At 38.7% G+C, this 72,089-nt stretch overlaps 1 long non-coding RNA gene across 2 annotated transcripts; it reads left to right on the forward strand.

The window, feature by feature from the left end:
- The first annotated feature begins 708 nt into the window (after window positions 1-708).
- LOC135419478 (uncharacterized) lies at window positions 709-18,750 on the forward strand. 2 transcript variants are annotated; one of them, XR_010433010.1, is made up of 4 exons: window positions 709-768; window positions 5,631-5,765; window positions 13,568-15,178; window positions 16,583-18,750. It is a non-coding gene; the product is annotated as an uncharacterized LOC135419478 (long non-coding RNA). The 2 variants fall into 2 exon arrangements; XR_010433009.1 differs by lacking the exon at window positions 16,583-18,750 and having other exon boundaries at window positions 13,568-15,186.
- The last annotated feature ends 53,339 nt before the right edge of the window (window positions 18,751-72,089 follow it).

Genomic DNA, 72,089 nt, shown 5'->3' on the forward strand with positions numbered 1-72,089 from the left:
CCACAGCTCCCCCAGGTGTTCCTCATAAGACTTGTACTCCAGACCCTTTCCCAGCTCTGTTGCCCTTATCAGGACACCCTCTGGCACCTCAATGTCTTTCTTGTGGTGAGGGGCCCAAAACTGAACACAGGATTCGAGGTGTGGCCTCACCAGTGCCAAGTACAGAGGGACAGTGACTGCCCTGGTGCTGTTGGCCAGGACCAAGGGTGTTTATTGCTGACAAAATTTTTTTGGGCAATAATTGCTGACCAATTTATTGCTAATAAATCCATCAGGCACTTGGTCTTCTTGGCCAACTGGGCACACAGCAGTTTAATAGTAATGAAGTTTTGCTTTACTGCTTGGTAATGTCAGAGAGCTCTTTTTAAAATAAACTCAGCCAAAAATTCATTGAGGCATCATCATAAATCCTGGGTGGCTTCAAACCTTCAGTTTTCTGGGGAACGAGGCTGAATTCCAGGCACTACAGTGACAATGTGTCCTTGTGTGGATTTGCAGAGTTGTCTTCTCCAGAAACGATCAATTTATTGAGCCCTTGGTCTTATAATACTTCTTATATAGATGAACCAGCCCAGTCTTTCTAGACTGCATTGCCAGCGTCATGACTTTTACCATCTGGGGGTGGGAGTGTCACTACTGGCTGTAGGAAGGACAGGACTAGAAGCATTTACAACCAACACTACTACATTTTTCTACCATTTTTTTTTTCAGACCTCTGTTCCAAACACAGCTCAACAGAGGACAGGAATATGATCACTGGGTGCCCAGGTGAGACTTTTCTTCATATCTGACTGTATTTCACACTGCTTTTTTAGTGAGGGTTTAAAATACACCATCTGCAGGCAGCATTCTTGAGTTATCCAGAGTTTCTTGGCACAGAGTAATTTCTGCATATGCACTTTTTGTTTGACAAGGGTTCTCCACTGTCTTTCCCCAACTGCCCACTTCAGAACTTAAAATATCTGTAAAATGCTCTGTATTTTTCCATGATGTGCCAGTTCTCACCAGCTGTGATTTTCCAATACAGTGATGCACTATAAGGCAGCCAACTGACTTGTAAAAGGATATGAGCTTTGTGCTAAGTAGAATTTAGCATGATTCAACTGCAAATATAAAAGATAATTTCAAAGGAAGAGAAGAATGTATATAAATATAATTATATAATTATTTTTTTATTTTAGAATCCCAAGCTTCATTTTTTCAAATAATGTCTGCATATACGGCATCCAAGACACACTAAACATTTTTAGCACATTTAGTTTGTGGACAAAGGTAGTATATAAGCCATGCAGTTCAATAAATGCTTTGTTTCCCAATTCTTATATTCATTACACTCTGATATATCTGGAATAATTCCAAAAAGTCATTTAAAGGTAAGTCCTGTCAGCAGAATGCAGTTACAACAGTAGTGCTGGGTAGCTTGTGGTACCTCTCCCAGTGGTGCAGAGCAGGCTGGAGTGTGGGTTGACACCATGTACGTGCCTCATGCTTCACACCTTTCCTGAAGCTGTACAAGGCCATATCCAAGTGTCACTGCTTAACCACTGTTTCCATTGCCCAGGGGAGGTGTCTTGCAGGCTTGGCTGCACAAGTCACACCTTCATACTGAGGTGTTGTCACATCTTAAATAGGAGCAGAATTTGCTCTCTCTTCAACTGGTCAGTAGCCCTTTACATGGACTCATGAGGTAATTAACTATTCATCTTCCCGCTTTTACAGATGATGGAAATACTCATGCTGTGCTTTAAGAAATGTTCACTTTTACACAGTGTTGTGGTTTAACCCCAGCCAGGAACTCATCCCCACACAGCTGCTTGCTCACCTTTCCCCAGCAGACTGGGGGACAGAATAGGAAAAGCGAGAAAACCTGTGGGTAAAGATACAGTTTAATAGGAAAAGCAAAAGTCACAAACACAAGCAAAGCAAAACAAGGAATTCATTCCCCACTTGCCATGGGCAGGCAGGTGTTCAGCCATCCCCAGGAAAGCTGGGCTCCTTTGCACATAACAGTGGTTTGGGGTGACAAACACCATCACTCTGAACATCTCCTCCTTCCTTCTTCTCCCCATTTGGGCATGACACTATGTGGTATGGAATACCCCTTGGATCAGTTGGGGTCAGCTGTCCCAGCTGTGTCCCCTCCCAAATCCTTATGGCCTCCAGCTCCCTCATTGGTGGAGTGGGGTGAGGAGCAGAAAAGGCCTTGACTGTGTAAGCACTGCTCACATCCCTGAGTTATCAACACTTTGCAGCACAAATCCCAAACACAGCCCCATTATAATTCTATGAAGAAAATTAGCTCTATCCCAGTCAAAACCATCACACACAGCCAGTTATGCCAATTGATGTAATTTTCTAATTAAAGTATAATTAATGTAAAATGCACTGGAAATACTAGCTTGAAGTGAAATTGTGACCATCTACTGTTATTGAAAACAGTCTCTGAACCCATTATGCTATTTTAAAATAGTTCTCTAAATGTCAGTGATATAAAGAACACAAACAAGAAGTTGCTGTTATTAGACATGGGTTTATTATGCAGCCTAACCAAGAGCAATATTATGCTTAAAAACAAACAGACAAGTAAAAAATGAAGGGTTTTGATCACAGAGAAATCAGTTTTACCATGTGCTGTAAATATAACTAAGGCAGCAGCATGTCCACTTCGCAGAAGCCAGAAAATGAACAAAACGAAGGGAGGAATATCATGAATTGTAATTTGCTGTGAATGCAAGATATTCAAGGTATTTAGTCTTTTCTTTTTCTCTTTTTTTTTTTCTTTTGTTTTGTTTTGAAGTAAGGTAATATACATATTTTCATCACTTGGCTGGAACCTCAAAACATGGAAATACAGCAACAATGAGACATGAAAGCTCCATCAAATGCCTGCTGGAAAGTGTGTTTGTTGCTGGCGCAACTGCAAGAGCTTTTGCTATTTTTTAAACTAACATTTGCAGTATTTCCCACCTAGTGCAGAAAATGGTGGCTGCTTGCATAAACATATTTAAGACTTAAAAGAGCCAACTTTGAAGTTAGTCCAACTGTTAGTGTTTATAGAGGAACTAGTGTGTCAGGAAAGAAGCTGCCTGTTCATCAGCTTACTGTGGCAAATCTGCCTTTGAATTCAGCAAGAGAAGAGTTAACCTTTTCCTCCCATTGCAGAAAATATACAGCTCTGGTGCAGTGTACTCGTCTACCATTCTCCACGTTTCCTTTTGCGTATGTATAATTATCAGTTTCATTATAATAACTCTCACATTTAAGTATTACAGTTACCCAAAGGCAACCTGGGACATTTTATATTTGCAAGCCCCATTTCATCCTTCTGTAATGAAACTATATACTAAACATAGGGTGGCACCAGGCAAACATCAAAATGTCTGATATTTAGAAGACAAAGGATGAAGACTATGGTATATTCTAGTAGAGAAATGAATACTGGTAGACAAATGAAGGCAACTAAACTAGTTGAGCCCTATATATATATTAATCTGACAATTTAATGACTAGCTATTCAATAAATATTTTCTTACTTACAAGATTAAACAATAAGTTAAATTATTCTTCATAACTTAGAAATGATAAAAATATTTTTCTTTAATTTCATATTTCCACTTAAGGGTTTTTTTATAAGCAGACTTTGATAATCTAGGAATGCAGAACTGTGCAGTTTGTGAATGCCTTGGGAGAATAGCAGCACCAAGGAAGTTATATTTTAGGTTTTTACCGCAGAGACAAGTTCAATAACCAGGTCAGCTTTCCTAGGAGAAAGAAAGTGAATACACCCAGCCTCTCACCTGAACTTAATCTGATGCAGATGAATGAAAAATCAGCAGGCTTTTGGACATAAGTCAAAAAGGAAACAAATGAAAGGCAGTTCTTTTTGTTGTCAGATAATTTTTTGTTATTTAACATTCCTAAGATCTGAAGCTTTCCTGAAAAAGTGGAACTGAAATATAGGTCTTTCTTTTTAAAATTATGTTTTTCTTTTATATGAGCACAGGAAACTTGGTAATATCTCATTTTATTGCATTTGTGATTATAGGAAAAATCTGTAACTTTATGTGCTGTATTCTTGTGCCATATACCAGATTAATAGTAGGAGGAGGACATTATCCAGGACTCAAGTATAGTTATTATGCCTTTTATGTTGGGGTTTTTCGGTTTTGTTTTGGTTTTTTTAATCACTGAATGCATTCCAGTAAGGTTTTATTAGGGATCCTTTTTACCTTTATTTCTAGACTCCTTTCATATATTATGGCATCCACAATTACATTTGCTACCTTAGTTCTATAGCTCTGGAAGGTTTCATAGGACAGCTTGTATCAAGTCTAACTTACAGATATAACTTCAGTTTTCCCAATTTCAATTTTGAAGGAATTCATTTTAGGAAGAACTGACACAACTGATTAACACTGCTAAACAAATGCTTTCCAGATATATCCATGCAATTCTAAATATATTTGTCTGACTTTCTCCAATCATACTGTTGCAGAAAATAGGAACTTCCCAATTTGCTGAAAAAACCCCACATGGGTTCCAAAATAATGGAAAACTAAGATCCATAATAATACTATTGCAAAGGATTGGCTCATTTTAATAATTCAAGTTTGATATTACAGATATTTTTTTCTTTGTTGGTGTTTTTGCATGTGCCTCATGTGAAGGAAGATTTTGTAACAGGAAACTATTCAGATTCCTGGTTTTAATGTCTCTTTACAGAGCTTGTTATATATAAACCATAGGATGTCTTGTTTGCCCTGAATAATGAATATTTATCATAAGAAAATGAACTTTTTCATGCACATATAGATCTGTGATATCAGTTTTGTATTTTTCAAGAATATTAATAAACACGTGTGGATAAAACAAAATTAAATAATTATGTCTGGCCTTCATCCACACTACCAGCCCAGTGGAATCTTTTAACCCACTGAGTGACATTCATAAACCAGAGGTAGTTTCTTTAGCAATAAAAACATTGAATTGATAAATGATTCATTCCATTTTGCAGAAATCAACTAAATAATACATTCCAAAGAGTTTATTTACTCCTTTTTGGGTATTTTCATTCTTCAGTTTCAGTATTAAAAGCCAAATATTATTACTGTGTCACTTTAGCCCAAATATTTGTTAGTGCCTTTCTCAAGGACTGAGAAGATAAATACACAGGGAGAAGGAGTTTATGCATCAGGATATCAATGAAGTCCTAACCATTACTGTACCCATTAAATTTTCACACATTCTCAGTGCAGTCCTCGCACCTTTCTCACTGGGAACACTTCTAAAATGTACAGCAGTTGAGTCTAAACCTCTTGTTTTAATGATGTTGTCTTCTTAAACCATGGGTTGCAGAGCTGGTGAATATATAACGTTGTTCAGTGCACCCTGATGCAAAAAGATTCTGTCTGTGGTGGCTGTGCCACTTAATAAGTGTTCAAAAAATGTGTAGATGTAGATGTGGTGTTTGGGGTTTAGTGGTGGACCTGGTAGTGTTAGGTTAATAGTTGGACTCTGTGATTTTAGAAGTCCTTTCCAAACTCAGTGATTCTAATCCGGAACCTCCACATGCACCTCGTGCTCTTCCAGCCCTCCTGTGCCTGTGTCTTTACTTCTTTCTCCCCTTGAAGCTAAAGCAGCTTTCCCTGGGTGAACTGTCAAGGAAAGCATGACCCACAGCACTGCTCTCCTCTGGATGACTCCTCTGCACACACCTCAGTGGAGAACAGCCATCCCTGTGAGTTCCACATTTTGGAGGGAACAAGGTAGGTAATAGAGAACATGCTGTTAAAAGGCAGGTGAGGTTCAAGGTGGAGAACTTCAATGGCAGCAGCTCTGCTAGTGGAGGGACCAGGAGCTGTAGTGAGTGGAAAAGCATTGAGGGGTCATTTTATTCTGCAAATCCAGTTACTCCATGTACAGAAGGTGCAGTTAGTATCAAAATACTTGGATATGCTTTGATATATTTTTTTTGTAATATTCATAAATGGGAAAGAATCAGATTAATCTCTGTTCACTCCTGGCAGTATGGAAGTGCCTCCAGCACCCAGTGCGAAGAACTGACTATGAAAACAGCAAAAAGCCTTAGAATTGTTATCTAACCCTATAATGAGCTCATCCATTGCCCCAAGCCTTTCTAGGAAGGCAGGTATACCCAGTGCTCAGCACATTGAATGGCATGGTTGGCTGCATTCACTGTGGGAGCTTCATAACACTGACAAATGACCCCAGGGATTTCGTTAACCAAGAGCATGAAAGATAGCAGAGCTAATGCCCACTCTTGAACACTGTGAGCTGTATTTTGTTTGCTTTTAGTAGTGTAGCCAAAGTAAAAATGGATGCAGGACTTCTAAAACTTCCGAATAAAGAGTAGACATTGTTTGAATCCATGGAAGCTGCATATCCACTGGCACAGCAAGTAATGCAGTTTGCTTCTCCAGTACTGCCCTGAAGTATCTTTAGAGATTCATGTACAAAAATGTGAGTATGTAACCTGCTGTAAAAAGCTACAGCAATGCCTTTGGCAAGCTTCCCTGGCCTGTGGAGGGTAATTACATGTGGAACGCAAATACAGCTCCAAAATTGACCTGATTAGAAGCCCAGCTTTTTCCTCATACAAATGCCATGAGATCTAGCCATCCTAATAAGAGTATTTGTGATACCTTGATGGAGAATTTTGACTTTAAGAATCTAATCAGATCTCACTTGAGGGGGGAGGAGGGGGGAAAAGTGGGAGAAAATACTTTCTTCATCAGTTCCAAGAAGGACTGAGATATTTACACAGCACTATCAGGCCCCAATTCCAGACTGCTGTTATCCTCCAAGTCAGTAGTGCAGCTGGAGAGGTGAGTGAGCCAGAAGGACCAGCTAGTTCTGGATAGAAATGTGTCTACAGCAAAGGCCAGCTTGGAAATACAGCTTTGTGGTTTAGCCAAAAATTAGAAAGAAACGTTCACAGCTTAAATGTTCCATGTAGCAATATGTACTTGGGCCTTGGTAGTTCGTCACAGCTAACCACAAACAGCTGCTGAGGAAGGAGTCACTTTTAAAACTCATTCTTTATAGGTAAAACTGTGAATGTTCCTGTGTGGTTCTTCATGGTTCCTGCAAGTAAAATGTATAAAAACAAAAAAACCATAACACCTGCATTTTTAAGAAACTTCCATAATGTTTTAACGTAATCTTGTGATTGGGTATTTTAGACATTTACCTATGCTTTTAATGGAATTATGGGATTTATGCTGTTGTATCACCCCCTTTGTCTGTCCACACCAAATGATCTTCAGTCATGGCTAATACTGAGCTAGTAAAAAATGTTTGGCAGAAATGGCTTGTGCTAGAAATCTTTTCCTGGAAATATAGAAGTTCTGATAAGAACTTCAAACCAGCTAGATTGCTGCCATCCAGGAGGACTTTACTGAGGAGTTTAAAAGAGAAGATTATGGAGGAGAGAGAAAATAGATCCAACAAATAGTGAACTCAGATGTGGAGGAATGAGATTCAAGTATCATTTCTGCAGAGAGAGTTTTGACACATATGCAAGGAAAGAAAATATAACTATACATTACAAAAATTACTGAATAAGAAAATGAGCATTTGGATACAGATTTACTGTATAAAAATTGAGGTGCAATATTTGCAGTTAAACATTTATACAAATGAAAGCTGTGTGTATATTTCTGTACAAATGATGAAGGTGACCCTGATTTAAGTAATTAAAAAAAAAAAAAAGAACATTTAAATATGTAAATCAGAGATGAGCTAAGTTTAGGGAGGGTTATCAAAAATGTCTGTTATCTTTGAACATGAACATATGCTCACTATGCTAATTCTGTAGGTTCCTTAGATCAAATGCTGGCATATTTCAGTGTTTCACATTCCTTCAGATTTTGACTTCAGATTTTATCCCCAGTTTTCCTTTTTTTTTGTATGTGGGGGTTTTTTTCTATCACCAAATGCCAAATTAAGAAGGACCATCTGAAGGGAAAAAAATTGCTGTATTCCTCTGTTAGATTGAGAAGTTGCAGGCTGCCCTGAGAACAGTCAAGAAGAATACAAGATCAGAACTTGACCACTCCATAATTCATAAGTAAATTTAATGTATCACAGATGATAAATTTTATTTCAATTTTCCTTAAAAATCCATTCCTTTTAAATGGTTAAGATTATAGAGCCCCAAATTTTTTAATAGATTGGTGTCTCAAGGTTGCTGGTGGCTGTATATATTTGAAGACTAGTCAGTCATTGCTTTAAGAGATGATATTTGTCAGGAAAAAACTCTGTGATTTTATGTATTGAAACAAATTTTTGGGTTTTTGGTTGTCCAAGAAACTTTACTGCAGGTTTCTTCCTGAAAATTTACAGAAGTAGGATGTACAATGCAATGATAGGATCAAGTTTGACTGCTGTTATAAATCTTATTACCATTTGTTTTGGTTTTTATTTTTCTTTAAGATGAAGATGATAGCATGGTGAGCAGTTTATATTTTCATACCTTGCATAATCCACAAAACATTTTTCTATTAGTTTAAGCACTTGCAGCTCTGTCTTTTGTGCCCCCCAAGAGCTCTTTCATTAAGCTACAAATATGTTCCTAAAATAACAAAAGTTCCATTATCACCCTTTTATTCATTTAGATGCCCAGGAAGGGAACTGAAAAGGCATTTAGCTAAAAGCATACTTTTAGTATAAAGAGACAACATTAACACAAGAATCTCTGCAGATCATTAGTCTGATTATTCCCTAATGTATTATCCCTTGAGTTTTGTTTACCAGAATACAGTGTGAGATAAATGGCAGGAACATCTTTGAAGAGACCCTGGAAGTTTTCATTCATTGCTCTCCTCTATCTCTCAGCACTGGGCTGATCCAGGCGTTGAGTACTCACACCCTTATCTCCAAATTGAGGAATAACCCTGTCTGCATCCTGTCCGGCTGAATCCCTGCAGAAAGAACAGGTCACTTAGCACTAAGCGATATTGTAAAACTGCCGACTTGTGGTTGAAGAATAAAAACCGCAGGAGGTCTAAACATTGTATCACGAATCCCCAAGTTCTTCATTTTTTACAAAGTAGACAGCTGCTTTTTTTTTTTTTCTTTTTGCATTCTCCACACTATGTTCCCACATGACTCCTCCTGGAATGTCCCAAATTGCCTCCTATGGTACATTGTGGAATCTGGTAAAAAGCCTCAAGTCATGTTGTAAAGAGTTGTCAAAATATTTCACTTAGGAAAAAATGTTCTGATTTTTCATACTTTTTGAGATGATGGTATTCTGACTTTCTGGAAGAAAAGATTTAAAATATTTGCTCTTCAAATGAAATGAATAATCCCTATAGGGATTTTAGGTGTGTAAGTATCCATTGCTTCCCTAGGTATATTGTGCTGCTGCCTACCTGTCTGTAATATACTCCTTTGAATTTGAATTCAATACCATCAGCTTCTAGCCATTCCAAGAAATTAGACTATTTCCTACCCTTTATACTAACCATAAAAATGTACATTGGTCTCTGAAAACTTTGCAAGAGGAGTTTGCAAAATCAGCCAGGCTACTTGTTATTATGATAGTGTTTCAAATCTTAAAGCATTTATAAGTGACCTTTGATACCAGAGACAAAGGCAATGGGTATTAGGAGTTGAGACGAAGTTTGCCTTCATGACATGGCCTCAAAGGACACTCTTGTTACCAACCCATGTGCAAATGAAATGAAACAAAAAAGCCTCAACATCTCCAATTAAAAACCTTCACTCTGATATTCTACTTTCCCTTGTCCTTTAAAATTACTTGGTGACATCTCTCTAAGACAGAATTGAAGTTTTTTTTGGTGGCCAAACAGCCAGTCAATGTTCTTTGACTCATGTTGTACTCTAATCTTGGGTGCTATATGAATTTAAAGAGAGACGATGAAATTTGTGGAAAACAACTTGGCATTTTTCCATTACTGCCAATAGAATTAGAAAGGTGATGAATTGCCACTGGAGGTTTTGATATCTCCTAATACAGAGGACAACTTGAAAGTAATACTTGCAACCAGCCATTGCTATTTGTGGTGCAACACTGTCTGGAAGTGATGTTTCTTTTTCAGCACTCACTACCATTTTTACAGACTGATCCATATAGGTGAGTCATCCTTCCTGTATCCAACAGGATATCCTTCTTGCATCCCACTTTGCAGGAGTAAGAAGTTGCAGAAGACAAGTAGATGGGATCAATGTTCACTTTTCATAGAGAGAGAAAAAAATAAAGCAAGGAGAAGTGTCATGGGCTTCTCAGCTTATTGAGCTGACCAAGTTAGTTTGATAAGTGAGCCCTGACACCTGTCCAGGTGAGTGCTCTCAGGCTGAGGATGGTGTAAGCTGATGTGTTAGTGCAGTATGTGATGAGAAGGTTAAGTTGTATTATTTTATTATCTCTATTCACAGCATGTACTAGCCTGCCCCTGGCTTATCCATCACATAACACTTAAGTAATTTGCTAAATAATGTGGCTGCCTGTCCAAAGTTTTTAAAGTTTCTCATGAAAGCAGCATTTAATGAGATTTGAATAATTCTCAGTATTATATTTTGTTCACTGACAATAGATGTGATGAGAAGGAGGAGATTTATACTTTTTGCCTATTTATGAGAAAGACATAAATTAATGTAAGTATAGTTTGTCAAGACCTTTTGAATTATACCATTTTGGTTAAAATAAGAACATTTAGCATATTAAACCCCTGATATTTATCAAAAAGCAGTGTAATGAATTTTTTTTACTTAAAAACACTCTGGAAAATATTTCAAAATTATCAAGACATTTCATTAGAAAAATTTTTAAGAGATTCCAAAGTATGAATTTTATTTCACTTTTAAGCTAATTTGGTAATGGTGTTTACAGAGAGAAATATTCTTATCAAGTGAATGATTTTGGAGTTTTAATAGGCATAGATTATTTCATAAGTTACATGAAATTGGGAAATTTCATTCCACTTATTGCTTATTTTCAAAAAGTGATGTGAATATGGTGATGTTAACATAAGTTAGAGCATTACTTCTAATTACAAAGAGTATTATTTTTCAATGGATGGGTTTTCTCAGGGAAAACAAAACTAAACAAAAAACAAAGGACTTTTCTAAACATTTGCCTGTAGACCATTAGGTGTTTTGGTGTTCAAATTGCAGGCAAGCACATATCACTGACAGTTCTTGTCCAGCTAAAAAGTGGTATATGTTTAGACACAGCCTAACCTATAGAAATAAAATATCTGGATCACCACGTGGAAGTACTCTGTGAAGACACACACAGGAGTTAACACTTTGCCTTACTAACACTACCTCAAGACCAGATAGTGTGTCATGATGTAAGTTGATACTTTGGTAAAGATAGAACCTAAAAATGGAAACAGCAACTCAGATTACCAGAATAATTTAAAGATATTTATAGCTCATTTTCACTACCACATCGTTCCAGAAGAGCAAAGCATCGGAAGTGATATATAGATCATTGATTTTTATCCCTTTCAGAGCAGCCTTTCTTAGCATTTTTAATGAAACATTAAATGATTGTAAAGTAAACTGTAACTGAATGGCATAGTTTTATGCCTTTTTAATTGGATGCTAATATCCATGTCAGTATTTGCATGAAAAATGGTGTACTAAGCCAAAATATCAAGGTTTTTAAAACTCGTAATCATTCTTCTGCTGATACCATCTGTCAGCTTAATCTTTACCTTCCAAGGAAGACAGTGCCTTCAGGGGAAGGAAGAGAAAAAAAATTACAGTTATGAAAGTACAGTTTAAACTATGGGCTTGAAATCCCATTTGATTCGATAGGATTTTTTAGTTATTAATTTTCAAAGCTGGAAAATAATTAACAATTACTGTTGGGGGATTGTCACTCATCCTCCCTGAAGGATCTGTAGGACTCCCTGGAGAAGGGTTGGAAAGCAGTGCAGACTCACGGCTGGTACCGCAAATTGCCTGATGAGGAGCTGCCTCTGGGAGCACATGAGCCATCTGGAATTCCCTCACCAGCAGTGAAAGTCTGTATCTCTTCTGTGCTGCAATGGAGGGGCCACAAAGGAGTTTGAATTATGTATTCAGTGTGCTTGATTCTTCAGGGAACCACAGAAGGGGTTGGGGTAGAAGGGGCCTTAAAGATCATCTTGTTCCAAGCCCTCTGCCATGGGCAGAGATGCCACCCACTAGACCAGGTTGCTCAGAGCTCCATCCAACCTGGCCTTGATTCTTCTTGAGCCATCATTTTTACAGCCACCCGGAACCACGAGCAAAGGCTGAGAGAGTTGTGATTGTGCAGCCCAGAAAAGAGAAGGCTCTGGAGTGATCTAGTTGTGGCCTTCCAGTACCTGAAGGGAACCAACAGAGACTTTTGGCAAGGGCATATCGTGATAAGACAAGAGGGAATGGCTTCACACTGAAAGAGTGGGTTTAGATTAGACATCAGGAAGAAATCCTTTACTGTGAGGGTGGTGAGGCCCTGGGTTGCACAGAGAAGCTGCAAATGCCCCAGTCCTAGAAGTGTTCAAGGCCAGGTTAGACAGAGCTTGGAGCAACCTGGTCTAATAAAAGGTGTCCCTGCCCACAGCTGGATGATCTTTAAGGTCCCTTCCATTCCAAGCCACTCTGTGATTCTATGATATGGATAACCAGAATACAGCTGTTGTTTGGGACAAGCCACCTGGTACTTGTCATTCCTAGGATACATATTCTACTTCAATGTACCATCAGATACCTACTAAGAAAGCCAAATCCTGAGAAAAAAAGGGAGGAGTGGATCTGGAGAGCACATCACCTGCTGCAGTCTATTCTGAAATTGGAACATATGTGCAAAGCAAGCACGTCTTCTCTAAGATTATCTCAAATCTCTGCAATACTACAGAGGGTACAGGCCAACACTTTCCTGACAAAAGTAAGAAGGTGCAGGTTCAAATCTCTCCAGCTGTTAGCAAATCCTTGAATACACAACTACATTACTAGATTGCCCTAAAGAAATTCCAAAGCTGTTGTTCCCTCAAAATGTTGCTGCTGTTGGAATTTCAGAGACAAACAAAGGCATCAGCTCTGTAATGTGCCTGTACAGCAGCTGTACCTCTGTGAGGTGCTCTGGGGGTAACCCCTGCCCATGGCACAGCACAGGTTAGACCTGGCTGTCTCCATTGCCAGGGATTGGGTTGCAGGCAGTGAATCCACAGAGCAGAACAGCTGGTGCTGAGGTCTGTACCCTGGAGACCCCTTAGTGACTGGAGTGTGGTGTGTGGTCACAGTGTGTGCCTTCCAGCCTCATGCAGAAGGAATCTTCTTGAAACACTCAGGGACAAGTTTGCAAGCAAGCCCATGCACAGTAAGTGGGAAAACAAGTAAGAATTGCTTCAAAAGTGACAACCCCCCCCCCCAAAAAAATCAAATAAATATATTTGATTTAATTTCTTTGCTTTAAACCAGTATGAACTCTGAAAAAAATATACAGAGCATTTTCAAATGATTTTTTTTAACAAATAAATTAATGATTTTTAATGTTGAAATGCTTCAATTTTTTCTTCCTTTTTTTTTTTTTCTTTCTTCTCCCCAGGGAATACTTGCAGCTTTTCATACTGCTTTGAACAGCTGATCAGAGGAAACGGAAGGAGTAAAAACTTGATCTACTAATAGCTACTCTGGTGCCCTGCTAACTATCTGCTCCCTCTGCCTTGCTCACTTGCAAATGTGTGTCCCAAACTATTAGGAAAATAAAAACCCTAAAGCAGGATGTAAGAAGTGTGTACCCTTGGCACGTGCATAGGAGGTGGTGTTTGCAGGAGTCTCCAAGCCAGCAGCTGAGGAATCTTGGCTTCAGGTTTTCCAGCTGGTGCACGAGGTAGAGTGGGAGGAGTGTAATCCAAGGAAGACAAAGGGAAGAAGAAATGTAATTTTCATATGGAAAAATCTTCTTTTGGCATAAAAAATCAAAATTGTTCCAACGAAATGTTCTTCCAGTATCTGGAATCAATGAGCAGCTGCCAACACCCATGACCCTCTCCAGCTTCTAACAGGGCAGACAGGATCAGACTGGATCAGAGCTCCAGCACCAGCCAACTGAGCTTTTTTTTATTAATTCTATTTTCATAATGTCCAAACCTAAAATTGAGGTTAACTGAATAGTGTGGAGTAGCTGGCATAAGGAGGAATACTGTTAGGTTCTAATTTGCAAAGTGGTCTTTTTTTTCCCCAAGAACTAGATCATATAGATGTTAAATCTTTGTACATCACAGCCTGCAAATCTGAGGTTCATAAAGGTTTTGTATATATGTGCATACATATATATATATACACATACGTACATATTTATATAAATGGCATGGTACTTTCAATGTACTTTTTACATTGTACTTCACATTTTACTGTACATTCAACTGCCTCCCCACATCTCATATGAATTTTCTGAATTATTTGTCCTATGCTTGCTTATCTGTAATTCCAGAATAACTTAAAAAATTAGAGTTCTCATACTGGTGTTTCGGTAAGTTAACAGCAGAAGACTGTTTCAGAATATTTAAATGGGATCCCTATTTTATTTTTCTATTATCTTTCTTCCTCCCCACCCTTCATTCAGTAAGCGATTGCCAGATTACCAGAGGTAGGGGAGTGTTTCATATATTTCCTTGTAGGTAGTTTTAAGGCTCAAATAGTTTCTCCTGCTTTCATTTATTAATGTGAGACAGAGTTTAAAGTACAGACAGACGCAACACACATTCATTTGGCAGTGACAGGTTAACCAGACTTTCTAAAGAATATTAAACACTGTTCAATCAGTGTCACTCTCCAGTTCTTTGTTTGGTCCTTTATCTGGAATCTGAACGAGGAATTAAACTCCCACATGAGATAATAGTCAGTCATTCTGATGTGAAAGAACTTCCATAATTAATCCTCCAAGGTGGAATCCCACCCAGTGCAGAGGACCAGCCAGGGGCAGACAAACCACTTCAGCCTGACGTGAGTCTATTGAAGCCTCAAACAACACAACAAACCCTGGGCTGCTCCTTCCAAAGAGACTTTTTCACTGCAAGACATTGAATCACCTCCCTTCTGGAGAAGTTAATTGTGGTTACACCAAAGGCCAAATTAATTTCATCATCAGCTTACAAATCAAAGTTGGGTCAATAAGTACCAACATACTACTTCAAATAATAAAATCTCTTATAAGGTAAGGAATTATTTGTCTTCCCTTGGAAGTATTTCTTTAGGGAAATGAAATGGAGAAGGGCAGAAAATGACAACATCATCTCTTTCATACATTCTCAATGTCCTTTCACATTCATAAACATTTAAGGCAGAGCTTTGTGGCTTTTCATGTTGTTTAAAAGGTGATTTGAAATTTTTTTGTGAACGTGCTGGTCTTAGTTTTGGGTGTCACTGACATATTTCTCTGGAAGTCATCCGCTTTAACTCAGAACCTGGCAAGTAATTTAGCACTTATTTATTGAAACATGTGCATAAGCCTTAAAACCACCAGACAGTTCCAGCACAAACATCTGTCTTTTCAAAAGATAACACCCTGTCAAAATACCCTGGAGCAGAATCTCTTCCTTTGGTTTGAAGTAGAAGTAGCAGCAGCTACAGTAGTTAGAGAGCAAGTATTTTTGGAAAGATGACAGCTGGGTTGTCAGACATTAATGCTGAATTACACAATGTTTGTATGTTACAGCAGAAATGTAATAAGCAATTATTCTTACATTATCATATATAGGACTGCCAAGGTACCATCTGAGAGGTAAGATAAAGGACTTGGGGTCTCTGCTGGTTCTGTTGATGCTAGGGGCTTTCCATCAAATGAAGTTCAGTCTATTTTCACTCTTGTCATCTAAGGAAGTATCAGCTTAAACATCTGTCATGACAAAAAGATATCAACGAGTAACATCTCCAAGGCAGAATTATCCCCAGGATGAGAAAAGCAGGCAAGCTAGTTGCTGTAACTGCTGATGATGAGAATTTAGCTTCTTCATCAGCAGATTTAGTAGAGAGAGTAAAATCATATTTACTTAATCTTCAGTGTTGGAAGTCTCAACAAATTTCATTGTGTTTCACATATGTCATTTTTACACAGCACTATTAAAAAGATCACTGCAGTCTTCAAAGAAAGTAAGAGGTCTCTGGGTAGTATTTGTTTAGATCTGTTCTCATCTGGAAAAGGAAAATAAAAGAACTCCAGTCAGGGAGAAGAATGAGCAAACATATTGAATAACTTCTTTGTCAAAGAAAACAACCAAGCCTAGAGCTGGAAAAAAGAGAACTCAGGGTGATATGACACAGGTCTGTGCAATCATAAATGAAGAAATTAATAGAAAAAAATTGTTCACTGTTTCTCAAAATGGAAGAACAAGGGACAGCAAACGGACTGATTGGATAACAGGTTCAAAACAATCAGGACGTAGTTTTCTAACATCTGGTTAAATGGTTAGTTTGGTTAAAATAGTTACTTAGACACCTAGTCAAATTCATAGCTATAAGCCAGAAATATATTTGGTGGAAGAAAAAAACTCCATCGAGGACTTGGAAGATGTAATTTCTGCCTCAGTTGAAAAGTCTTATTCTTACGATTTTTCCCCAGGCAAACAGTACTAGAGATTGGCTAATGGCCTAGACCAGACCTGACGTGGATCTTCTCATGCTCTAAATCACAAGGCTAGAAATTCAACTCACTTCAATTGTCAGGAACCCAATGAAGTTCAACAGATTTTTTCTAAGGACCTCTCTGTATTTTTGACTATCATAGAAAAAGAAGGACCTTAAGAAAATAAAAAAAAAAAAAGAAAAGGGGAAAAAAAGGAGTATTTAAGAGTCTTTTGATTACCTTAAGATATCAACTATAAGAAATTCTATTTGAAATAATTATGTCGTTTTCCAAGAAGTACCATTCAGCAACTGCTCCATTTACCTCCTGGCAAAGCTTAGATAAGGAGGACAGTTCTCCAGACATGACTCTGCTAAACCAAGGCAGGGGGTTAGTTTCAGCCATATTCCTCCAAAATGTTTTTATAATCCTCATCTGATACCTCTGTTTTCTTAGATTTCAGCTCAGACTAAGCAGTAACTCATCTTGGTAGGACATGAAAATAGTCGAATCTAACACAACGAAATAAATTCAGAGTCAAGTCACGTTAGGAAAGATCACTGTGTTTCCCTTTCCATTTGGGAACCATGGAACACTGAACTACCCAATTATTTTTTGGAAGAATGAAGGGCTTCAAGCACAATAACAACAAAGCAGAAGCATTACTCAGACTACTGACTGCACTAAATGTGGTTTATGCCACCTGAAATCAGTCTGTTGTGGCATTAATACATAAATATTCAGTATGTCACTGAAAGCCACTAAAAATTTTTACTCTTGTTAAACATGATCTGCTTCCCATGTTTCATTTTGGAAAGACCAAAATCTGTGAGACTCTGCTCCACTTTCATTTTTCCAGACTGAGGGAGAACTCTGTAGCATAGCCGTCTGTCCAGCTGTGGGATTCAGATCACCCATTCCTAATATCTCTGTGCCAGCACACCTGTTTTCCAGCTGGGCTTTGGCTTCATCCTTCCTCTGGCTGACCCACAGTTAAACCACTGATGCTGGTGCCCAAGGAGAGTCAGGAATGCCAAATACACACACAAGTGAGCCTGTAATGAATCCCTATTGTAATTCCATCTATTGTGCAAAGTCCATGGATTAAATGCTACTTTGCCAACACGTGAATGTTTTCTGGGGTGTGTATTTATTGGCAAGAAAAATTGACTAGCAGGGTACCTGAATTTTATTCACAACATCTATTCATAGCACATAGACCTATTCTACAATAGGCCACTATTAAAAAAATCAACAAAAGGTTGCAGCATTGTCTGAGCTTCTCTGGCAATTTTCTCTCTCACATTAGACATGTCTTACTTGCCTTTTGTTATCCAAGGAGGAATTATTTGTATAATGTTCCACTGTGCTTTAAATAGTTCCCCAGTTCCTTTCTCATATGAATTAAGACTAAAATTATGTTATTGAACAAATATTATTCCTTTGTTGCCTCAAATTCTCAGTTTCAGATGTGTTGGGGTTAAAAAAAGGTCCTCCCTAACTCCTGCAAAGCCCTCCAGGGAGTCCCTGTCACATTTAATCTTTCTCTGTCTCCCTGTTTCTCAGGGTGTCTTCTGAATAACAGCAGTTTTGTCTATTTTTTATTTGCTCTCTCTCTTACACACACCCAATTGAAGAAAAGTAATTGAAACCATGGCATCTCACCTTGCAGTATCTGTGTAGTTTGAACCGACAAGTATCTAGAGATCAAATTTCTGCTTATCAGCCACATAAATGTGCTCCAAAGCCTGGAGACATCAGTGAACTCTGCAGGAGTTCACTTGCTGAGCAGGTGTTTGTGGCCCATCACAGGAAGAGAGATTTGGGCTGAAATAGCTTTTCACCTCTACAAACTGAGTAGCTTTTGCTGCAATTTGCACCTCTGGACCTACCAGTCAGTACAGTGACACCCAGGTTACTCTGAGTTCATCTGCCAGTCCAGGCCAAACACAACAGTGAGGCATCAAACAGCTGTGTGTCTCCTGCCCAGGTTTTGCTGTAAAACATTAAGTGGTGTAGCTGCAGGAGCTCTGTCTTGCCACGCTGGAGCCACAGCTGCTGCAGCAAGAGCCTCTTTCCATGGCATAGAACACAGACTTCTGACTTACCACCAGAAACTTCCTCTCATTTTTCACACAACTGACCATGTTGTTTTTAGCTATGCAATTTCTTTTTCCTTTTTTTTTTTTTTTTTTTTTTTAATTAGAAGGTTGGGTTGTGGGGTTTTTTACATTAACTTCTAAACATAAAAATTAAAATAATCACCACTGTTAGCCTCTCTCCTATAGGAACAAGACAGCAGATAGGCTGATTAGACCTCATCAGACGAGACAGTCTTCTGTTGAGATAAACCACCCTGCTATTTCCCAGAAATTGAAGCATTATGAAAAGTTTATGAAAAACACTCCTGCATCTGGAAACACAGGTCTGAGCCAGGATTTGTTAAGCATCTAAACTGCCTTCTACAAAGGCAGAATCTGTTAGCCCAGGGAAAGGCTTTGAAGCACTTCTGGCTCTGAGGCAACTTATTCCTTGAGGCACATCAGCAAGGAGTTTCCTAAAGCCTGTGGGCAGCCCTGCAGGTCACCCCTGCACAGGGTGGTTGACAGACCCCCATCCTCTAAACCCTGTGTGTTCTGGGGGGGGGGGGAGAGGGAATTCTCCCCAGTTCTCCTGGTGCCAGCTGTGGTGTCCCAGGTCTGCAGAGCTGTGAAATAACTAAAAAGTTCTTTGAATGTCTGTCTGAGCTGCTCAGAATTTTGGATAGCACCTTAAAAGCATGCTTTATTCCTTCTCTTCTGTCATGGAGCAAAATTTGTCTGCACCAGCAATTGTCTAATTTGAGGCCTTTTTATGAAACTGCTATTTTGAATGGAACAATTTTGGACCTTGAACATCATCACAGAATTCTATTCCCTAGGCATCTCCAGTGCTGAGCTGCTCTTGTTTCTAATAGTGTGTGCTTACATTCTCTCCTTGCATTTCTATTGACAGAGACACATTTAGAACCTTAAAGCTGACTTTTTTTTTTAACCTAATAATTGCATGTTAGGCTCCTGAAAGTCTCTTCTAGGGATTTATGCTTTAATTTCATTCTCAAAGCTTCAATCTCATTAAGCAACAGTGATCTTGGGATATTAAAAAGTCAATTCCATGATGATTTTTACTAGTCCCATCTTCTTTCAGAATGTCACAAATTATCATTTTGTTATTATGGTCTGGTGGAAACCTGTTCTTGGTGTGAATGATAAGACAGGTGTTTGTCATTTTGAAGACTCCAGTAAATGTATTTTAAGGTAGTACTTAGTAGCATAAATTAAGTGTTCTCTAATAATCTATGTGAAATGTTAAAGAAGATTTTCCATTCAATTATAAAACTAGACTAGGGAAATTATCACACACTTTCAAGACTGGATTATGTTTTTATGTCTTTTTATAGAGCAGTTAATTCCTGGCTATTTCTTATAGGATGTAATGCCAGTTACTGGCTCTTTCCAGAGGCAGGACTGAACCCAAATGGCACAGACAGGTAAGTTACAGTGGCACCAGTCTCCCAAGCCGGTCTTAGAAGTCTGCACCATTGCTTTGGATCACTGCATAGTGGGAGGTTAGTGGTTCCAGAGGGGAGAAACAGAATCATAGTGAAACATCAGCCAGAAAACAGGTAATTAAAGGATGGAAATGCTCTCATGCTCCACCTCTCACTGCTGCACTTCCCCTGCAGTACATATTCTTCTGCACTTGCCCAAGTTGTTTTGTGTTTTACTGTTTCCAGTGAAACAGCTTTGACTGTTTCCCTCAGGAAACCATAATGAAGCAACACAGCCTTGCTGTCAAATCCATTTTTTTAATTTTCCCTTGATTTGATCTCTCCTGTTTGTGCAATACTTCATAGTTCTTTGATTTCAGTTTGAAGTATTTCCTATGCAAAAATGCCATCAAAATACCTGCTGGCTGGTTTCCCTGCCTTGTGTTTTAGCCAAGCTATATCTAAATGAACTTGAATTTCTTTTATTTTTTTTTCATGTGAATGCTTCCAACTCTTTGGTTGGGGTTTTTGTGGGGTCTGTTAATGCTGTGGTGTGCCACTTCTCTCTTCACCACTGCCCTCTCTCCCATCATCAGTGGACTTACAGCACTGGGGTGTCCAAAGGCAGCTGCTGGATCACGCCTGGGGACTCCTGCTGAGCTCCTGTTGTGGAAGAGCTGGCATAGACAGGAAGAAAAGCTGCTTTTAAGGCATGGTAAGATAAAAGAGAGCAGCCACAGCAGCACACTGTGAGGAGCTACAGGGTTGCTCTCGCTCCCCTGTGAGAGCTGACTGCACACACACGTTTTGTCTGGATGCCCATTTCTATTTTAGACATTCCTTAGAATGGGGCCTCTTCTTTAAAAGAGATAATTTCTTATTACACTTGGTCTTTGATCTCCAAGTGGAGGTCCAGACACAAGTACAATTTGCAATTATTTCTTAAGAGCAGAAATTACAGCAGTAGTTGTACTATTCTTTTTAAAGCAAATTTTGTCTCTGCTAGTGAATATCTGCAATTTGAGCTATTGTTCTCCAAATGCAGGGGTTTTATCCAATGAAGAATTCTACTATCAAGGAATTGGAGAGTTCTTTGGATAAATAAACCTCCTTTAGCCTCTTTATCCTTTCACTTGGATCATTTATTCACTATAGATCTAACAATTGAGATGAAACTCATACAATATTTTATTATTTTAATTGACAGTGAGGTCAGCATAACACAGGTGGCCTTTTTCCTTCTTTCTCATTCATTTGAGGTAAGGTTGGTGAGTGGCTGTGGTGGTAAAAGTACACTGCCACAGGCCACTGTACTAATGTCCCTAAGAGCAGTGAGGCAAAGACCTCACTTTCTTTGTCTAGCTGTATATTTGTAAAAGGTTTGGGGAGATTTATCTTCTCAGAGAGCCTATAAATTTCCATTTCCATTAAATTTTATTCAAACAAAATGAACACAAGTCACTATTAAATACAAAGTTGTTTAGTTGAGTGTTTTTTTAGGAAAAAAAATCCCTCTTCACTCTCTCCTTTAAAAAATATGAAGAAATCAGGTTTGCCAGTAAACAGGAGTTCCAAATGGGAGGTTTAGAAAATATGTAACTATTAAAAAAAGAGTGCTGGAGTCAGAGCTTAAAATATACAATATATAAATATTTTAATATTTTATATATATAACATACATTTTTATATATTATATGTAATATATCTTATTTTATATATTATTATAAATATTTTCTTATTTTGCAACCAACTCTACTAAATAATGGAGTATTGTGACAACATCCCTCATAAATAACTTTACATGACTGCAGCTAACTAGATCAATTTTCTGACTGAGAATCGGGATTAGTATGTGGTCTGAAATGTTGCTATATTGCTACAGAAAGCAGAAAGCCCAAATGTTGTTGCTGTGCAGCAGAAATTAAGGGGTACTTGAGAATATGACTGGTGAGCAGTTACTTAGATTAATACGCAGGAAGTCTGCAGTCCACTAGAGGAGCATCGATGATCACTCAGACACCTGAGCTACTGCACAGCAAGGACATTCAGACCAGCAAAAGTTCAAATATAAGGCTGAAAATACATTCTGTGAATAAATGAAGCTTGGAGTCCTGTTCAGTGTATTCACAAACTAATTAACAAAGGAGATCAAAGGTGAGTGGGAGATGCATGACTCCAGATCTAACCAGCGAGAACACACACAGCAAAATGAACGAGAAACTGATTAACTGTGTAAAAAGAGGGATTATGAACTGGAGTTTGGCCTCATGGGATGTTGCTTGGTTCTCTCTGTGCAGTGCTTGGAGGTACCTGGGTGATCCAGCCTGTGTTTGGTCCTTTGCAAGGAGGATTTGTTCCAGGAACTGCAGAGTGGAGGAGAGTGAAGGGTCCAAGCCCACATTCCTTAACCAGACCAGGCTCAATTAAACAGCCTTTATGCTTTTGCAATTCCCTATATCTTGATAGATAGTAGCTAATAATTTTAATTATCTGAAACCAAAACATCTTGATATGAACAACTTGTCAGGGCAGGTGAATGCAAAGGGCTTTATAAAGTTGATGGTGGCTCTCTAGGTAGCAACTGCTCTTGATGGAAAGTCCCTGAATTGCTCAAGCTGTGTTTGAAATATTAAAATAGAAATGGCTGCTTTGTTTTCTGGTGAGCTCCAGCTTGAGCATTCAAGGCGACATCAAAGTTGAAGTGTATTTTTTAATGATCAGTGCTGTGACTCTGAGCCTTGAGGGATGATATGGGAAAGGGGGATTAGGACTAAATTGGCTTCTCTTCAGGATATTGGGAAGAAAAAGGCAACTCCCAGGAAGTGGCAGTGATAATGTTCCACAGTCACATGTCAGTGTATCTCACTTAAAAACAGAAAAAAAATTATTTCTTTGATACTAAACAGATAATCCATCCTCCATGCCTGAATTGTTATAAATTATTGTGAAGTGTGTCCAAGTTTGAAGTTATGCTCCTTAACTGATCACTAATTTCTTTCATCCAACAGCTTGACAAATGGTACAATGGTAATTTTTGGATAATTAAATAAATATATGTAAATTAATTCCCAATATTTCTCCATTTCAGTTTTCCAAAAGACAGAGGAAAAATACCTTTAACAAACACATTTTCAAGGAAATTATAATTTTCTTTGTGTTATGAGTAATGCAATATTAAGCACATACCTCAGCTCTTGAATTACAGTTTCATCTTTGATGTTAGTGATCAAATATTCATTGCCTTGATTATTCAAATAATTAGACATTTTATCAGTTTCTTTGAAAAGCTCAGAAGTAAAAAGGCAAATCCCTTGAAAGGGTGTTCAATATTCAGTTTACTGTCAGCAGAAGAGTCGTCAGACAGGAGGATACTGCGACAGGGCAAAAAAGAAGTATTTGTTGCAGAAAGTCTCAAATTTTCAAAGTGAATGCTTTACAACTTTCGCTGTGTTGTAGTTACTTCTTGCTAAAAAACCGGAGGCCAGATCCACATCTGAGGATACTTATCACAACTGCAGTAGTTTTAATGGAAGCACAGCCAGGCCAGCCCAGGGAGTGCCAGTCTTGGATGAAATCCCTTACACAGCTGAAGGGTCTGCTCAAACACCCATTCTGCTTTCACTTAAGTGGTGTTTAAAGACAGTACCATGGCAAAACTGAGCGTTTCACCCTTGCAGAGGAGGTGATGAATATATGTAAAAAAAGAATTAAAGATCAAGTATAATTAAAACTAGAGATGTAAATTCCTCAGTTTCTTCAAGAAACAGTGGCACCAATGAAATTTCAGGTCCAGACACAAGTTAGGCTACTTGTTACTTGTTAAGGTTACAATTTAGCAGTGGCACAGAAAAAATAATACATATTTAGTTCTTTATTATGCTTAATTGTTTCAAGCTTTCTGACTGCTGTGTAGATGTCATGAAACATTAGAATGAAATCAGCTTGATGCTCATGCATAATGCGCAAGAAGTTTTTTGTTTATTGTAATTTCTACTCTTTCATATTAATTGTAATCAGCAGAGGATGTAGTTGTCTTGCTAAGAATAAATACAAGTATAGCTATAGTATTTTTCATTCCATTTGTTAATTTATTTCACCCTGGACGTACCTCATGCCAAGATATCTCTAAACAGTGGAAGTGTTTTGGTGTGCATGCATGGTAGAAATGGGAGGTGTAGAATGTATGTGTGTTTTTTTCATTGAGAGACAAAATGTAAGACTGATACCATCCCTTTCTGCTACTGATGTTTGTTATGGCTCTACACTCCAGGTGCTTATGCAGGCATGCAGAAATATATTCTCAAAAAAGTCAGAAGTGGCTTGACTTAAAAGTTAATTACTTTACATTTAAATTTTACATTTACAAAGTTGATTATTTTACATTAATATTTTATTTTATTATATAAAAAAGGGGTCAACATGATTGCTTCATAATAAAATACTGTTATATCTACATGTCAGTACAGGTAGCATTTTATCTATATAAGTACATAAGAAGTTTAGACATGAAATTGGGGAACATATGAGGAAAAAAATCTATTGAGTTGTTTCCAGAGCAAATAGGAAAAAAACGTGACTTTAAATGTATTTTCATGGTACTCTGACCCTATGAAAGGCCATAAAGGTTTGGAAAATCATTTTTCCTTCTTCTGTAATTCTACTCCTAATGACCCGCAGGTTGCAGTGGTGCAGATGGAATGTGATCAACAACAGGCATGTGAGGACCTCAGGCCTATGTGAGCACAGGCTGACTGGTCTTGCAATGGAGGAGCTTCTTCTCAGTCCCAGGGCAGGTGTCCATGTCTGATGACCCTATTCCTGCTCACACACTCTCCAGCTGAAGGTGCCAGAAACAGCAAACCAGCAATATGCCAACAGACCCAGAGCAGCTGGACCATCTCACTTCACCCTCCTAAACTACCCCACTGCAATGAATAACACAAAGTGTTAAAAACACAGTTTTTTTCTTTTTTAACTTAGGTGTTGGAGTGAATGTGAATAGTTAAGTAATATGAATAGTTAGGCAACTTCTGAAGAAAAATACGTGCTTATCCATATTCAAGCACTACATTTTCAAGAGGCATTTCTTTTTTCCTTCATGCTGCATCAGAAATAAAAAGATTGCAGTTGTTACAAAGTAGTCAAGGGGAAAGAGGACAACTGGGAGCATTAAAAGCAGGCAAGTGTTTTTATTTTCATTTTGGTTTTGTTACCTTTCAAACTAAGACATGACCTCACTGTGTTCTTTCCTTCAACAATGATTTTCCATTCATACTGAGAGAATCCAGGGTTTCTGTGAAACTCAAACAAAATACTAAAATAATTCTTTAAGCAATATATAAAGAATTCATTGTTTTGTGAAGGCCAAACAAGTTTGAGTGCCAGCAAAATAATGCACTGCCTCTCTGATGTACATTATTGATGCTGAATAGCATGGGGTTTGCACAGATGGTATTTATTGCCAGCAAAATACAAGAAATGACTGGCTGGTGTCAAACTGAGCCATGGATAGGAAGAACTGCGTGAGAAACAGAGAAGATAAGGAGTCAAGGGAACATGTTACAGAAGGGCCCTCTTGTCACAAGGCCCTGCCATCGACTCCCATAACAAATTCACAGCCATACAGTAGCAGGTGCTGTCAGTACATATCACTGCCCATAAGGAACAACAGCCATGACACCAGTTAAGTGTCTCTTCATTTATTTTCAGAACTTTGTAAACAGTCCATCAGTGGGAAAGGAGACAGGCTATTAATAGGTTTAGTGTACATTCTTTGAACAGGACCTGCTTAGGAGGTAGAAGCAGAGATTTCCCTGATTGCTTCCATAGCAAACTACTCAAACGGTTTTCTTAAGACACACTGCAAGTATCCAGTATCCAAAGGAGAAGGAGGGGACCCCCTTTGTCTCTGACAGCTCAAAAAATGGAGCAAAGAGCATTTGCCCTGTAGACCAACCCCCGGAAGAGATGGAATTCTGCACAGAGGACACTAAACTGCCAGGCAATCAAGTCAACATATTTAACACCTGAAGAACCTTTCTGAATTCTTTCTCCTTTTTTTTTCCTTTGGGGGTGTTAAGTGATCTCTGAATAGAGTGATTTTTAAACTGAGCTAATAGCTATGCTTTCCTATTTCTTTTGTAGTTCTTAGTCACTGCAAGATTTTGTACAGAAGCTGCAATAGTGAATATAAGCAAGAAAGAGAGACACATAAATATTCTACTTGAAAGCAGCCAATTAAACATATAACTTTTTAAATGGGTAGAAAAGAATATACAAAATCTTAAACAGAAATTCAGCATATTTTTTTTTATTATTTCATAAAACAAGATATAACCTTCATAGTTCTCCAAGTATTTAGAAAGCTGGATGCGTAGTTCTAGACAGACCTTGTCCTAGAGAAACTGCTGAGCACTGCTTTTACATTGTTGTATTAATGCAATTTATTTACTGTGAAATGTTCACATTATTGAATCCTATTTTTCTACCAGTTGGTCATACTCTGAAAATCAAACCATTCAGCTTAAATAAATAAAATAATACCATTGTGCTGGTAAGTCAGAAGGTAGCTATTCTGTGTAATGGAAATGCAAACATGAATGCAATTGTTATTTTATGGATAAATGGAACTTACAGAAAGCTGTTGCAATGTTTTCCCCCTCTTTTGTTGATCTAATCATTAGGTCACATACTAATCCATCCTCCGTTTGCCATATACCACACATTTTAGTGCACTTCTGTTATGGAAAAATGGTATTTCAAAAGGGCTTATGAACATTTCTTTTCTGAACTAGTAGTTGGTGAGCAGAGGTTGAGGTATAAAATTACCCAAGGTCTCCAAAAGTTATTTCATAGACAAGTCCTCTTTGCTGAAAATTACTTGAAATAATAGCTGTTTTCCTGTGGGTCTCTTTTTCATGTTGGAGAGTATTCACAGTACAACATCCTTTTAGGCAGCTCTCAGCACTCCAAGCAATAAGCTACTTATTCACTCTGTCCTTCGCTTTTGCACTCATTAAGTTTAGGAACAAATGTGTAACCAGGAAAACTGAAGAGGACTTAAATTTCCAATAAACATATTTATTGCCATAATTTGTTTAGTACTCTAAAAGACTGGTGAATATTTTGCTAACATTGGTGGAGGTTTTTTGTTGTGTGTGTGTGTTTTTTTTCATTTTTTGTTGTTTTTTTATGAACACAATGAAGTTTAGAAGGATTTGGGGTTATGATAAAGCATTTCAAAGTCTGAGGTAGGTGGAGGGAGCACGTAACTAGTGAGGGGCAGGAGCTGAAGGCTGTGAGCTGGGCAGAATTCTGAACCACAACACAATGCTGAATGAGGTACTGAACATGTGGGTTTGATGGTTATCATATTAATCCTACCTTAGTGCTTCTAATATGTACGCTGACCTTGCAGAAGGAACATTCCCCCACTTGGTCCGTGACAGTGCAGCTCTCAGAACATGTGGGAGACCCACTTGGATGAGCAGCTGCCTTTCTTGGTGCTTATCCAAGGCAACTGGAACTGTGAAACTTTTGAGGATCACCTTTCACATTAAATCTGTTTTCTTCAGAAAATAAATTCTCACTTCAGCTTGGCTTGTGCTGTGTAAGTATACAAATCAAGATGTTTTTTCTGATTGAAAGGGCACACAGAGATGGATCCAGGCTATTAATACCATCCTTGTGTGGAATAAAGAGAGATAACCAAGAGAGGGCTTGAAAGTGATAATAGACACAGAAAAAGGGCCATTTTTTTCCAGCACAGCACACCTTCATCACCAGTTGCTCAGAGAAATAATGCTTTCTTTATACTTCAGTGACACTTAAAAGGATTCCTGCTAAAAACATAAAAGCAGGATTCAGTACATGTATTAATACCAATAAGCTGATGAAGATCTCAAAGATTTGGATGAAAATGGCAAAACATTTTTATTTCTATACACAATTAATGCTGAAATGGGAAAAAGAAAATTCAAACTATCTTCTAAACTAGGATTTTTACACTCCTGCCCTCAATAGCTGTGAATTTAAATTTCATTTTATCTTCTACTTGAGTTTGATTCAGTCCCCCTGAAAAGGACACAAAACTTTTCATTAGTTTCAGTGTGGGCCGAGTGAGGTGTCATTGACAAGGTAAAACAGGTGAGTGAGCATTTACAGAATCATGTATGAGCACTCACAAGTCACAAATGGATGACAGGGTAATATATAGTACCCTGTAGGAATGCTGGGTACCTGGAGAATGATTTTCATCAGGATATGTCCTGCTTTACAGCTGGCACTGTCTCCTTTGAGGTCATCACAGTGTACTGTATATGTACAGTCACATCAGCCTTACACAAAGTACCCCATATCTACACAGTGCAATGACACTACAAAAGCACAACACCCAAGAAGTGGAGTACATGAGTCTGTGCTGGGTTCTGCACTGCAGAATGAAGCCCAAACCATTTCAATATTCTCTTGGCCCAACAGAAAGTCTACGTGTCTGAAAGGCTATTTTAAAATTCTATTTCTCCTCTATATTCTATAAAGGTATTCCTTTAATTCAACAGGGGAGAACCAACTGTGTTATAAGGCACTTCTCTCTTCATACTTGTTAAGTAATACTTTCCCAAGTCATAGGTAAAAAAAGTCCTATCTCCAGGAGATAAGGGTAGGAGATTGTCCAGTAATAAGGATCATTTTTCTTGTCTGTCTGGAATTTTTATTACAATGCCAGATCTTCCACAGAGCAAAGAAAATGACAGGGAAAGCCTCGACAGCATTCTCCAGGGCCTGCTGAGGTCCTTAGCCTTTAAATATTTCAGGCAGCATCTCTGATTCAGAGTGAAAATGGACAAAGGAAAATATGAACTGAGTTTTTCAGGACGGGAGTTGCGGGAAGAGCTAGAGATGAGATTTATCAGGGTATGGAATAGGTTTCTAGTGGAAAGTTATGGCAAATTAGCCTGAATATAGTACTCAAATATGTGGCAGGAAGCAATTCCAGAGAGTTATGGCACTAAGCAAAGTAGCCTACAGGTCTTTTTCATCTGGACAGTTTGGGAATGAGCCTGTGATTGGTTTCTCTTACGGCACAGTCTGCAACTGGTGAGCAAGGAGGGGGAGAAAGTCAATATTATGTTTTTAAAGTGTCCCCATCATTTTGTTCTCTGGCCAGTACTCATTACTGTGTAAGTCAAGTTGTCCACTTACTCTTTGGCCCTCTAGAAACAATTTTGTCTGTAGAAACAACCAATAGAATCTTGGAGCTGGTGACAGGAAAGTAGGGGGGGCAGAAACAGTGGGAAAAGACCAAAACTGCTCATCTCATCACTCCTCTCACTGCTCTAAGAGCATTCAGCTCAAGAGAACATTTTTTTTCAGGCTGTGTTCAATCTGCTGCAGTTTTAAACATTTAAATGATAGGGAATATTTTCTCACCACTTGCTGGGAAGTTGGAGTGTGTCAGTTCAGACTAATAAATACCTGTTTTGACGGTGACATTTACAAGTCTCCTGCTCCACTGAGCTCAGTGCACAAGTTAACAGCTCACATTCCAAAGTCAGTTCCTTAATTACATTGCCTTTCCCCCAAAGATTTGTCAGGAAGCCTTCTGATGGTGCCCCAGATAGATGTGCTGTACCAGTGAAGCACAGTTTTGACTCCAACAAGCTTTCTGGGGTCTTGAGGACACCTTACACGGCAGGAGGAAGTGACTCAGCAGTTGTTTCACTGCTTGTTCCTCCCACACCCACAAGATTGTTCTTAAAATGCATTTGCTTGAGGGTTATTCAACTTTCTCATCATACATTCAACAGAAAGAAAGAATAAAGATCTTCCCTCGCACAATGTTCTGTATTATTGAAGGTAGTTTGAGGAACAGATCTTGTATCTAGGACAGGGTAGAATATAAATTAACATGGAAAGGACAAGAGGAAGTTTAACACGGTGTATGGAACCCAGAATTTGTTCAGAATTAAATTCTTTCTTCTTAAAGAGACATGGACTCTTTCCCCTTCACAGATCTTCCACTTAAAAATTTTTATTAGCAGTCACAAGGAAAGAGAAGAGACCAGAAGATCCCATTGCTCTGTGATTGCACATATTTTTCTCTCTCCTTCATGAAACATTATAGAGAACAAATAAATACAAATTTCACGCTTGTGGAATGATACCTTCTGTATATGCAGAAATTAATTATAAATCCTTCCAAAGTAAATCCTTATGATCTCATCAAATTACTGTATTAAAAATCATGATAAAAATATCTTTTCATATGAGACTTTCAAATATATGAAATGTAAATTAATTCTCAGGAAACCAGTCTGAATGAATGCATTAAACCTACTCTGTGGGTGGTTATACAGACACTTTGAAAATTTTTTGTTCGTATCTACAATCACCTACAGTGGCATAATAATAAAATCCTCAAGCCTTCCATCTTATTTGCTGCAACCATGGCACAGAAATTGGACAGGAAGCTTTGGAAGAAAAAATACTCTGTGATTTCGTTAAAATATTTTATTCCTGAGCATCTGAACTGAAGTAAAAAAAAATCCACAAAAGACTCAATATATTCTTTGACCAAGTAAATGTGTAGCTGATAAGAGATGCAGAAGGGAGCATTTATATTTACCCTTGTAAAGCTATATAGCATCCATATAAGCAAGGTGAGAAGGTATCTACTAGCACTAATCAACAATACTACCAAAGTGGATGAAAATACACTTTCCTAAAGATTTAATACCTTGCTCTAAAGGTAGGAAGGTATTTCAGACAGAGGTCTGTCAGCGCTTTCAGTAAGTTAAATGATGGAAGACTGTTCTCATGTAAAATTTGCAGTGTACATTAAACCATCAAGGGTAACAACATTCTTGGAGCCAGTGAGATTCAAAATTACCTTGATAAATTGGAAAGACAGTCAAGATTCAGTGAGATGGCATTCAAAGTGGGCAAGTGGCAGTGCACTATTCAGTATCACAAGAGAAGACCAGAGCTAAAGTGCCTGTCAACAGTGCTGTGACAGAAGTGCAAATCTCATCTGGTTATATGGTAACAGCAATGTCATCTACAAAACATGAGAGGCAATTATTCTTTGGTACTTGGCACTGATAAAGTCTCATGCAGAGAACATCATTCAGGATTAAAGTGTTTTGACCAAAAAAAAAAGTATAGGTAAATGGCAGGAATCAAGAGGTATTAAGAACAATAGGAGTTTTAACAAACATCCCTGCATAAAGATAGAATCAACTGGAGTGGTTTGTTTTGTTTTGGTTTGGTTTGGTTTTTTTTTTCCCCCAAAGGAGAGAGACACAGAGAGAAGAAGAAGAGAGATGGAGACAGAGCCAGGCAGACAGACAAGGTCTTGTGGCAGGGACAGGCATGAGAAGTTGTTAAAATAAGTCACTGTTTTCTATTTTCCACCATCTGCACCGGAAGAGAGAAAAGGCAGTATTGCTGTGCTTTTTGAAAAGCTTATGGTTGGAAATTAGCAACCATTTTATGGTTCCTGAAATACAAAGTGTGAATGAATGATGGGTTAGTAGGCTCCTCTCTCCAGGGAAGGCATATGGCAGTGTTGGGGGGACTCTCTGGTGTCCATATCAGACCAGAACATAGGAAGAGACAAGGGAACTCAGACACAAAAAGGCATTTTTAATTTTGAATTTTTTAATACAATAGTTTGATGAGATCACAGTGATTTATTTTGGAAGAAATTTTAAATAACTCCTACACAGAGAAGAAAAAGTGAAGAAGGAGAGGAGGCTTTGTCCCTTCCAGCTCCCAATCACCTTAACACTGGTACCACCAGCATTTCCCAGGTGAGACTGTGCTGGAAGATGGAAGATGTCTGTGCTGCCACAGCAGCAGATGAGGGTACCCAGTGGAGGTAGGAGTGCCTTGAGAGCCCATCTCCTCACTGCTCAGCAGGAATATACATGCTGGGGACAGCTTCTTTAATGTGAGGTAAGTACAGGGTTAAACAAAGCTGTTGAGGTTAATCAAGATATTCCAAGTCCTTTCTCAATAAAAGATGATTGGACTGACTGTTATTGAGGCTCTTCCAATTATTTTGGGATCACATATACAAAGCATACCGTGCAACATCTAACCTAAAGTGAAAACCATAATGTAATCATCCTGAGGCAAAGCCAACAGACATTTCTAGGGAACAATAACATCTTTGATAGTGAGAGTATATCACTGGGTATGTTTTTAATCTATACATCATTAAGTGTCTAAAGATGCAACTGGAGACAGACCAACCCCAAAAGACTGAAGACTGTGATGTGTTTATTTTGCTTAGAAGGTACATGAAATGAGCTTAAAACCAAACAGCAACAAATGCATGAAAAAAAGCTGTAACTCAGTCCTTGCTCAAGACACAGTTCTGTACCATATTTTACTTCTAAGGAACACCAAGGCACTTGTATGGAGTGACAAGGAAGCTGAACAGTGGAACTGACATTAATCATAAATTAGCCTCCACTTCAAATGTCACAAAAATTATCTACATTATTCACCAGGTTTGACACTTGCCATAACAGTCAAACAAAGACTATTCTTTCTCTTTCATGACTCAACCCACAAAACCTTTCTCATTACTGCTGAGGACAAGACACCAGAATTATGATTATCCACCCTCCAACACAACAAGCCCCACACAATTCTCTCCAGCCATTCTTTCCCACACTTCTGACACACAATTTAAGCTAAGAGATTTAGATGCTGAATCCCATGTAATGCTGTTAACCACAATAACTAAGTATCTCTGCTGACATATTTTAAGGCATTTTCAGTCACAGTTAATAAAGCCAAGCAGTCAGCATTAGGTTTAAAAAAGTGCTTGAGCTAACATTTCAAGGTGGTGGGCCTGTTTTTTTTCATTTCTCAAAAATCTCTGATTTGTGCATTTAATAGTGGCATTGACTAAAGACCGGAAAGCCTGTACCCTCAGTGGTGGAAATGTAAATGGTATCCATCTTTAGATCTAAGCAAATTAGAGCATATTTCCTGTGGGCTGTCATAATTGGATACTTAAGGTGGATTTTGGAGCAAAACATTAAGCACAGATCTGCTTTAGTAGTTGTCATAACCAGTGAGTGTTAAGGCAGAAGGCATTCCAAGGATACAAATAGCATTTAGTCATTTTGGTCTTAATGAAAAATTATGAAGTTTACAACCTAACTGCCATGCATCTGGAAACACCCCCAGCTTTTGGTAGAATTTTTGAAAAACCTCTCCTGGGTGTCTCAATGGTTTATACAGTGGCTGTTTGGGCTGAGCAACTTCAGGGTCCTTCTTAATTAATCTTTTCAAAGACATCATTTAAACGTGAAATGAGTATTTGTGACCTTGGTTTTGCTGAGCTCTAATTCTGAGCAAGTGGTATGCTGTTGATATAAAAGAAAAAATAAGATCGGGAAGCAGTTGTCCAGAAAAAACGAAAAAGAAAATTCTGAAGAGGAAAAAGAATGCCAGGAAGTGACTCTGGCTAGGATCACAGATTTTTGCTGAGGGAAGTAAAATAATGGGATGTTACGGAGAAAGATCAAAGAATGAAGGACTACACGGCAAAAGAGAATAAAGGCACAGGATACATTCACAGTTGCCACCTGAAATACACTTCCTTTCTTCTTCTGCCCAAAAAAAGGCTATAGTTTAACCAGAAATTAAACTGTTGTCATTTATATGCCTCTTACATTGAGAGAGAGGTCCAAGCAGTATTTGTGCTGCAGATGCTGATATTTTATCCTGTGTGTGCTGCATACTGTTCATTACCAGGGCACTGAAGGATGCACTAAAATACAAGGGATTCAGCCTTTTACCTGTGAACCTTCTGAGGGTCCTTCCTCAGAGTAAGGGCTTCTGTGTTACTTAATGTATGATCCCAACCCCTGGTGCAGCCTGGACAGTGCTGCTGATTTTGGCTGCTACAGGTTAGTGATGGCAGTTCCTGAAAGGAGCTTCTGCCCAGCTTGGATGTGGATGAAAATTTTCTACAGACCGAGTGCTGGAAATCCCTTAAAGGGCTAGAAATCCCTTAAAGGACTAGAAATGCATCTCCTGAGCATTTCTTGCCTACATTTATCCTCTTTCCTCCTCTTATTTCTATTCCTTTTGCTTTTCTGTTGTCTCTCACAGTCACCGAGCTGAGTGATCTCCCACAGCAGGCACAGGCTCTGAGCAAAGCACGCTGCATATTGCACTGTCTCTATTGAAATGACTCCTAGTAACCAAAAATACACCTAAAGAATGCCATTGAAGTATCTGTCTTTCCTATTTGGGTCACCATGGAGTAAACCTGACCATAATACAATGATTTTGTCACAGCAGTATTGGTGGGCAAAGCAAATATTAAAAAGAAAATCTGATTATTTTTTTTTTAATAAAAACACAATAAATATTAAAACAAACAAACAAAAAACCAAAAAACCTTTATCTCTGAAAACAGGGCATGTGCAGTGACAGCCCCTGCATAGGACACAAGGCAGAGAAAACAGGGCTATTTTGTGAACACAAATCATCCTCAGCACTGGCAATGAGGCAGCCCATGCCTCCCCTGAAGCAAACAGAGCTGGCTTTGCTTTAATGCATGTTCACTCACTATGAATAGTTTTTAAACTCACCTTCTTGAACCTGGTGTGTTCTGCTCGCCATTCCCACCTCTGTCCTGTGAAAAGATGGGGAAAAGCACAGTGGCCAAAGCAATTTCTGTTCTCAGCTCTGTCCAACATCATATGTAGGCTTCACTTAAATCTGTGGCATGGTGGTGTTTGGCCCAGCATTTGTATGGTGTTGTTTTTCTTTCCCTTGGTCAGCTGGAGCTTCGGTGTTTTATGTTCAGGATTCTCCCCTTATGTTCACCTGCTTCTACCCCAGCCATTTGGGACATCAGCTTTTCAAACAAAGTACTCTCCTTTTTTAGGTCTGTGTTTTGCTGGTGAAGTGAGATAGTGGCTGATAACTTAAGAGTTCAGTTAACCACATTTTTTCCCTTTATTTTGTGTCTTCTCAATTTTTTGTGGTTTAAAAAATATGTAAACATCATCCAGAGGTTGAATGTCATCCCACTGAGGAGGGAATAGTAGCAAATAATGTGAATTTAGATATTTAAGCACAGCATACCTGAAGGGATATTCTTCAGTTCTTATAATTACTGCAGATAATTAAAATGTTATTTTAAACAGACTGAAATACTAATTATTGCTTTAGCTGAGATTCCATTTATAGCAAGCTACATTTAAAATTTCATCAAGAAAGCAAGTGCAAGAGGGATCATTCATATCTACCTTGTTTGTGGGGCCAGCAGTAGATTCAATTTATCAGTAAGGTATTCAAATTAACACAAAATGAACCATGACATTTAGCAGAAGAAAACATCTTGTCTTTTCTGAAGTTCAAAGAAAGCAGAAAGCAAAGGGGGGGGGGAAAGGGGGAAGAACAAAAAAACCCACAAAACCCACAAACAAACAAACCAACCTAAAAAAAACCCAAAAACCAAACGAACCCAACAAAAAAACCCAAAACAAGCCAACCCCCCCCCAAAAAAATAATTAAAAAAAAAAGAAACCCACACACCACAAAAAACGGAACCAAATCAAAAAACCTCAAAATGGTAAGAAGTCTATCATAGCTCAAATTTGAGACAGTAAATTATAAGACTTTTCTCTCTACCCAAGGTAGAACCTCAACACTAATAAATAAATATCAACAAGAAAATCTGACACAGGCTGCCACTTCTTTTCACATTCACTCAACTAAACCATCCCTTGTGCTTTGATCGATTTAAGGAGCAAACTAGTTCTCTTTCTAACCTAAAGATCTAAAAAAGATCTCCTGCAGAGTAGGGGATGTTTGAGACATTTGGCAATTCCGCCCATGAGTTGCTACCCAAATATTTTTGCCTTGAACAACAAAGTACTGGAAAGAGAGAGAGTTCATGGAAGTAATTACAGAACATTGCAGCTACTTGCTCTTCCAGTGCCAGTTTAGCGTGCACCCTGCAGGATTCCCATTAACTGAAGACCTCTGAGGAGTCAGATTACTCTTGTCAGCAGGAGTTAAAGACACTTAAGAACAGGAAGAACAGAAAATCACAACCTAAGTGAGCCAATCTCATCTGCCTGTCAACCATGACTTGCCCAGACCTTACGGCCTAAAGACTCAGTGCAGGACTTCCTAGCATGGAAACTAATGCCAAAGAAATAGAAATCTTTCCTGGAGATATTTGAGGGCCATGCTCCCAAGAAATCTTTACTCTTATTGAACCAGAATTTCTTAGGGGAGTTTTGCTCTCCAATTCACCTGCTCCATCTCAGACGAGAGCTCAAGATATTTGGGAAGTGCAACAGGCTGTCCCTTGGAAGGTTGAACCTCAAAAACTGTTGTTTTTTCTTGGATCATGTCTGCAAAGCCCCTGTCACTGTTCAAGAATCTTGCTGTGCAGTTGCTCATGCTCAATTCCTCTCAAAACTTCTACCTTTTTCTTCCTCTTGCTCCTATTCTTTTGCTGTTACTTGCTGTCTGTCTTGTTTCTGGCTTTGTGGGAAACATATACCAGTCATCTGTTTTCCTAGAGATTTCCTGGGGGCATATCTTATTGTCATTTAATTTTATCTTAATACTCTTAATTCTGATAAAAATTCAGACCAGCCAGTGTTTTGGCAGCTATCTCAACCCAGGTAAGCAAGAAGCAGCAGAGCTCACCAGATTGACATTGCTTGAGTCTTCAAAGTCCTGGGTTATGTTCCAGATCAGGCACATTCGGCAGCTGTGGGAAAGTTTTTTCACCTCTGTTTGTGGATTCTTTGCATATTTGACATTATTTCAAATTAAGATAATTCATTCCCATGTGCTTGTATAGAGTCTGCTATAAAGTGACCCTGATTTTACTTGAGTCTACTGAAGTGTGAAGAAATAACTAGAGGGGTCCTGTTTCAGAGGGGAGATAAAGGCTGGAATCAGTAGAACAACTGCCAGTTCTTATTGCTGCCAACACACTTGTTTTTTAGCTAGTTCTTTCTTTAAGACATAGTCAAAATTATCTCCTATTGTAGTATACAGAGAAAATCTTGCAAATAGCCCAGCCTTTTAAAACCAGAGGAAGTGTGAGGTATAAAAAAAATAAGTGACATATATTGAGACAAGGAACCAAGTTCATTTGCTTATTCTTGGAAGAGCGAGTGCAATGATGTGCTTCCAGGTTTAGAGATTATTTACATTCTGAAATATTTTTTAGAGAGTATATTTATGGTCATATTCACAATTGGCTTCAGAGAAGGAAATGGACTTGGAGCTTGTTCAGGGTAATTTAATCAATCTTATACAAAAAAGCAACAGCCAACCATTATGGTCCAAGTCAATACTAAAATGATTTCCCAAAACTCATTTCAAAGTCACTTCCAGGAAAAAACTAGTAGCTTCAAAACACTGACGTTCAACGATAAATTTAATTTTCTTTAAAGTCTGTAATTGAGCTTTTTTTAACAAAATAATATGGTGTAGTGCCATTTCCTTTAATAAAATACTGTGCATTGAGCGCCATGTCATTGTGTCTCTGGTAAGTCCTCAATTTTTAACATAAATCAATATATTTTGTAAGTTTGGTACCACCTCACAGTGACTAGAAATACTAACACAGCTCATTTTGTACAGGAAAACCAAACACATGGCATACATTTAATCCGCCTGCCCACTACCAGATGGAGAAAAGAAGGGCCAAGACATTGATGGATTAACCATTTAATCACGTCAGCTTGTTGTTGACTTATAAACACAATCAAGTCCACTTGCACCTTTGGGAACTCACCTTGCTTTTTCTCAACTTCTGAAAGTGCATGTTGGTTAATACTCTATTTGCAGATGAGGCAGATACATGATATGATCATGAGGTAACAGGGAAATAACATCTTTATGACTATTGTTTCACCTGGATACCTGTACTATGGCTGTACTTGAGAGCTGAATTTTTCCATTTTGTGCACTGAGTCAACATCTAATTAATTTAAAAAGTCTCACGTTTTGACGTATTTTTCTTATAAGTACTAAAAATGTATCATAAGTGACTCAGCAATTTCACAGACAGCACCACTTCCTTTAACAAGATGTTTATTCAGATACAATCAGTTTTGACATTGCCTTCACAAGATGAGGATTTGGTCAATACCAAAAGGTGTGCTAGATTTTGTCTCATTTTTATATCCGTCAGTTCATGTTTAAATCAGTGCAATTATTCTATGGGATAAAAGGATACCCAGAGCGGCAAGGAATGGCAAGTGTTGTCTCTGAGTACTTGATGTTGGTTATGCTCCACTGCTGACTGCTCCACTGTTGATATTTGCCTATAAAAAAGGGCAAATTCTACTCTTCCAAGACAGCAGTGTTACACCCTGTCTGGTTTGTGTCACTGTGCTGTCACTGATGTGAGCTACCTAAGCAAATCTCACATGTTCTACAAATCAGAAATTGGACTCAGGGGGAGTATTAGGGAACAAGAGAAGAGAGATGTGTTGGAGGGAACAGGTGGGATCATAAACCAAAAAAAAACCCATATATTTTTCCAGGAATATAGGAATGTCATTATCTGCCTGTCATTAGTTGTCCCCAGGAACATCCTGCATATTTTAAAATTCCTCGGTTTAATTATGAATTTTTTCTGCCACTTCTCCCTCTTTTTATTTTCTGTCCTTTTTGCTTTGTTTTCAGTGAGTTTTTGGTGGGGGATGAAATGAGTGAAAAGTGAGAGGGAGAGGATAGAAAGAAGGAAAAGGCTTTAATTATCAATTCCTATATTACTAGTAGAGTAGAAGATTACCATAAACTACAAATAGCTCTAAGTCCAGGGGAAAAAAAAAAAGAACCTTTTGTCTAAGAGTTTTCATAAGGTTTCTGGGGTTCATTTAGGGAGGAAAAAAGGAGAGAAAAAGAAAAAAATCTTATGGAAAAATAAATGGAAATATGATACCAAAAATAATCTCCAAATTTTAAAGAAAAAGTTACCTTTAGAACTACTTACCCAAGTACCTGATGGATTTTCTATTGCCTAGTCTTTTAATAAGCATTGAATGGTTTTCAATAAAATCTTGGTAATTCAGTCAGAAATTAGAGGACTAGTGCAGCAGCCATGGGGTGAGGTTCTGTGGTCTTTGCTATGCAGACAGTAGGACCAGATGATCATAGTTGTTGCTTCTGGCCTAAAACCTATGAGCCAAAGAATCACGGTAACGGGGCTGCTGCCAAGTCAATTAGCAGCACATATTTCAGGAGAAAGAATTAATTATCATATATTCACCTTCTGCCTTGACATCTGTGGAACTTTCTGTTGGGTTATTTGCCTGTGCTGGATTCCTTGAGTATTTCACCTGAATCACTTCAGCTCTGGCCCCTGGATTCAGAAACCTACAGAAATAAAGCCTTTGGTTCTCTTAACTTTCTTAACCTGGTTAATTTTGCTGACAATAGACACAGGGTATCTAGGGATTTGACCCCAACTTTTCCCTTCCATAGCTATGGATATGTGGGACGGGAGGTCACTAGGACCAAGCGAGCAGCTCCACAGAATCTCACCTGCACCTCTGAGAGACCTCTCAGTTTCCTACTCCGACTTCCAAAAAGATTATCCAGTGCTCCTAAGCCCATGCTCTTGCTGAAGACAAATTATTATGACTTTTGCTATTCATAGGACAATCACAATTTTTGCTCTTTCAAAGAAGCTCTTTTTTTGCTTCTTTATTGGTTTTGCACAAAGCTCCTTATGGTGAACTCGAGCAAAGTTAGGAGCAAGAAGGACATGCAAGGGTTCTGGCCCCTCTCAGATTCAACAAATGGATCTGTAACAGATGGATAATTACAAAGATAACTATTAAGCAATCCTAATAATGCTTAGCTCTTCCAAAAATGCCATGACAGGGTATTCTGGCACACTGTGTTCCAGCACTGCCACTGAAGTGAGCCAAACATACTCCGCCCTAGGTTGGTGCAGAGATTGAAAAACCAGAATATCTGGTGTCCTAGTGCCTTATTTTGATTCTCTCAAACTGCGACCCTTTATCAACCATGGAGCTTTATTCAAGACCAGCAAGGGCGGAATAATTGGATTTTCTTGGCAGGTAACCTTTCTTACTCTGCCAATTAATCCGGAAGAAAATAAAAGCTACTGATCTCCTGAGAGAAGAAACACACAAGTGATCAAAGACTGGATTCCATCTCCCAGCACTCCTGTCAGTGACCACGTGTGATGTGCATGTGGGCACACTGCTCATGCACCATACAGCTGAAGTGGGCACATCATCAGGTTTTTCATTAATCTGGAAGCTCAGTGTGAGCTACTGAGGTCCTGGATACTCATAAATATGGAACAGATGCCCAACATAATCAAATTTAGCCTGACAAAATTTCTGGCTGAAGAAAGGGAGCTTGTCTGGTAAGGGCATATGATAATCTTTAAAGTGTGTGCACTGATGGACAGGCCAGTGCTTTTCCTGTGCTCTGTGGCCAATTAGTCTTAAACTCTTTTCTGCAGCACCCTGTTTTCCACAAGGTTGTCTCTCCTGTCCTCCCCCTTCTCCTGTGCCCATAGAGTCTAAGATTTAGGTACTACTTACAAAGAGTGAAATACAGAGGATAAACACCCTCTTAGGCAGATAGGAACATTGACCGTGGACTGCACATTTCATTCCAGGGATCATCCACGTCTCCCCAGATGGTTCTGTTCTGAGTGGCTCATAGCTCTCTTAGCCTTCCAAGTAAATCCACCCTTCAGTTGGTGACCCCTGCATCATGAAGACTTGGGGTTGTTTTGAGGGAGCCAAGGCTCTTTGGAAGTAAAGGCACAGATTCTTACTCTCCACATTCCTGAGCTCCGGAACTAGGGTCAGCCATAGGTGTCACCTTTCAGCCCTGCGTGGCACACCTGATAAATGGGATTCCTTCTCTCTAGCACGTTCTTTTATGTGCTGCCCGCCCCAGGTAGCAAATCTGAGCCATCCAATTTGTCCACCTCACTGCACAGAGAACCCTGTGCCCTAATGTAGTTTAGTGTTCATTCCTGGCAGCTGGGCTCAAAAAGGTGGGAGTGGTAGTGAATAAACCAGCCGCCGGCTCTGACTGAGCGCGACAGCAAGAGGAGAAGCTGTGCTATGGATTCTCCGCTGCTGATCTTCAGCTGATGTAAATCAACTCAATTCTGCTGCCATCAGTGGAAACGAGCTGATTCAAGCCATTTATAGTTTCTTCTTGTTTACTTACTGCATCTTAATGACTGCCAGGCACAACACCTGACTGAGGACATTAGACACAAAGGCTTTATACTCTTAATGTTTTGTTCGGTTAAAGACTAACCAAGATGAGGATTTTAACTTCTGATGAGAAAGCCAGGCCCCTGAACACTTAGCACTAATAATGTGCTTTTCAGTTTCTAAGTGCTTTACAAACATTAATTAATTATTCCTTTCAACAACACTTGGTTATTTTCTGTTACTATAGTGCATGTTTACCAAGTTAGCTCCATTCGTGCTCAGCACATCATTGGCAGCAGGCAGGAGAATAAATTCATCTATAACCACACACTGTAATTTGCAGCAGATTTGCTTCACCAAACACCATCAGTGCAGCTACAGAAGCAGCTCGAAGGAGTGACCACTCCTCCCCATGTCCTACAGTGGGGATAACCTTTACCTTCCCTGCTACGCTAAGCAGAAAGATAAAATCTGTTCTCTGCACAATTTAGCTAATTCCACAGAAACATATCTTCAAAGGGGAGCATTACACAGCTGTAAAACAGTAGTAACGAATTCTGTATGTGTCACACAGAAATACCCATTATGGTACAGAAATGACACAGAATAGGCAGGTTTCTGATGAGTGAGACTGACATAGTGAGGCAGCAGAATTTCCTGCTTGTAACAACTATTAGGTACAAAATATTCCTGGCCAATACCATTAAAAAAAAAAAAAATTCTAACCCAAAATCAGCCAACCAACCAATCAAAAAACCAGAAACATGAGGTATTACCCAACCTAACATAGCCAAGACCCAGTTGAGAGAAAGATGAGCAGAAGGCAGGAGCTGGAGTCTGACATCCTCACCTCTCAATAAGGTAGGAAACAGTGAAACAGTGCCCAAAGAGGTGGTGGATGCTCCATCCCTGGAAACAGAAAGCCAGGTTGGATGGGGCTCTGAGCAACCTGGTCTAGTGGAAGGTGTCCCTGCTCATTGCAGAGGCTTGGATCAGATGACCTTTAAAGGTTCCTTCTAACCCAAACGATTCTATGATCTCTACTCTGTTCAAGTCACATCAAAGACCTGAAACACATCTTGGCTTTCTAGAAGAGTAACCCTAGCCACTGAGTCTTCAATTATTTTCTCATCCCTGTCTCTCTCTTTCCCTCCCTTACACCACATGCCAAAAGAAAGGAATGCTTTCTGGCAAAATTTTTTGTCTGGACCCCTGTGTTTCCACTGGAAATGAGGATTTCAGTGAACTGTGGCAGAGAATAGCAACTATTGCCATGGCCAGTACCTCTGCAATAGAAAACTAGGTCTTGGGAAGTGTTAAGCTTTCACTTTTTAATCAGACCTCCCCACAATTTTTCCAGGGATCAGATTTCTGACACGAAATGCTGGAAAGGATCAAGCTGATCATAACCATCAGCAGAAACCACGAATGACATTCTGCTGCAACTCCTGCCCACCTCCCATGCAGGCAGCACCACTTGAAGGGCCTGGGTCCTGGTTAGCGAGGGACTGGTAACTGGCAGGTGTGATGCCAAACCTGCATGTACCTAAATCTCATCTTATTGAGCATTCAGAGCAGTTTGCCTTTCATTGCCTGCTGACAGCACTAAGGTGGCTCTGTCTGTTTCCTGTCACTTCAAGCTCTCTTTGCTCTGCTCAGCCATACACAGTGTAATCCAACAGGCATCAGTGACGTGGCTTAGTGTCACACACGCAACAGGAATTAAAATTGCAGAGTCAGGAACTAAATCTTTCAGTATCAGTAACCTCCATCCCAGGAGGGATAAGGAACACCCAACTTTAATGCTGCAAGACATACAGTCTAATTAATCAGCCATCATTCACCTTGTTCATATTTAAAGTGTTTTGTCTGCAGGTAGAGCTGCACTGGCACACACTGGGGATGTACTGTAGGTCTCTAAAGAGAAAGAAGATATTTTAGCAAATAGACTCTTTTGCCTGTACAACTGTATCCATACCTGGGTTTTTTTCAACACAGCTATTTTCTCACAGCCCTGCTCAGCAAAGCTTTATGCTGAATGAAAGGCCTGAGACTGGATTCAGAGCATTATCTTCAACATGGATATTTACAGCTTCCAGCATCTGTCCTGAAAAAATGTCACTATAAGTAATACACAAGTATTTACTGAAATCAGGCAGACAAAATTCAGTCTATTATCAGTCTGAATAGTTTAAACTGTATTCTGGGATTCTTTGATGGCCTGGTTGGGAAGAAAGCAACCCCTCCCTCCTGCTGATGAGTTCTAATTCGCCTCCATCTATGCTGGGTACAAAGAAACAGTGAGGTAATCAGACACACTTCTGCATCTGCTCTGCAAATACACCCAGCCCTCATTTGAGAAAATGACACATTGCACACTGATGCAAACAAAAGATTTGGTATCATATTCATTCATCCCTAACGAAATGCAAAAGTAATTTCTTTCCTGAAGTGTGGAGAAAAAAGAAAGCCTTTTTATTTAATGAAATCCAAATATCTCTATCTATAGAAATACAGTGCAATTTTAATCTTAGAATACAATTTTCAGCTTCTGATATATAAATATATTCCAACTTCTGACTTCAGGAGGTTGCATGCAGCTATTATTTTTCTGCATGTTAACATAAAGTGCAAAAGCAATTAATTAAAACATGTCGTATTCTAAAGGATATCTTTTCATTCCTTACAGATACGTTCATATCAATATATTTTTCCATTGATACTCTGTAAAATATTTACATGCTAAAAGTACAAAAATTGCTGTAGTACCACATGAGACTTCAAGATAAATGTAATAGTATCATGGATGTAGGCTAAGTGGTTGTTTGCAGTAAATATATTGAGAGTTACCCAAAGGATACCAACCAGTAATGTGCAGAAGCCATAAATTCTCTCCTACAAAGGAGCAGACATCCCAGGGTAGTGGTGCATCTCTTCCAATAATCATTCTCCACTGCTAGCCAGAACTAGAACTTCTAGAGCAAGATGCAAAATCCACCTGAAAAATGTGGAATTACATGGCTACAGTTAAAATGCCTTTCCAATACTCATCAAAAAATATGTAGCTCATGCTGTGAAACATGAGGGACCTTTTTTTATTCCTTTCTGAAACTGGGACTAACAGCCCCAGTCCCAAACTCATGCTAAATAATTCACCTGTGGATGTTCTCTTTATTCCAAATATCCCCAAGTTTCAGACTTTTGTTATGCTTTTGGTCCCTGTTACATTTCTGGCAATAAAAAGATACCAACTAATTTAATATATACCAAAGTGGTTTTTTCCACCTTTTGAGTTCGCTGACTATAACCTACAACCACATGAGAAATGCAGCCAATTAATAGTCTCCATAGCAATAATTTGTACAAAAGCATCCAAACCCAAAAATATTTTTCAACAACGTAAACCTGTGATTTATTCATGCCATGGAAAATTTCTGTCACCATTTTTTTTTTATTTGTGTAGGTAACACTTGCCTCTTATGAATTTGTAGGAAAATGGAGCAGGAAATAGGAAAATAAGAAACATGTTCCCTCTTGTACTTCTCCAAATGTGGGTGTTGGATGTGTTTGCAACATAACTACTTGCAACCGATTGGCACCAAGCCCTGACACGCTCCCTCTCTAATAAAGTGTGTTTCTCTTGATACCAAAATCTCATCGTCAGGACTTGCTTGATATATTCTACATGTAAAACATGTTAAACACCCTAGACACTGAATATGTGAAAAGGATCATTATTCACAGGCTCCTAATCAAAGCTTTGTTTCATGTCATTATTTGTTTGTTTTTACATGATTCCTGCGTGCTTGAATGAAAATGTCTGGTACTGAAAACTGTCACATCTCTATCAGAGAAAGCAGGCAAGGAGTAGTGCTGCATTTGGAAATGTCCAGGCATAATGGCTTGCTTGTGGTTTTTTTTTATTTTTGGAAAAGCCTGCACTGTTTGCTTGGTTGTAAATTATTGATTTATTTGGTGATTTATTTTGCAGCAAATTGAAGCTATATGCAAGCTAATTACAGCTTCACTTAAGCTAATTATGATGATGGGCATCATAAAGATTCAGAAATAGACAATTGTATTTATTTGACGTATACACTCTTAGCCAAAATATACTCCTTTTCCACAACAAATACTCTCGCTATAGAGTAAATGTGAATTAACCCACATTTATTCATTAAGAGTTGCAACATCTCTGTGAAATCTTTTAGGTGCTATGAAACAATGGCATGGAAATATTTTAGGCTATCCTGGTTCCTCTGTAAGAAGAGATCACCTCCATGCTGATGTGGCCACAGAGGGTCTAAACCAGCAAGTGGGGCTGGAGATGCCACGACCTCCCCACCTTTTTTTCACCAAAAGCCAAAATACAACAGCTATTTGCCATGTGAAACATTGACTGAAATATCTTACTTTTTCTGTACTTCTTGGGAACATAGATGTTCCTCACAAAAATAGATTTTGAAGGTACAAATGTGGATGGAATATCTGGAAGCCAGGCACCAAGCTGGTAAGAGCACAGAGGGTGGGCTGCAGTGCACAGACCTCACCCGTACCTCGCTGAGGGCACAGATCAATGCCTGGAGTTTCAGGGCTGCTCTCATGGCTTTCCCAGAGAGAAAGGAGTTTGACTTTTGGAATGGATTTTCTAGAAATAAAAATATGCCACAGCAGATTTCTGCCTCAGTATTGAATATCAAGTGATTGCACCTGGAAAAGGATGCAATGATGCAACAATCTGTATGAAAGACCCAGTCACAGATGCACAACAGATTTTGGCATGTTGGCTACTGATGGAAGTATATTCCAGCTAACTTTTAAGCTGATTAGGCAGGGTAGGGTAGCATAAATCTGAAAATCCCAATCCACAGCTGTCTGTACTTTGTACTGTTAAATCTATGCTGTTGTGGGTGTCCCACCTGGTTAGATTCCAAGTTAGCATGAATGGCCAACATGCAAATACCTGTACTGAGGAACAAAAGATATTCCAAAGTGCACCTCTACATGAGGGCTGGGGAAGGACTGAGATTCCTATTAGTGAGAGCCAGTGAATACACAGTGTCACATTCCCACACTCTGCACCAGCCTTATGGGAGAGGTCTGAGAGCCTTGGGATCCGTAACCAACCATCCATCTCTCTTGAGGCTTTTGGACTCTCTCCTGTGAAACTGAACACAGGAAAGCCTCGACTTTAATCTGAAAAGAGAAAAAAAGAGAAAAGTTTCACCCAGAACCCTGGCCTAATAAAATCAGTATTCTGGTCAGCTCCACCACTAGAAAAAGCAGCTGCAGTATGCAGGGGAACATATTCCGTGTTCCCAGCTCCATGTGTTAGCATTTCACAAATGAAATTTTCCCTGACTTTCAGGTTGTATGAAATCTTCAAATTAAAATGAAATATAACTGTCAATGAATCGAAAGTACTACTGTTTGGCCAGCTCTATTTGTACATATAAAATATCCTAGATGTCCCAAAGTGTCTTTCATGCCATCTCAAATTTTTTTTTTTTTTTTATTGAGCTCTCCAAAGCCAGCTGCTTAGGGGTTTTCCCACTTATTATTTCATTTGACACTCAGATCCCTGGAGCAGCACTGAAAAATTACTAAGCCTTAATATCTCTGTGAGACTTACAAACAATAGCTACAACGAAGAAACTGGTCCTGGCACTAAAAACCAATGAATATGTAAGACAAATTGTATCTGGAGAGAGCAAACACATTAAAACAGGCTACCAGTAGCATCTTTCAGAAGATATACAATGTAAGCCACATACTCTTCAATAGCTCAAGGGGCTTATAGTCAATAAATTTAACAGGCTGCACCCAAAAAAGTCAAAGCTAAAGTACAGTATGTAAATGGAAGCTAGAGTGCACTCTTCTTTTCAACCTTAGGACAGAGTTAATAGAGGGGAAATGACAAAATACATAAAAAGGAATATACAGGATTTGACAGAGTATGTTTTTTCCTTTTAACTTCAAGGCAAACTACCAGACTATTTTGGTTTACAGATAAATCAAACAAAGAACTTTTATCAGTTTGCATAAAAGTCTCATTTTCAGCATTGGAAAGATTAGGTTTCAGAGCCTTATTCTGTATGTGCATGCGGGGGATTACAAGGGAAGAGGTGTAAGTAGTAACCTTGTCAAAGATTAGCTTCAATGATTATATGGTAAAATAGTTGTGTCTTCTGTGCTTACGGATTAAAATATCCATTGACAGTTTCTACAGCCTAGTGAAATTCATGGATATTTGCAGTAATAGGGTAATGACAGTAGCAGTATCTGACAGCCCCATTGCTGCCTCCTGACATTATTCATGGTATTCCGACGTTCAGCCCTGGGAGTCGGATCCTCAGCCTTGCCAGATTTGTTCGCAGCGGCTCAGCGTTTATGTGACAAAAAAATGTTTCCTTTAGGAATTCCCTTTGTTTTACAGTTACATGGTCAAGTTAAATGCAAATGTATTGGACCCATCTTGTGCTTTTTGTTTTTCAAGACCTACACTTGACTTCTCCCAGTTGACTTAACAGCACGTATGGGTTGACTTTTCATTGACTTACCCCACATGTTGACAGCTGCACTTTTTTAAGCTGTCAGTAAAATTGAAGTAGCTGGACTGCTCCCACCGAGACTCTCTCTCCTCAAAATTTTCTCTTATTTTGCTGTTTCTAAAATACTTTTCTGAGGAAGATAGGAACTATATATATGGAGCAATCAAGACTATTGGCTTGGCTATGACAAGCCTAGTCTCTACTTTGACCAAAGGGTGACTCTTTGGATTGAAAGATCCTGCTCTGAGGAAGGCAGAGCAGAAAATGGTGTGGAGGCTCTTGAAGCCCAAATCAATATCTTAATACAGAAGGCAACAGGGAGAAACCACCTCTGATTGAGCGTTTCGGTGTTTCTGAGGACTCTCTAGCTAGCTTACTGTTTCCAAGGAAGAAGAAAATAAATTAACCAGAAATTCTCAGCTACTTGTCTCTGTGCCTGTAAAATGTAAAACATTTTCTGTTTACCATAATGATATCATTTAACTTTGCAGATATACTGGTACCTGTATACTGTGCAGGATAGTGAAGGAAAAGGCTCACTTTGTTTAGTTCCTACTTACTCAGAGTAATTTCTATTGTAAAATACTGGATAAAAGAGTAAAGACAATTTGGTTCATGAGAGAAACATTCCTGTGAGGAACAGCACAGCACAAACTCGTGGTTTGCCTAGGGCAGTCCCAGCTCACATTGGTTGGGTTGTCCATACAAAGCAAAGCACAGTCTTCTGTCTGCACACATCCTGGCAAAGAAATCAGGGCTTATAGTAGTCTATACACATTTTGTTGCACTAGCAGAATTAGTAAATCTTTAGTTATGTTCAACGGAGAAAGATTTCAAAGTCCTAGGCTCTGACTAATTAAATCATTTCTACTACAGATGCAACATGTCAAGTCTGTTAAGGTGTGTGAAATAGGACCTGGAATTCTGCTCTCATTTCATGACAATGAAAAGAGACATAAATAGACAGGAAAAAGAACTGGATCTGGGTGGGGATTTTTTGAAAGTATAGCACAAAAATAGTTTTAGACAGGTCTATGTAAGGCAGTCACCAAATTTGATCATTAAGCCTTCAGAAAGGTTGTTAGTCACAATGATGGGTATTTTTACTCTCAGTGTGCAATTTCTTAGCCTGTCCCTGTACAGCAACATGTGCCTGTAGTGCAATAGAGATGTAGCCAAACACTATGCAGGAACAGACACACTGGGCAATGGCAGCAGTCTGTCTTCAGAAGCATGGAGAACACAAGTTCAAGCTGCAAAATTCATTCAGAAAGCTGAAAAAAACAAGGAGGTTAACTGATGTTGAATTCAGTGTTGCTTGAGCTGGTTTAAAACCTAGGCTGTGTTTGCCCTGAAGTTTTGTAGTAGCGAAGACACAAAAAACCTGAGCCTCAGCTTTGATTGTGCATGCCAGTAATTGGCAAAAAATGGGCTGTCTATCCCTGATCAAGGGAGAGGCACTGGGACAGGCACAGGGTATGACTGATGAGCTCTAGATATAGAAAAGCATCAGGAATTAGCCACCCAGGGAACATAACAGGCTAATCAGAAAGTCCAGTGGAAATAGATATCTTTCAACAGACATAAAACAATCCCTTTCATGCAGTTGAGCTGAGAAATCTTTATCCCATGTAGGTAATGAAAAACACACATTCACTGTGATGGACTGCATATGGCTGGCAAGTCACTTTTTCTTGTAATTACCTTTTCTCCTCTTCATTCTTCTTGTTTCTTTAACGTAGTCATCCAATCAACAGTTCTATGAAGAAAAGCTTGAGAATAGAAATCTCACTGTTTTCTAAAGAAAAGAAAAAACAAAAGGTTTCTTAGTGCTACATTCACCATACCATATACCCAGGTGATTACATCCACTACATAACAGCATTGGCTGATTTTAGCAGGAAAAAAGCAAGAGGCAAATATACTCTCTGTATCCACAACCTGGGAGATAGATAGGAGGATGTTGTGTTTTCAGGTTGAATTTGAAAAAAAGGGGGAAAGATTGAATGCTTTTGCTTCTCTTTACTGTTTAAAAGATTTAGATAGAGGAAACACATTTTTTCTGCAGTTTTTTTTTCCCAATCATTTTGGGCCTGTGAGAGCTGCTTTTAAAATCCTGGTGAAGATTTCATATTCTAGATTGAATTTGAACATGTTATTGTGCATCCCAAAATACATCAACTTGTATATTACTTAACATTAAATAAAATGTGTCTCATTATATTCATAAAACTAGAAACTTTAAAAACTCTACATTCTTTTATATAAACTCATTTACTTGTCAATTATATCAATTTCAGTAAAGAATCACTATTTAATATACAGTCATAATAGTTTCTTTATGCAATCACAATTTCTAACTATAGTTAGGCAAACAGTATTTGAAATAGATGTGATCTGTGATCTGTGATCTGTCTGGCCTTTGTTTTCAGTGACCTGAAAAAAAAAAGTCAGTTATTGAAGCAAATTATTAAAATGTTATTATTCAGTTAGACAGAAAACTACCTCTCAGGCAAATGGTATCATATGAAGAGCAAGGTCAGATGGAAAGAGGGTGTTCAAAACCAGGTAATAAGAATCATTAGAAAATTACAAGGGTTGGAAAAGACCTCCGAGATCATCTAGTCCATTGAGTTTTTATTTTTCTGAGAAAATATGTGTAAATACATATTAAGATAATGGTACAAGTACAAATGAGCTTGCCTTGTCTTTTCTTACAAACTGAATGTCAGTATCTGTAAACATAAATTTGGAGTATACACTCAGTTCTGATGGCCAGAATGGCAGTGACAATCAGCTGCAGAAAGACAAAACTACCAAAGTAGAGAGATTTCCAATTTTTGAGAAAAATACCACCACAATCCTCCTGCCTCACAGGCCCATCACCACTGCAACACCCTGGCAGGTCTCCTATCCTGAGCAAGTGGCAATTGCTGGAAGCACTGCACCACATGGCTGTTATTTTAATGGAGACCTAAGACAAGTGTTTTCATTGCCTTGAGCCCAAAGGTCTTCAGCAGGATGGCATGGTAATAGCTCTGCAGGTGAACAGTGTCTCACAAGTGACTGGATATAGACCTGTTCTCAGACAACTGCTCACACTGCTGTAGGTCTGTGTCATTGGCTCTTCCATCAAACCCACGTACGCTGAAGAGGCCGTAAAATCCATTCAGATCTAGGAGACTTGTCTTATCAACTCACAAGAAATGAAGTTCTGCGGGTCAAATCTTAATTCTAAATTGGATTCAAGTAGCTTTGAAACTATAAAATTATGAGAGAGCTCAGCATCATCATTATCATTAGAAGCCACCCCTGAAAACGCTTGAGAAACATTGCTGGCTCTTCCTTGGAAAGAAGTTAGAGAGATATTGCAATTACCAAGTATGTTATATCATTTAAGTATATATTTAACTTAATTGTGGTAAAACTTGATAGTATTCTGTTGATTTCATAATTACTAGAAAAACTGCAAAATAAAATATATGTCTTGGGGGACTGGGAATTTGATGTGGTTTATAATCAACAACATTGTTCACAATGACAGATCTGAGTATACAGAAATTATTTCACATTGCAGCACTGGTGCCAACACTTGCTTTTCCACTCGCTTTTCATTACCATTGCAAAGTAGTTTTCCTAGACAGTGCTTATTTTAGTCGTGGCAGAAACTAATGAATTTTTCAGACTTGTGTCTGGGTTTTATTATACTCCTATACAATCTTTTATTATACTCCTACAAAATCTGGGGTTTATGTATTGTACTATCAAAGAGCGGGCTGAGCATGCCCTTACTTCCCTTTGAATCTTTTTTACAACTTTAAAATTCAGAAATTTAAACTTCTCTTGACTTGAACTGCTCACCTTTGAGCCTGGCCTTACTTCTCCCTCTGGGTTACTGTGAAAATTATTTGTGCTACGGTGGCACCCCAAGCCTCTCTGCTTTGGCCCTGTTGCACTAAACAATGTAAAACAAGGTTGTAAACAGTCCCACTCTCAAGAGCCTGCAGTCTGGTTTGTTTACAGGACAGATTTAACAAAGTAAAGGGATGGCTGAGCTAATTAATTTCAAGCTGACATTCCTATTTCTACTCTGTACTGGAGCGTAAGCGCAACCTAAGTTCGGAAGACAAGGGAGATGGGAGTGGGTGCTAAATAACTCATAGAAAAAGGAAAACTCAGAATTCCTCCCTCCACATTGCTGACATGAACACAGTACTCACAGCAAGAGATCCAGCAGAGAAGACAAGATATTTTGTGTGAGCAATTGTCAGTCTGAACATCATTTTGCCCTTTCTGAAAAATTGTCCTTTGAAGAGACATGAATGCCACCAGACTGATTCACAGCCTTGTTAGACGTCGGAGCTGCTGGAGAACCTCGCCATAAGGTGGAACATGTGGCTGCCCTGGTGCTCAGGGGAGGCAGCAGCACCGGGTGTATTGATTAAGTTTGTGCTGTTTTGTACAGAAATGTAAAGAGGTAAGAAAACGTGAGAGAGAAAGATAGTTTGTTTGCCTGATACAGTAAGGTACCAGCAGCCAACAGATTCTAAACCCTACTCGATATTTCTTCTGCTTCTTCTTCTGACACTTGGTGAGTTCATTTTGCTCCAGGGATCGATTTCCCTATTGGAAAAAAGGCTGACAAAGGTCTTTCTTACCTCTGTCTTCCTGTTGTACCCTGTAGGGTCCATGAGTGGAAAGATATTGCAGATGTGAAATGTGTGATTGCTGTCGTGTACATAGGTGTCTCCTGTTAGTGATGAGGTGGAGCTAGCTGTTCCCCTAGAAAGTGTATCATGGGTGCTGAGGGCAGATCCCAACACAGAAGCTGTCTGATATGAAGATGTGGAGAGAGCAGAATTAAGTGAAATACTCTCTGTATGCTTTAAATTTGCTTTTTCTTCCTTGTAGATGTGAGGTTTGATTGAGTACCACTTAATGCAAAGCAGAGGAAGGAAAGATGTTGTAGTGGTAGGAAGGTAGACACTATGGTGAAGAAGAACTTTAGGAAACTAAGTACAATTGAAAGAATAGAAAATTGAGACCTTCACACAAGTAAAACAATGCTTTTCTCCTGTTATCATCTGTGGTTATGACTTATTCCATGCTTCTCTCACAGTCTCACTAAGATCCTCGCTTGCTATTTTAGTTACACTAAAATAGCAGCAGTGGAAATACAATAATGCTGGCATTTGACGTTGTAAAGAGCAGATGCAGTAAAAGCATTTATTTAACTTGAGGGTAGATAACCCTCTCAACTGAGAACCACATAGTGACTATTGTGAGACATGGACTGTGTATCTCAGAATACCGGAGGAAAAGCCAGCCATGGGAGCATTTCCCTGGTAAAAGATGCTCACTACTGTACGTGGGTCTAAATCTGCTTCAGAGCACGTTTAGCAAGCCAGCAGTGTCCCTGGATCACTCCATACAGGCAGGGTTGTAGCTGGGGAGGGGAGAGGAGTAAGTCTCACCAGTTACTGCTTCAGTTTGAAAACTGCCAAATATCTAATAAACACGCACAAACCTCCTGGTCAGTTTGTGCAAGTTCTGGGTAGAAGAGTAAAAAATAGGCAAACACATGGAGAAAGATATAAAGTAACACAAAGCAATCCCATAAGAAGCCAAACTTTTACTTATAGTGTTTATGGCAGTGATCTTCTACATATGAAATCAACGTCACACTAATTCATGTAAGAACAGTGTCTGCCTTACTGTAGGTTAAAGTAACATAAAAACTCAGACAGCATTGCAGACCACAGTTAATTTCAAGTTCTGTAAAATGATTGGCATCTACATATTTTAAGACCATACTTCAAGCAGCTTACTAGAAAATTATAACATGCTTTTTAATAGCATAACCTATAATTTATTTTTCATTAACTACTCAAGTTCAATTTTGATACTGTAAAATTAAATGCATTTTTTAAGCTTTTGCCTTCATCAATCTTTTTTTTTTCCTGACACATGGCATATCTTATTCAATGGTATTGGTTGCTCTGTTTTTAAATAGTATTCTGTTTTCTGGAATATCAATATGATTCTATTTAGACATCTTTAAAAAATGTGGTGACAGCAATTTCAATCAAAAAATGAGAGGAAAAAAATACTTTCTTTACAATGAATAGCAGCAACCGAAACAAGTTAGAAATAAGGAAGGCAAAACCAGTATTGGGATACTTTGGTTTCATTCATACTGAAGTTCGTGATGTTATGGAAGAATTATGAGGGCCTTGTATATAAGTTAATACTGCAGTAGATCACCATTGCCATCTCCTGGTAAATAAACCATATAACTGTATTCTAGAGCTTTTTCTAAACAGTCATATATTGTACAACTGTGGAGAGATTACACCATAAATAGGCAATAAAGGATTTAGAGTATTTATTGTGAGACTATCATTGCATTTTTATTCTTTGCTCACATAAGACCTTTATAAAGAACTGCATTACAGTTGATAAATAGCAGCATTTGTTCCAATGCACTCTTTATGCTGAAAAGAAATACTGCTAGTTATGACTCTGTAAATTAAGGTGAGTCGATGGGTTTTGTTGTGATTGAAACAAATGCTGGGGCTGCTTAAGGAAAACTCACCATAACCAAAACAAATAGACCCTCCAAGAGAAGGCATTGGTTCCCACTGTGCTGTGATGGGGCTGTGCCACAGTACTTAGCCAAGACAATGTCAAACAGTGCCAAACCATGCAAGGAACCGGCAGTAGGGATAACAGAAGTGACAACACCAAGCTGTCATTTCACATTCTGGTATTTCTAATTCTTTTATTTTCTTATCACTTTCATTGTCTTTCCCACTGTCATTTCCCATTCCCTCTCTCACAGATGCTCCCTTTTTGGCTTTGTGCAGCTACCTGAAACCTCCTGACAAAGGTGGTCTGTCCTCTCCTGCATGAAGGGGGAAGGAGCAGGCTGATCCCGAAGCCAGCAGGAACAGCCTGCTCCCAGCAGAACTGTCTGTGTGTCACACCAAAGCCAGCAAACACTCACCTTCCCTGAACCCTCACAGCCACGTGGGGAAGGAGAATGAGATGTGTCTACAACTCATTACCCCTCGGAGCAGAGAGCAGCATTCAATGCGATGCTGAGCCTTGATAAATCATCCTTTCAATCAAATCAGTAAACAGAGGGAAATGCTGTCTAACTGGCAATAAATTTCAGGCAAGTTCAGCAAGGAGTGACAGATCAGTCAAAAGCCTGTGCCTGGCTCTGTTTGTGTATTGCTTTTGCAATGCTTCTTCCTACATCAAGGAGAGAGTGTTCCCTCACTTGCAGCTGCATGTCTGCTGCCAGCATCACCAATTAACAGGACAGGGAACAACCCCTGCAACAAGGGTTTGCCTTTTCCCATGGAAGCAAACGAAATGTTCGTAATATTCTGGAAGAAACTAGAGCTGAAGGTTTCCTGATAACACTGAGCTTTCTGAAGCTAGAGTTGCATCATGAAGAGCATCTGCTTAAGAGCAGCCTTCGCACTGGTGACAATTCAGTTTGAATCTTCCAGCTCAGCAGCCACACAGCCAGGACTGTGGTGGACAGGGTCAGTCTCAAACACTGGAAAAGAGGAAGATAAATGTGGGCAACAGCATTTTAGAGCTGCCATAGTGTCAGAAGGAGTAAAAACAAGCTGAAAGAGCTGTGAAAAGTTGATGGCTGTGGATTGTTGGAAGGAAATGAGAGTTCTGGAATTAAAGTGAGAACAATGTCTTGGGAGACTTTTATTTCTCATCAACCTTGTTCCCTCACGAGGGGACACAGACTTGGGCTTGGAAACACAAAGGCATTTAGAAACTAGAGTCTATGGAAGGTTACACTTAATGATCATAATAGCTTTTAGAGCCAAAAGGGACTGGAAAACACAAGTTTAATTATTAGGCTATCCCAAGGGATCTGGAATCAACATACAATACTAATAGTATCTCCAGTCATTGTTATTAGATTATACCTAGAAACTTTTCCCTGAAGTAACACTGTAATTATGTATTTATTAATTCATTTTTATTTGCTTTAGCTTCTCCACTCTTTAAAAATATGCATACTTTTAATTGCAAAGAAATTCAAAACAAAGTCATCTCATTGAGGAAATGGGTAAAAACATCTGACCTCTAACAATAGAGGGGTAGAACTAGTACAATTAGCAGCTTTCTTTGGAATTTACAAGGAAAAAAAATAAATGCCTGGATTAGGGAAAAGGAGAAGACAGATGAAAATTAGAAGCTGAGATACAATTCCCTTTCTATGGAGAGTGGCAGTCAGGCCTGCAAATGAAATGAAATCAAGGACCTCCTCATTTTAAGGGGTTGAGAAGAGTTTGTGCTTTCTCAAGGAAATCTGGCCTTAAAACAAGTTAGAACAAAAATGAGAAAGAAATGCAATTCCCATTGCCCTCTCCATGATTAGATACCAAATTTCCATAAGACACTTTCCTTTAGCAAGTACAGGGATGCTGCTCATATCAATGGGCTGACAGTAACTGGAAGGAATTACTAAACCATATCAGGCTGTGAAAGGTAAGATCAGTTAAAGAAGCAATAGTCACATGCACTGGGTTATGTAGCTTCAATGCAACAGGCACGTGGTCTTCCAAGGCTCAGAGCAAGATGCCATTCCATTTGGAAAGTCCATAAACTCATTCACTCCTTTCTAAGAAAAATTGTTTTACAGCATCAAACCAGGCAGTAACATCCTGGGCAGGGCTATGATGGGTTGGCAAACTTAAGACACAGAACATGTGGCTTCAGTGACACTGAGTACCAAAAGCATGAAGGACAACAGTAGCAAAGGTTGCAGTTAATTGCTGCTGCTTCAAGCTCATGGCTGGTGCACTTGCTGGTCCCTGCCAGTGATAGCACCTGCACTGATGAATAATTGTCTGGCAGATGCTGGAACCAGTATGAGGGGATCAACTCGAGGCAGACTCAAGTTGTTATCATTTCCACTTCTTCCAGTGCTAAATTTCCTGTCAAGGTGGAAATAAATTTTGACTGTACTCTTACATTTACATTGGCTATTTCCTTGCGGGAAACAGGTCAACTTGGCATGCTGGAGTCATTAACCACAGACTCACTGTCACCAGTTCCTACCAAATCATCCAGCTATAAAAGGGAAAACACAGAGGTTCTCGGAGGCAGTAATTTTGCAGTGGCATGTGAAGAAACGTGGATAGTCTGAAATCTTTAGGGAGTAAATGTACATAGATACATACACACGTATATATATGACAGGGAGAGAGCACCTCAGCCTACACTAGTAACCATGTTCTATTTCCCAGGCTATCCATGCATCAAAAAAGGAGAGAAACCCTCTGATCTTTTTTTAATGGTTTTAATCAGGAGGTGGAAAAAAACTGTAGGCAAGTTCTTTGCACAATATAAGTGAGAGCTGCAAGACTGACCTCCCCCTTTCTCTTGAGACAATTTTCAGTATTTGTGCTTAAAATATATTCCTTAAAGAAAAGGAGGAGGCAATAAGAGGGGACAGGAATAAAACAATATTTCAAAGACTTAATGAAACACAGATCATTGTTGACTGTCTATCTTATCCTCATATGTCACATTTTTGGGGAGGGAGAATTTACTATTACTACTGCATATTTTCCTTAGCATGCATAGGTGGGAAGACAAAGATTCAAGCCTTTACATTCCAAAAGAAAGACTTTTTTTTAGGACAGATAAGTCAGAAACACAGAAAAATGTGTCTTCATGGAATTGAGTGCACTATCTAACAAGACCTATATAGCAGGATTATACTCTATGGCTTACAAGAGTATTGATCTGTGTGTACTCCTCAGTGGTGTTACATTCATTTTAACATTGATCTCTCTTTCATTACACCACTGCATCATGCACTCTCAGTGTCATCTCAGTGCCCCTCTAAAATCTGAGTGCCTTCTCTTTCTGTCAAGATGTACAGATGCACTGTGCAGCTTCCAATTCAAAACACCAATTTCAATGTCTACTTATTCACAGACAGACTCCCCCTTTTAAAATAATGCTAAGGACCTACCATGCCTTAACCCTCCAAAGCAAGTTAAATACAGAGTGAAGAAGACATTGGAAAGTGGTTTTTCTTCAAAGCTTTTTTTTACTCTGTGCACTGTTTGTGTTACCTTTCAAAGAAGCTTGAAAATACCATTTCTTTTCCTCACGGTTTCTTTCTATTACATTTGGAAAACATTGATTTTGCTTCCCCCTGTGATTCTTATGCAGCACAAGTAAACATGGCTCTGTTTAATATATGTCCAAGTCTGTGCAATGCCATCAAATTCACTGTAGCTCTGGGAGAAAAACCAGTCCCTTTGCTGGCTTCTAGCATTGCCACAATACAATGCAAAACACAAAATTCTTGCATCTCCAGAGAGGTTACTGGTTTGGTTAATTTTCTTATGCAGGTTTTATCTTTCAAAGTATGTGACTGGGCACCAGGAATTCATAAATTCTGATGTCAGCTTTAATAACACGCAGTTGCAATGCAATTACAGAGAGACAAGGATACATGGATCAAAAGCTCATGGTACAAAACGTCGTGCAAATACACGAGCAAAAAGTCTTTTTACCTAATGGATTAACAAAGTGATACACCTGATCTTGAGCTTATCACTTAAACCTCTGCTCCAAGTTGTGCTTACTGCACTCCTGGTCTTAGTTAGAGGTGATTCTGTTGTCTTCAGGCTGGTAAATATGAGGACAAAAACCTTAGAAAACCTACTACAGCTCCCTGCAAGGATTATCTCCTTCCCTGCTGAGTGTGACTTCAAGATTATGTGCTGTTTAGCCAGTTCCCACCAAATTCTGTAATTCTGGGCAAAAATATTTTATCTTGCAGCCATCTAATTGTGCCAGCCCAGGGAGTCAGTGCAGGGCATCTCAATATTTGTACCTTGGTTATTCTGCAATAATCACCTTGACTTCACTGTGTATTTCTGTCTCCTATTTTTCACATCTTTGGAACTGGTATAATATTTAGCTGTCTGAGTGGAGAAAAACACTTTGTCCTTCTCTTGCATGTCTATTATAACAGATGAGAAGAAACTGGGAAAAGCACCTATTATTTTAATTTTCATGATTTCCAAGTTTTTCTCTATAAATTCCCCTTTTCTGCCTTCACACAGCTCTTGCTTTTTCTTATCAGTATTTCATTGTCAACTTATGTTCTTTTACCTTTTTTCCTACTTTAAAACAGTAATGTCATATTTTATTGCCGCAAGTCAGAGCCTCAGCACTTAAGCTACTGCACCATGGACCCCAATCCAGTGTTTAAAGATGGGAATCTTTCCAAGAACATCCTTAGGCACTGGCACTGGATCAGACACTATGTGCAAGGACAGAGTTCTCATATCTGTAGGTTAACTTCTGAAAGAAAAGGCTCTATCCAGCGGGAGAGTTACTTACCAAGGTAATATTTTATGCATTGAGCTCCAGAGTGCTGCAAGATGACTTTAAGTATCGCAGCAGACAGAGTAATTCCATATAATGAGTTAGTTCTTTAAACTGTTACCTCACTTAACATTGAACCAATTAGTCAGGACAAGAACAAAATTTTAAAAAGGTACTGCTTTATGCACTGCTGTACCACAATGCATTAATGCCCACAGCTCGAATTCCTTTTCTTACGAAGATTAGATCTCAAAAACCCAGAGTGCTTTACTTGCTTGCACTGCCCTTTTCTAATTGCTCACAACAGGAGCCGACTGGCAAGCAGTCAGGGAGACATTGTTTTCACAGAAATTGGATATAAAAGATTCAGTAGCTGTGTAAATACATAATTTTTAGAAAGGGGTCCATCTTTTAAAATTATGGAGATGTAACACTGTTCTTAAATTATAATATCAACAAAAAAATAAAAAAACTGTTTCAGCTTCACCAATCACTACTGTGGGCATGGTATGGCCAGAGGAAACATGATCCTGAGCAAAAGAAAACAGTCTCATTCCAAAACTACTGCTTGTTAATACAAGTTTAAAGGATTAATTCACTCTTTTCTTATTTATTTTGAAAATACTTGAAAAAAATATCCTGTGTAGGGATTGAGACTTGTTCTGGCTAGTGCTCAGCATTCAGATACTGGAGCTGTGAATGTCAACCTTATGCCAATCAACTTGCTCATCTCTCCTGGATAGGACAGCATCCTTTTCTCTATGTTGTGTCATAAAGATGGTGTAAGTGGGGAGGAGGAGGAGAAAGGGGATGTCATTTCACAAATTATTCAGTTACAGTCATTCTTCTCTTCCCACTTATTTCACTGAATATCTCACAATCAAGAAAGGTGCAATTATCTAAAGTGAGGAAATTGCAATATTAATAGAAATACTATTTTACCACAGAGATTAAACATGGAATTTCAAGGGCTTATTCGTCAATGTGTTCCTTACATGTTACTGGTAATCTCTGAAAATCAGTAGAGTTATACTACTGGGAAAGACAGTGATTAATGAGATCCTGCCTCTGAGGGGCATATTTCAGGTGAAAAGAAACAAAAGTAGAATAGACAAGTGGTAAGGGCCAATGAGACAAACTCTTAATTGTAACCATCATGAACTAATTCACAGAGGAGTTATAGGACTAAGTGAGATGCAGAAAAATGTTCTGGAATTTTATGCCCTTTTGTTTTGGAGAAAGAAAATGGCCAGGATACATGGTTGCCATAGTAATGTAAACTGTTATTTAAAATAGACTTCTAATGCTGGAAGAAATTGCATAGCCAAGGCTCTAAACAGCAGCTTATTGTGCAAACAGGTCCTTCCATTCCCACTGCCCTTTGAAATTTTTGCTGAAGAAATTTAACCACCCCTCTTCCCTCAGCCTACAGCTTGTTTATGTCTCAACTTTTCTATACACCTTTCAATTTGTAGTGTTTCTTCATTTTCCTTTTACTACCTCTTGTCATCCAGTTTAATCCATGGGTATTTTATTTCCCTTGACTCCACTTTCTCTTCCTGTTTCATTAGGCAAACTTTGCCTTTACTTTCACAGCGCTAGCCCTGTGACACCACAATGACTTTGAAAAACTAATTCATTAGCAGCTCTCATTATAATAATTTTCAGTCAAGAATGACTAATTGTAGAGGATTGTCTTGATGGACACAGCAATCCGCTGCACATCCTGAATCTGTGGCTGGTGCAATGAAATCCCAACCCTGTGTTTGGATATGTGACACTGCACTAAAACAGATATTCAAATAACATTAATTTACTAACTTCCACTCCAGCAGTCAGTCAGATAAGCTCCTGACAGAAGGTAGGCACATGCAGATGAAAGGATGAGGGAAATGGGAAATGTAAAGGCAGGATGAACTGTAAAGTGAAGCTTTCAGCACTTTCAAAGTGCCCTCCCTCAAAGGTACCATTGCTGGTGGATGCTCTACCCTCCACACTGTCCCAGGCTGTTGAACTTCAGCCACAAATCACTATTGTAAGCCCGAAAATTTTAGGTGGAAGTATTTCAAACTGTAGGAGTTTATACTAAGTCCATTAGGTCTGACATGGTTCTTCAACAGATGGAAACTGAGATATACTAAGATTACCCAAACAGGTAAACAACACTGCAGAGAAATGTGGAATAATCTGGAGGCTGCAGGCACTAGAGCAAAGGTGAAGATTATTCCCTTTTCCAATAAAACAGGAGTCTACTCTTCCCCTACTTGGTTAGTTATATGAGTGTAAACAAGTCAAACTACTGGAATTTCCTAGTTATAAAATAATTACAGAGAGTAAGCATTTAATCCCATGATAACTGTATCCCTTTGTTTCATGCCTCTCCTCTTGCTCTTGGAATGGTGGAGCATAGTTGAAAATTCAGCTGTGTGCTGAGGTAGCCCATCAGGGAGTCTGCACAGCACACACCCCCACATAGTGTGGTCAGAGCATCAGGTGCTGAGATCCCTTACCTCCAGTGCTTCAGGAAGCAGAGCTGCTTTGGAGCAGGAATTAAAACCAAAGCAAGAACATCATTACAGCAGTGCCCACTGCTCCTCCTATTTTTAATGTGGTGCTGGCATTTTCATTATAAGCTCATATTTCCAGGTTTTATAATTCAATCATAAAAAAAATTGCTGAGGGCTAAATATTGGCAGGCAGCTCTGCCTACCAAAGAAATGAAGAATTTCCATAGTGCAGAGAGAAAGAGGGAGTCTCAGACTCTGCTTATTCCGGTGGGAAAGTGGTTCCAACATGAGCAGGGCTATACCAACACGGAGCATCTGCCAGAAACTTTGCATGATATGCCAGAAGGCCCCATAGCCACACATTAAAGCCACAGACACAGAATGTGGCACTTCAGTGGAGTCCATGAGATTAAATCAAAATGCCAGATTTCTACCCAGATTTCAGATATAGTACTTGCTTTGTGCCTTAGATCTATTTTGAACCACAAAAACAACTTTATAACCCAGCATAGACCCCAGCTGATTGATGCTGCTGTATGGGCAGACATGAATATCCAGCTCTGACATCCTGGTGCTGTTTAACAGCCCTGGTAGGAACAAGAGCCCAAAGCAGCAAGCAGGCAAACCAGCAAGGGCTCTGCCTCCAAGCTTTCCTGTGTCAGCTCTCTGCAATGCTGCCTACCCTCACACAGTGCAGCTCTGGGGTCTGGGGTCTGCACATGAGCTGAGAGGTGAAAAATGAGAAGCATTACTGAATGTCTATATGTTCTCATATGAATGTATTGAGCTTTGTTAAAAAGTTATAGACAGATGGAATGGCCTCTACTTTTTTCTTTTTTTTCCCCACAGGATAGTACCTGTAAAATCAGTTTGAAAGTGTAAGTGTATATATATGGTAAACATACATAAATACATATGTGACCACTGTGGCCTTCCTGTGGCATGAACACTGCACTGAAATAAAGATTGTAAAATGGAAATAATGTCTGGGATAATTAGCAGAGAGACAAAACTAAAGAATATCACCACCTCACATCCATTCCTTCTCTTCTCTCGCAGCTCAGTGACCTCACCTGTACAAATGGTTCTCATAAAGTTAACGTTTTTAAGACAGAACTATTTTAGATGCACAATTTCATATTCTGTTTTTAAATGTAAAATTAGAATTTATTGATAAAACAACAAGTATTTACTGAGAAGAATATTATTTTGTTAAGAAATGCAGACTGTAATTTCATTCCAGACTCTGCTTCTTTAAAGATCTAAGCAGTGTATACATGTCTTTGTTGTGTGATGCAATGGTTACCATGGAAATTTTTTTTTTTTTAAGTTTAGTGAAGACAGTGCAGTCAAAAACATAAATAGCCTGAGCCCTTGGCAGGGTAAATTGTACAATGGCATTCTAGAAAAAATTTACATGGTTTTTTTTTTTTTCTGAAAGCTGATATTAGAAAGTAATAATTCTTTGTGAAGAAAAATGCCTCACTTTTCTTAAGACTGCAAGTATATTCAATTATAATTTTTAACTGTACTTGAGCTGGCATGATATTAAATTCTGTAGCCCTTCACGTGCCCATAATCTATGGTTCCTCAAAGACAGTGAGCCAAGCTGGTGGGTGTGTGAGAGTTTCCTGCAGTGCTGCCTAGTTAAAAGGTTTTTAGGTTTTGCAGGAACACCACCAGGGAGATTTATACCATGATATTTCTTAACAGCTTAGCTAATAAAAGCAGAAATATATCCTGGAATAACTAATTGAGCTGCAGACTTCTGGAGAACTCATATATATATATGTTAGCCTGGAAGCCAGGAAATTCATTTGTATCTTGATTAAAAAAGAAAGGCAATATTTTTAAAGCTGAAATTCTTGTTTGCCAGAGTTGTTTGATAGCAGAACTGTTGGACAGGACCTGACCAAAACTGCAGGTAATGTAATATCCTTTCTCCAGCAATGGGCAAAACATGCTATCAGGAAAAATCCAAAGAGTGGGACAGACTGATGAAATACATCACCTGTGTGCTCCTCTATCCTCCAGTCCTTTGCAGTTCACAGACATCCTGGGCCACACACAGTCTCAGCAATCTCAGTAGATTATTTTCCATGAGTTTGTCCTTGAAGTCCAATGACCTTTCGGTTTCCACAGCAGCCTGGGGCAAAAAGTCAAAGTTACCAGGCTGAGTTGTAACAACAGAAGTCATCACCATACTGTAATAAATGTAATGCTGCTTTGACATAAGGCTAAATGTCTAATTTTACTAGTGATTCTGTGCACAGAAGTAATGTGTGATATATGGTTAAAGGTAGTTTCAAGACGCTTGAGCAAGATGAACAGAGGATCTTAGTGAAAGGGCATTTTTACTCCTGTGGTGTTTAGAGCTATTGCATCTTGCCAGCTCACTTCTTGAAGAAACCAGAAAGACAGTTATCAACAAAGCTAATAAGCTGAAACTGCTCTTTCTCTAGTGCTCCTGCTTTGTCATGAACAGAACTTTGAATTTTGCAGTTAAAGAGTATCATCTCATGTCCTGGTTTGCCTTCTACTGGGCAAACATATGGTTTCCCCACAATGATTTTAAACTCATTAGTTTAAACCTGGCAAAGCAACAAATGTTTAACTAGCCAACAAAAGTCACATTCCTGGAGGAATTTCTAATAATTATATCACACCAAGTCCTTCACATATGTTTTCACCTGGTACAAATTAGTGCAGCTCTGTTGATAAAAGGAAACGATGCCATTTAGGACCACTTGAAAATCTGACACCTTCCAAATTCACAACAGGGTATGTTTATTAAATAATTTGAAAGTAAGAAATCTTTTAATATTAAATAGCTGAATTTCTATGCAAGTCATGTGAAATACTGAGAAACAGTAATTTTTTTTGTCTTCATAAAGTCTTTCTCCCTGATGGGTATGAAAGAGATTTTTTTGAGGAAATGGACCAGCAAAGGAAAACTTACTATCCCCTATTTTATAAGTAGAATAACACATTCTTCAACTGTCCTTAGTAATTTATAAACAGCTATGATCCTAGGTTGTTCTGGTCATTCAAATCTATGACCAGAATAAAATTACTCTCAATGGAGAGAAAAAAATGCCTCTCCCCTGAAGCTTCATAACGAGTGATAAGCATTCACTGGACCATAATTATCTCTTTCTACTTTTCCTATGCTGTTTCAGGTTTTATTTTTTTTTTAATATCATCGCTTTAATTAAGCTTTAATCTTCACAGTACTAAACTAAATTAAAAGGATCTTTACAGTGTTGCTTTGGTAACTAACAGAAGGGGTAAAATTACCTTATCTGTTTGTTCACCATGTTGTGGCTGTAAACATCCCAGTTATGGTCTTTAATTTGCTCATTTTCACTAGGAAAAAAAAAAAAAGGCATGTGACACTGAAAACAGTTATCACTGTTGGAACAGTCCTCTAGCAGGATCTCACTGTGCTTGTCATGGACAAACACGTAGTTGGGAACTCTTTGCTCCAAGAGATTAAATACAAGCTAATTAGGCAAGACACAAAGCGGGTAGAGACAAGGGAACGCAGCAGTATCCATCACAGGAATTCCCACCTTCTGGCCCTTCTGTCTTGTCCCCTCTATTTCCTTCAGCAATCTACAACACATTAAAAGTTAAATATAAACTTCATATGATTTTCCTGCGGTTTCTTGCAGATAATTAACGACAGATCTTCAGAACGTACTTGCCATGTACCCACCATGTCATTGTCTCATTTTACGTCTATGGAAAATACCAAACAACAAATTGAGTTGTCCAAGACTATCAGCTAAACACAATCCTACATTATAGCACTCTAACAGAAACATGCTGAAGACATGAAAGCACACTTGACCTTGAAAAGCCTGTATAACTTGAACTGTGAGTTGCAAAATAGGTAAGAGGAAGAAGAAAATTGTCAGATCTTTCTTTTAAAGCCAATGCACTCCAGCAAATGGCAGAGCTGATGTGTGTTTCAGCATCATCCAAAGACACAGCCAGACCTTTCCCACTGTACAGATGAGCTTTCCCAACCATAGGAAATGAACCAGCACTGATGTAAAACTTTTTTAGGTAAAATACATTTCTCTATCACTCTTTTGCTATGAATTGTACTTCTTGAACTAGAAAGTTTTTTAGGGAGATTGGATTATACTACAAAGCATTATAGGTGAGTCACTGGCACAGGTTGCCCAGGGAAGCTGTGGCTGCTCCATCCCTGGAAGTGTTCAAGTCCAGGCTGGATGAGGGTTAGAGCAACCTGGGCTAGTGGAAGGTGTCCCTGCCCCTGGTAGGGGTTTAGAACTAAGTGATGTGTAAGATCCCTTCCAACACAAACCACTATAATTCTATGAAAATGAAAAACCCTTGTGCCTACTCAGCTGATTCCCAGCAGGTTCTGCTGCTGGCCCCTGGCTCTGAGGCATTTCATTGTCTCCCTTCTTGGAAAGGCAAACTCTGCATAAAGAACACAACCTTGAGCACAGTCAAAGGTACACATTGCACAGAGATTCAGCAAAATCTCATAGACAGATTGACTTTGGAGTCATTTTGCCATTCAGTTTGACTGCCCATGTGTATTTTTCCAGTGTTCTCAGTAAAGCACTTACAGCCTCAAGTCCATCATCATTGTAGCACCTGAGGTCAAGTGTTGAAAGTTCCTTTTTTTTTTTTTAAAAAAAGAGATTAATTTAGCAAAAAGTATTTAAAATGTGCTGCACTCCACAACAAAGCTGTCCTAGAGCTCTAACTGCAACCTGGTTTGAATTTTCAACTTATTTTCAATTTACAGCTAAATAAACACAAAACATCAAAGCCAATAAAACTAAGGCAGATAATAAAGTGCTGTCAAGCTGTGATAAAGTCAGTCTTCACCAAAGATCTATCTTCTCCCACTGAGAGATCCTAAATTTAAGACTGAACTAAGAATGACAGAACAGGCAGCACTGAAAATCAAAAGTTTTCACTCGGTAAGATTTCTCTGTTTTCTGATTTTGATGGACAACAAAATGGTTGAAAGTTAAAACTCACTTAAAAACATGAGGAAAATGACAAAAAATAGAAGATAAAAAATAAAAAAACTAAGAACTGTCAATCACTGAATATATAAGGGGGGAAAAAAAAGACATTTTATTTTGCATCACCTTTTTTATGTCCTGGAAGAACCTTTTTGCTCAAGTGATATCTTTGGTGTTTCTTCAGTAATCCACAGAAAAACAGATTCTTAAGGTAAGCTTAAATGTAGGCCTCATGACATAGCAATTGTATATGACTAATTACAAAAAAGAAGTTCTACCATTCAATATTCACTGAGAGAACTTTTCCCCAGAGTATTTACCCAACGTATCCTCCTTAGAATCACGTAAACAGATGAGTTGTATTGATCTCACTAAGAACAGCCTGAATCTTTTTCTTATATAACAGGTTTTTTTCCCCCAGGAATGTTTGAATGTAAGGAATATTAGAAGTAGAACTTAAGCAAAATAAAATTGTTCTGTTCAACACACAAACTATTTCAAAAAACTACCTGTCTCTGCAGTCATGCCATGAGCTGTTTGCTGATTGCTAGTTGTTGCCATCATTTTCATCACACAGGAAAAAGAAATACCCCTAAAAGTATCCTGTGAGCACTCCAACCATGATCTCAATGCATCAGGGTAAAGCAGCTGCCAGAAATCAGTCAGACCACTGGTGAGAGTGCAGCAAGCTCCTTGTGAATGCTCAACAAATATAATTATTTAGAAACTAAGGTTGCTTGCATGTCTCCTTGTTGTTGCTTTCACTGTGTAAAGAGAAAATGAAACCCTCCCTGAGCAGGAGCCCAGGCTACAGACTGAGGGCAATATGTTGACCTACAAGTAGTGTGCTTTTCATAGGGAATCTTGTAGGATTCAGTATAACCCATGAACTGTAGAAGCAACTGTGGCCACAGCTGGGTTCCACCTGTTCGCCCTCTCTGACGGATGTTCAGGGCTCTTGAACCCCTCAGTTAAATACCAGCTGTACCTCAGTGAGGGAATAGACCACATTTATTTGCAGGTTGCAGGAATTGCCTGACCTGACAGCCTGCTTGTAGAACTAATCTACCTCAGAGCACCATCCTCGACATCCAGACCACTTCCCCAAAGCCCTCCCGTCACTGCAAATGCACATCTATTGGTCTCCAGCAGAGATTTCCTTCATGGAGCCTGTCTCTCCCTGGCTCAGGAGCAGAGAAACACATTTGTTCATGCCAGCCATAGCCTGATGTGCACTTACTGTGTAGCAGAGCTAAATTATGGACTCTGTGCTCATTAGGAGTTATTCCCCCTACACGCTGCAGTCTCATCATCAGATTCATGCAATGAATTGGATCAGGAATCAAATCTAGCTGAAAAATGACCAGAAGATGAAGTCCTCAGCATACTGATTTTAAGCAGGATCCTCTCCCCACCCTATTCACCATCTGAACAGAAGGGACAGCATGGGCTGAGAGCAGTTGAAAAGCCAAAGGCACAGCAGCTAAATTTTTAAGCTCTGCCTCAGCTAAAGTAGCTCCCCAAATATTTTTTTCTGTGGCACACTCCCAATAATTAGAGTTGCCTATAAAAGACAGAAAACTGACACTGGCATAGGTCTCTTCTATAATATACACTAGTATTCTGGAGAATTTATTTGGGAATTAAAAATAGAAATGTGTAGAAAAAAATCAGGTTTCCTATTAATATTTGACAGCTAGTCTGTACAGAGTAAGGTTTTCTTTTTAATGAATGTCACTTTTTTTTATATATTACCCTTAAAACTCGCAAATCAGTATGTATCCAATACAATGAGCACTGTTTCTTACTTTATCCCTAATGTTAATCTGATATATCTGATTATGTCTTTTTCAATAATAGAAGAAAATTACTTTGTCAATTATATTGCTTTTCCTATTCTGAAATATTAGAAACTAAAAGGCAAATTCAGGAGAATCCCATTCCAAAAATACAGTGTATACTGTTTTATAAGAAATACTCCTAGACCATGACCATTAAAAACATTCTCTAAAAGAAACTGGGTAGTAACCTGGACCATTTCTGGCTGTTTGAAATGTCTCCTGCTTTTGCTGCATGTTCCTAATCACATAATGTGTGCCTCTCTGAGCTTAGTTCCCATTTTCTTTTCCTATGATTTTCTTTGTAACATATATTAGTTTATTTTTAGCCTTAGTGAAGAAGTTTCTCAGCATCACATTTTCATAATCTCTCTCCTTACAGCTGCTGTATTGCTGGGGAGGTCCTGTTAAAAACTCATCCGTAACAGTTCAGTCTCCTCAGTCTCAGACAATTGCTCCATGGATGTAATACTTTGCTTAGAAAATTATAATGTGAATTTCTCGAGAAATATATTTCTTCCTTGAGGTAATTATCAGGAATTTAAGATGGTCTGTGAGCTCTCTCTTACACTTAAAGAGGTTCCAGGCGGAATCACAGATTATTTTGTTGTTGCTGTAGCTATTGTTTGTGCAGTAAAGATGGAACCATCTGTTACTCTGAAAATGTGCCAAATCAGTTGAAAATATTTCATTCAGGTAGTCAGTGAACCACAAGAGCTGATAGTTTAGGAATTCTGGAAGGTTTCAAAAGGAAACACTAAATGCACTTTGCCCAGTTTGGATTAGATTTTATTTAAAGTGGACTCTGAGTAGTTCAGGAAAGAAATAGCTGGACATGAGAGAGATCTTCTCTTTCTGTCTACCTCATTCCCACATAAACTTACTTTAATAAGAGTCAACAGGAACACATCATGTGAACATGACTAGCTCACACTATCCAAAGGATAACTATAAATGATGGCAATGACTTTGGTGTAAACCTGCATATCAGAAATATACAGAATGGCCAAGCCATGTCTGTCTTATGGTTGGTTTATGTCCCTAAGTTATGCTCTTTTGGCACAGATCTGCCCTGATGGCTGTGTCTGGTATGAGTATCCATAGCAAATATCTCACTGCTGGGGACACTGGAGCACTGCAAGTGTAGGGCACCACACACAGCATGAAAAAAGAAGGGGAAGGAAGGACTTGTAGTAGAGATGTGACTTGAGCACTAATGTCTGTCTAGAACCAATCTGTAATTCTAGATGAGATGACAATTTGCTTGACAATTCTCTGATAAACAGAGCAGCAGCAAATGAACTTAAAAGTTTCCAAGGATCATCTGAGCCCTTACCCATCTCTATTTGCAATGGTTTTCTGATTAAATGATTGGCAAATTAATATTAGCTGGTGTCTGAGAGATAATTTCTGAAGCATTTTCTATTATGCATATTATAATGATGAAGAAAAGTCTGCATGAATTTATAACTCAGTGGGTTAATTAAACATTACCTCTGGGCATCTGGACATTGAAGAATGTGTCTCTATTCTGAAAGGAACACTTAATCCTCCTCAGCCTGATGGATTTCCTGTGTTATTTACCAATAAAGTTTCGTTTATTTATTGCAAGAATTATTTATTATAAGAATTGTGAAAAAAGCAGTGGCTTAATAAGGTTTATTTTTCTCACTTTTCAAACTGATTGGGATGGTAAATTTAAAATAATGAAAACCTATGTTGTAGTATTCTTTTTTTTCTGTGAAAGATTGGAAACAACTGAATAAAAACATGACTGATATTAAGCACTGTCTAAAGAAATATTGAAAAAAGAAATAACGTATTAAACCGCTGTGTGACACCTCCTGAAGCTGTGACAACTGAACACTCACTACAATGTTGTTAAACAGCTATTCTATCAATACTGCTAGCATTACAATGGAGTACCTTAATTGGATGAAGTTTCTTTCATCCTTTATTTATGATGATTTTCAGCCACAATAATAATAATAAAAAAAAGATTTGTGGCTCTAATAAAGTACCGCAATTGCCATATTTCTTTCATATATTAGTAATTGGTTAGTTAACATGCATTTTCATTTTCTATATTCATTTTCAGAAAAAGCTTCAGAGCCAACAAGAATGTCTACTGAGGAGGTGCAGGCAGACTCAGATATTCTGCGGCAATACACAGAGCAGAATTGTGGTACAGACCTCACGTGGATTTAAGAGGATGTTGCACAGCCACATGCTACACAAATGTTCAAAAAAGACATCCATCCCCCCCCAGCACAGAAGGGAGTGAGTTAGTGGAGCAGCTTCTCCCACATATGCACGAAGGCAAGTAGACACGTTCAGAGGGAACAGTGTTGTACTTTCCAAAGAACAGAGGTTGATTAAGCCTTGTTGGAAATGCGGATAAAACAGAAGGAGAAAATAATCTTATGTGCTTTAATTTCTCACTATTTTCTCTTTTTGCCAGAAGCTGAATCAGTGTAATAGCAAGTTTTGCTTTTCTGCTTCTAGAGCAAACTGCTGACTGCCCAAACAGAGGTTTTTAGTCTTTAAGAAGTTCTTGTCCTGCGTTCTAGAACACTTTTAAAAGCCTTTCTTTTGCTACCGGTTACTTGTTTTGAGCTGACCTCTATAGATTTCATAGTTGCAATTTAAAAAATATTATTTAATTAACGTCCTTCGTTTGTATGCACTGTAACTCCCATTTGTATGCATACAATTCACTCAGTCTGTGGTCTATAGCTGGCAAATAACACCACTTAACAGCTGTTAAATAGGGTAATCACCTGTTGTTATCCACAGGTAGCTTTAATTCAAATGCTAATTGCTCTCAGTGCTCTACTTATAAACCTGCCCCAGTGTCAGCTGCTGTCTGTGCGACACCAGATGGATGGGAGCCTCGAAAGGATCACACTGTCCCTCTGCAGGAAAAAGGCCTGAGTTATAAAAAAACCTTGCTACCCTACAGTGCCATGAAAAAAAAAAAAAAGAAAGATGGTACAAAAATTAAACAGCGAAGGTCTTTCAGAGAGCAAGAATTGCAGAAAAAAAAAGCAAAGAATGAGGAAAATGAAGAAAAGGACTGGAGACCGGACATTAAATATTTTATGAGCTGGTGTTTCAGCCTATTTACAATCGAAATGAGTTAACATTCACCATTAGTAAACTCCGTGTGACAAAATTCAGAAACAGCTGCTGCAGATGTATGCCAGGGTCAGCCTCAACTGATAGGGAATAAGAGCTAAAGTGCTTCAACAGGTCAGGTGTTTGTAAAAATCCCCCTGGGAAAAATAAAATTCCTAGCCTGATACAGGTAAATTCTTATTTTTCCAGAGACTTAATTTTTCACAAAAAAATCACTAAATGTTTCTCCTCTTGCTAGAAATGCCTCAAAACTACACTGTACTACTTACTCCTCATAGCAAGAGGCTTCTTTTTTTCCTAAATTATCT

This window comes from Pseudopipra pipra, chromosome 10 (assembly GCF_036250125.1).
Source record: "Pseudopipra pipra isolate bDixPip1 chromosome 10, bDixPip1.hap1, whole genome shotgun sequence".
Taxonomy (NCBI): Eukaryota; Metazoa; Chordata; class Aves; order Passeriformes; family Pipridae; genus Pseudopipra; species Pseudopipra pipra.